The sequence below is a fragment of the Daucus carota genome, chromosome 6, assembly GCF_001625215.2.
Source record: "Daucus carota subsp. sativus chromosome 6, DH1 v3.0, whole genome shotgun sequence".
Classification (NCBI taxonomy): Eukaryota; Viridiplantae; Streptophyta; class Magnoliopsida; order Apiales; family Apiaceae; genus Daucus; species Daucus carota.
The window spans coordinates 25,719,899-25,781,514 of record NC_030386.2 but is presented as its reverse complement, the minus strand read 5'-3'; the positions used below and the strand labels follow the sequence as shown (position 1 = coordinate 25,781,514).

At 35.5% G+C, this 61,616-nt stretch overlaps 7 protein-coding genes and 2 pseudogenes across 7 annotated transcripts in view; 4 read left to right on the top strand and 5 right to left on the bottom strand.

Annotated features, from left to right (window-relative positions):
• Positions 1-10,410: 10,410 nt before the first annotated feature.
• Positions 10,411-12,461, top strand: LOC108226975 (nucleobase-ascorbate transporter 6-like; annotated as a pseudogene).
• A 6,301-nt stretch (positions 12,462-18,762) lies between these two features.
• Positions 18,763-20,509, top strand: LOC108225241 (transcription factor MYB86). Its single transcript, XM_017400068.2, has 3 exons — positions 18,763-19,027; positions 19,135-19,264; positions 19,451-20,509. Exons 1-3 carry the CDS (start codon positions 18,895-18,897, stop codon positions 20,283-20,285), a joined length of 1,098 nt encoding a protein of 365 aa, XP_017255557.1. The 5' UTR covers positions 18,763-18,894; the 3' UTR covers positions 20,286-20,509.
• Positions 20,510-22,919: 2,410 nt separating this feature from the next.
• On the bottom strand, positions 22,920-31,124 carry LOC108227711 (diamine oxidase [copper-containing] 1, peroxisomal). Its single transcript, XM_017403013.2, has 12 exons — positions 30,642-31,124; positions 28,968-29,077; positions 28,563-28,868; positions 27,806-27,918; positions 27,392-27,722; positions 27,089-27,304; positions 26,746-26,982; positions 26,181-26,366; positions 25,833-25,973; positions 24,921-25,189; positions 24,515-24,596; positions 22,920-23,375 (listed from the first exon to the last, which is right to left on the bottom strand). The coding sequence occupies exons 1-12, from the start codon at positions 30,820-30,822 to the stop codon at positions 23,241-23,243; spliced, it is 2,307 nt and encodes a 768-aa protein (XP_017258502.1). The 5' UTR covers positions 30,823-31,124; the 3' UTR covers positions 22,920-23,240.
• Positions 31,125-35,782: 4,658 nt separating this feature from the next.
• On the bottom strand, positions 35,783-39,777 carry LOC108227712 (diamine oxidase [copper-containing] 1, peroxisomal-like; annotated as a pseudogene).
• A 5,084-nt stretch (positions 39,778-44,861) lies between these two features.
• On the bottom strand, positions 44,862-45,486 carry LOC108225014 (large ribosomal subunit protein uL15x). Its single transcript, XM_017399806.2, has one exon. It carries the CDS (start codon positions 45,417-45,419, stop codon positions 44,985-44,987), a length of 435 nt encoding a protein of 144 aa, XP_017255295.1. The 5' UTR covers positions 45,420-45,486; the 3' UTR covers positions 44,862-44,984.
• A 1,890-nt stretch (positions 45,487-47,376) lies between these two features.
• LOC108224608 (L-type lectin-domain containing receptor kinase S.1) lies at positions 47,377-49,561 on the bottom strand. The gene has a single exon (XM_017399281.2). The coding sequence runs from the start codon at positions 49,529-49,531 to the stop codon at positions 47,558-47,560; it is 1,974 nt and encodes a 657-aa protein (XP_017254770.1). The 5' UTR covers positions 49,532-49,561; the 3' UTR covers positions 47,377-47,557.
• A 2,048-nt stretch (positions 49,562-51,609) lies between these two features.
• LOC108226139 (plant intracellular Ras-group-related LRR protein 9) lies at positions 51,610-53,766 on the top strand. Its single transcript, XM_017401084.2, has 3 exons — positions 51,610-52,539; positions 52,754-52,920; positions 53,016-53,766. The coding sequence occupies exons 1-3, from the start codon at positions 51,856-51,858 to the stop codon at positions 53,668-53,670; spliced, it is 1,506 nt and encodes a 501-aa protein (XP_017256573.1). The 5' UTR covers positions 51,610-51,855; the 3' UTR covers positions 53,671-53,766.
• A 2,768-nt stretch (positions 53,767-56,534) lies between these two features.
• On the bottom strand, positions 56,535-58,880 carry LOC108226822 (disease resistance RPP13-like protein 4). Its single transcript, XM_017401814.2, has one exon. It carries the CDS (start codon positions 58,768-58,770, stop codon positions 56,770-56,772), a length of 2,001 nt encoding a protein of 666 aa, XP_017257303.1. The 5' UTR covers positions 58,771-58,880; the 3' UTR covers positions 56,535-56,769.
• A 1,701-nt stretch (positions 58,881-60,581) lies between these two features.
• LOC108227778 (protein JOKA2) overlaps positions 60,582-61,616 on the top strand; it is a 4,420-nt gene continuing 3,385 nt past the window's right edge. The window contains exon 1 of the mRNA XM_017403117.2: positions 60,582-60,819. Coding sequence (XP_017258606.1) covers positions 60,796-60,819 — 24 coding nt within the window. The 5' untranslated portion in view covers positions 60,582-60,795. The remainder of the gene's footprint in view (positions 60,820-61,616) is intronic.

Below are 61,616 nucleotides of genomic sequence, written 5' to 3'. Positions count from 1 at the left end.
TATAAATATTATTCTTTTTCCTGTGTTTATTCCGATTAATCATCATTACAAAATATTATATGCGACCCTTATTTTCGGAGCTGGATTCGCCACTGTGATTAAGAAAGTAAAAGATATCCCGAACGAGGTATGCATTTATAATTTTTAGATTTTGTATAAATTTTTACATGTGTATGGATTATAATTTTTAGGTTTTGTATAGATTTTACATGTGTATGGATTATTTATGTGGTATGCTTTTATGATTGAATGTTTATATGCTTAATGTTTGTATAGATGTATGAAGAGGGAGAGACATGTATGAATAGTTAGTGACGATAATCTTTTAATTGGCTGATTGAATTGAATTGAATTAGGGAGAGGGATGTAAATCTAATGGTTACATATGCTAATTTTGTGCTGTTTTGGTAATTCATTATCGAATTTCAATAACTATCACCAAAGATAGAGATATTCCCTACATCGATAGTAACAATTCAAAAGCTGATGGACTTTCAAACTCAGGGCATATGTTACTTGGAATATTCGTGTTGCAGAGAAATGAAGTCATTCCTCCGTTTTTTAGAAAAGAAAAGATAACGAATCTAAATGAACTTGTAGAAGAGTCAAGAAGCTACAACACTGGTACACATAATTTTCACAGATCTGAAGCAACATTAGCCAGCCTTCTAGTTGACTTTTTCAAGTTCTATGGTCAAGATTTTGATTACTTTCGAAAGGCTTTGCCAATTCGAGAAGGCTGTTTGGTTACGTAAGTACATTTATTAACTTTGTTAGTATTTAAAATTATGCTTCTTAGTACTTACATTATATTGATATGTAGCACTGATATTTCTGCTGCTTGCGTACGTAAGTATATTTATTTCCTTGTTTCACATGTCTGTGCCACCTTTTGTTTCTTGACTTCGCAACGTGTAGAGCTACACATAGTGTAACAATAATGTTGTTTTTTGATCACTTTTGTAGGAAAAGATCTGTCCCTGTGCCACATAGTTATAATATGACAATTCTTGACCCTTTTAGTGGTCACAATGTTGCTGGAAGAGTTGGGCTCGAAGGAATAAGAAAATTCCAAAATGCATTTCGGAAGGGCCTAGAAATTGTGTCTACTGGAAGTGAACATGAGAAATTGTTCCAGACATTTTAGTGAATACGCGAAATTGGTGCTAATGGAAGTAGATACGAGAAATGCATACTGCAATCTGCGTACAGTATCAAGTTCCACTGCAATCTTGCAATCTGCGTATTATATTTCAGTGACTTAAAAACATCCTGTGTACAGTATCAAATTCCACTGCAATCTTGCAATCTGCGTATTATATTTCAGTGACTTTAAAACATCCAGTTATTGGAATTCGCCAAGTATGCCTGTGAATTTTAAAGTTTGAAATATGTATGCATATGTTGTTGGAGATATGTCAGAAGGCCTTTGACGTTTATGCTTTTTTGTTTCCATAATGGGTCTGTTATTGGTCAAGTTTATGCTTTTTTGTTTCTTTAATGGGCCTGTTATTTGTCAATTCGCGTTAGTAGGTTGTTGATATTCATGCTTAGCTTCTGTATCATCACCTGATATGGGATTAGTTGTTTGATATAAGAAGAGTAGCTTTTTTTGTTATTTACCAATTCAGGCATATCAGTCAATCCGGAGTTATTTCCATTTGTTTTGTTGGGGAAGAAAGTGGACATAGATGGTGGGAACGGTCGAGCAGTAAGAATACACTCATTTACCATGACTTATGCATTTAAAACAACTTAAGTGTACCAAATGCATCGCACAGCATCATTACTTGGAACAAAAATGACATGAACAACAAGTTAAACTGTGCAAGTCTCAGAAAAGGTAGCCCGGGACTGGTGTGCTTCTAGAAGAAATATACCATACTTTATGAAATCCGCGTAATATGGCTACAACATACTTTGAGACATCTGCGAAAGAGGGCTACAATGTTAATGATGCATTCTTATTATTTGCACAAACGACACTTGCTGCAGGACACCATGATAAGTATCGGTAGTAATTAAGATGACATAACAAATAAACACTGTCAATAATTACATAAGCAGGACAACATATTTTCCAGAATTAATGAGATGATGATTTTAACATAATGCACACAATTGCCACCACAAAAACTCCAGTTCCCGACCTTGAGTAACCAAGGACATAGTATATCCGCTAAACAATATGCATAATATATCACTTCAATTGGATTTCACACTGACAAGATCCCTTGAAGGTATCTCATTCTAAAATGATAAACCTGTACTCAGCACAGCTAATTTAATAAACAAAAGATCATAAGAGCACCCACAGTGGCACTACCCACTCCCCCCCCACCCACCTGACACGCTTTTGACCAATGTTCTAAAAATCGGTCTAGGCGGCCGCCTAGGCGCTAGGCGGCACCGAAACGCCCCGATTCGATCCTAAGCGGTGAATTAGGCGTTTTTTTCAAAAATCGGTATAGGCGGTCAAAATCCCGCCTAGGCGGTCCAGGCGGCCAATAACAAAAAAAAATAATTTAATAAATAAAATCTAAAATTATGATTATATTATAAGAAATTAAGTTTTCACTTTTACTTAACTTAATATCCTATAAAAAAACTAAAATGATTAATTTTATTTAATATTTTTCACATTATTTATAAGATACTGATTGGTATATATTTATTTAATTAATGATTTTGTATTACATGTATCAAGTATTAATTTTTAATATATGATATTATATTGTTTACCAGTTTGACTCTACTAATAATGAAAAGTAGATAAAATTATTAAATTATATTAAATTATAATAATGAAAATAATATATGCCCGATTAATGCTCCGATTAATCCCTGATTTCCCGATTAAGCGCTAGAAGGTACCCCGACCGCCCTGGGACGCCTAGCGACTTCCGTAACATTGCTTTTGACACCTCAACCCCAAGTGGGTTTATAAAAAAAGCGACCCCCACTCATCCAATGCTAAGCCCATTTCTCATATTCTGTAGGACCCTATAAATTATTATATATATATATATATATATATATATATATATATGTAATAGAATGATTATATAATTTATTTTTAAATTTAAGAAAAAATGTAATAATCAAATAAAAGTGATTAAAAAATTTGAATACATTATTAAAATAAAAAATGACTCATAATTAAAATGCATCATATTATTAAAACATGAAGTAAAAACAGCACACTAAAAACATCAAATTTAAATGTTACAATATAAAAAATATTAACGGTTGGTGTGGAACTGCGAGATATGCTCAACCAAGTCATTTTGTAGCTGACTATGTGTTCGTTTATCTTTATCATGCATCCGTATACTGTTTTGAATATACATTTCATACGAGATAAAAGGTTCTTCACCTAAGTTTGGTTGAGAATTTGGATTTTGAGAATTTGAAGGTGGAGAATTATTTGGATTTATCTTTTGATAAGAAAAAAATTAGGGAAAATAGATTTTTTTGCCACCCAACTTATTGTTTGTTTAGAAATTTGCCATCGAACTATAATATTTTTCTTTTTTGTCACTAATGTTAGGTTCGGATTTTTTTTAGTCACTAATTTTAGGTTCGGATTTGATTATTACCATCATGTTACTTTTTGGTATTATTAAAAAATATATTGAAGTCTGCAATATATTATGAAGATCTGATATATGTCTATATCTTTGTATATTATACTTCATATGTTCGCTCGATAGTTTATCATGGAGGACGAGAGTTTGACACGTGTTTTAAGACTCCTAAAAGAATTAGTTTCATAAATTATTTTAATTTTTTTCTTTGATTTTTTATACACAAAAAAAAATTCAAAATTAAATTATAAAACTATGTTTTATAAGAAGTAGGAACCTTAAAATACGTGCCGGGCAGTGAAAAATAACTATAAAAAAATAGGAAGATGGAGGGAGTAATAATAACATAAATGAGTGGTAAAATGGGGAATAATTATTATTAGAATTTTAAAAATTCATTAAATCATCAATTTGAAATCAATGACTTCAAATAATTTATCATAGGGCAATGCTAGAAACCCCAAATTTTTTCCCCAAAATTTGTACCAAATGACGTGGCTAACAAGTGGCGAAATTTGATTGGGTGATTGATGAATCTGCAGGGGGGCCACATTATTATGGGAATGAATACAACCAATGAGATTTTGCCACGTCATTTGGGATAAATATTTGGGGTCCCTAGCATTTTCCTTTATCATATACAATCAATTCTCAAGCAAAATCGAGTCAAGTGATACTATATTGTGGAGTTCAACCACCAATTTAGATATGATATAAACCGCAAATCAAGGTTAAGAAATTCTATAATTGTCTATTGTCTACTTTTTTTTATGGTATTCGTCTGTATTTTTGTACAATAGTTTAAATAATTGTAGATGACATCTAACCTTGATTTTTATGAAATAATATATAATATAGACAACAGACAATCATAACTTTTATTTAGAAAAAAATAAAATAATTTATGAAACTAAATCTTTTAGGAGTCTTAAAATACATGTCAAATTCTCGTCCTCCAAGGTAAACTACCTCGGACACATATGGAGTACTACATATAAAGATATAGACACACATCAGATCATCCGGACTACCATTGTGTTTCAATAATGCTAAAAAGAATAATTTAATGTTAATAATCAAATTCGAACCAAACGTTAGTGACAAAAAAATAATCCGAACCTAATATTAGTGGCAAAAAGGAAAAAATTTATAGGTTGATGGCAAATTTCTAAACAAACAATAAGTTGGGTGGCGAAAAAATCTATTTTTCCAAAAAATTAAAAGGCAAAGAGTGTGAGTAATGAGGTGTGAAAATTTTATATTTATAGGAGTAAAAAATATAGCTGTTACTAAAATTATATACGTTATGTAACGTTAATATTAATGTTACAAAAGTAAAGTAGAATAAATTGTGCAGCACTGATTAATAACACAATTTACGAGACAAAAAGCTGATAAAGTAAAAAAGGCTGTTGAAATGGCTCAGCCCACCACGGTGGGACTGGCCAGTTTTTTCAGAATCCATGCAATGCTAAAACTTGATAAAAGAGCAGACCCAAGTCCTTTCACGTGGTTCGAAGCGTGAACCGGGCCTCCACTGCATGTGCTCTAAAAAATTTGTCCAAGCTAGGAAGCATACCATAACTTGTTTGGCACCGTCATTAAGATCTTCATCGAAGAAGATGGCACGAGGTTTCATACTAATTCTGGCAACAAAGCGAACAATTACTACAAGTGTGGCTCTAGTTGAAACAAAAGCCAACAAATTACAAAAATGGCTCCTGCGCTACAAAACTGACACTTAATAACTAGTCAACAAGCGTTATATATGCCAACGGCAAGCAATGAGGACAGAGGAATAACACTTGCAGATTAGATGTAACTGAAAGATGAGCTCGACTCCTATACACTGAAAAGCCATGTCACTATATAAGAAGTGGCCACATGCTTCAGAAAGTCAGAAATGCTGGGCTAAGTGGTTAACAAAGACAGAAGGCTGTGAAGCCTGTAACTAAAACACATTGATACTGTTAGTAGACTAGCAGTTGGTCAGTTACTAAATCAATTGCAATACTGGCCCTATCTAAAGTTATTGCAAACGCCATTAAAGCTTGAGAAGAAGCTACTGTATTAAAGCTAAAATGTGTATTTCAGAGAGAGAAAAACTAAAAGCATTGTTTTAGAGAGAGAATTACAGAGTAAGAAAAGTGAATCACAATTACAAAACTAACTTGCACTATATACACTGTATCTGTTACAAAACGGTTATGATAAGTGGTGGAGGTGATATGCAGTTGTGATATGCAGGCAGTTGTGATAAGCAGGTGCAATAGCCCCCCGTCAGATTGAAGGTGGATGAGAGACATTCAATCTGGACAAGAGATGCCAATGAGCAGCACGTCCCAGACCTTTGGTGAATATATCAGCAAGCTGGAAAGTACTAGGAAGATATCGTGGATGAATGAGTGAAGACTGGACTTGTTGTCGAACAAAATGGCAATCCAAGGCGAAATGCTTGGTTTGTGGGTGAAAGACAGGGTCTGCAGCAATGTCCAGTGCAGCCTGCTTATCACTATGAATAACAACTGGTAATGCTTGAGGGACTTGTAGTTCATTGAGCAATAAAGTGAACCAAGAAACTTCGCAAGCAGTATCTGCAATGGCCCTTAGTTCAGCTTCAGCTGTGGACCGTGAGACAACCTTTTGTTTGGTGGAGTGCCAATTCACAAGGGAAGAATCTAAAGTGAGGCACATGCCAGTAATGCTCTTTAGCATTCCTGATGAATCCAAAGTAGAACCCCAGTCGCTATCACAATAAGCTTCGAGCTTAAGAGTGGTTTTTGCTGAGTAAAATAACCCTTGATAAGGAGTGCCTTTTAAGTAGCGTAAGATACGCTGTAATGCTACCATGTGAGGGACTCGAGGTGCCTGTAAGAATTGGCTCAAATGGTGAACTGCATAGGTAATATCGGGTCGAGAAACAGTTAAGTAGAGTAGTTTGCCCACATATTTGCGATATATGGTAGGTTCAGTCAGAAGTTCTCCATCAGTAGGAGAAAGCTTGATTGTTCGATCAACTGGCAAAGAAAGAGGTTTGCAGTGTTCCAGACCTGCTTCGACAAGAAGGTCATGAATGAATTTGTGCTGATGCAAGTACAACCCTTCATCAGTTCTATGTATTTCCAAACCAAGGTAATACTTGGCAAGGCCCAAATCCTTAATGGTGAAGGTGGAATGAAGAACACTCTTGACATGGCCTATGAACTCATTACTACTGCCAGACAGTAATATGTCATCGACATAGACTAAAGCTGTAACAAAGATGTCGTTTTTCTTGTAGACAAACAAGGAGTAGTCTGCGACTGTTTGAGTAAAACCAAGATCCAGTAAAACGGAGGCTAGTTTCTCAAACCATACACGGGAAACCTGTCTCAAACCGTAAATAGATTTGATAAGACGGCATACCATACCAGAGCCATGAAGAGGGTGTCCTTGAGGGAGCTCCATATACACTTCTTCAGATAATTCACCGTGAAGGAAGGCGTTGTTAATGTCTAACTGGTGAATGTCCCAGTTTTTGACAGTGGCAAGAGCCAAAACAGTGCGTACGGTTGCCATCTTGGCTACTGGAGAAAATGTATTATGGTAGTCTTGTCCCTCGATTTGTGTATACCCTTTTGCGACTAATCGAGCCTTGAACTTATCCAAAGAGCCATCTGACAAATACTTAACCCGGAATACCCATTTACAACCAACAACTTTCTTGTTTGAGGGAGGTGGAACAATCCGCCAAGTGTTGTTTGTTTCAAGTGCATTGAGTTCTTTGGTCATAGCATCGACCCATTTACTGTCTTTAAGAGCCTGATTGTATGTGTAAGGTTCAGGTATGACAGTATTTGTGTTGACAGAACAAGCATATACTGGTGTGGGTGATGTATAACTAGAAAAATTATACTTGAGGGGATCAATGGGACAATCTAGTAAAATAGTACTGGCCATGTTGGCTGATGATGTACTAGAATTCTGTATGGTAACTTCATAATCTTTCATCCAAATGGGTGTTACCCTACGTCTAGAAGACACACGGGGAGGAATGGTGATGATAGTATCATCAGCAGGAGGAGATGAATTTTGGCGAGTTTGAAATAGAGATTTCAGGACTAAGTGTGGAATCAGATGATTCATGTGGAGTGAGAATAGAATCAGATGATTCATGTGACTCCTGTGGAATGGTTTCTAAAGGAGTAAATGAAAAATCATCATCAAAAATGCAGGCAAGGGATGGAAGAGGTACAGAATCAGTAGATTGACTATGAAAAGGAAAAACATTTTCATTGAAAATCACATGACGACTGGTGTGAAATTGTTTGGTGGTAGGGTCGTAGAGCTTGTAGCCTTTTTGTGTCATGGAATAACCAAGGAACACAGTAGAAATGGCACGAGGGGAGAATTTGTCTGATTCGTGAACATACATATTAGCAAGACATCCAAAAGCACGCAAATGAGCATAAGAAGGAGGCTTATTAAACATTTTTTCATAAGGTGAAATGAAGCCTAAAACTGTTGTTGGGATACGATTAATCAGATAAGTGGAAGTGAGAATGCAGTCACTCCAAAAAGACTTGGGCATACGAGCTTGAAACATTAAGGCTCGGGACATTTCTAAGAGATTTCTGTGTTTCCGTTCTACCCTCCCATTTTGTTGGGGGGTATGCGGACATGAAGTCTGATGAATGGTGCCTTGTGAGGCCAAGAAATCTGACAGATCATTACTAACAAATTCACCACCATTGTCTGTCCTTAGGCATTTAATTTTGACAGAAAATTGGGTTTGAACGTAGGCAAAAAAATCTTTGAGAGATTGATTGGCATGCTGTTTAGTTGGCAAAAGAATGGTCCATAAACCACGAGAAAAATCATCAACTAATGTTAAAAAGTAACGACAACCATTGTAAGAAGGAACCCGATAAGGGCCCCAAATATCACAGTGAACCAATTCAAAAGGTTTAGTAGTAACAGAAGAGCTATTAGGAAAAGGAAGATGGCATTGTTTAGCCATTGGACAAATATTACAAGGTTGACATTTGTCACCAGTACGTTTACCGTCTAAACTAAGAATTTTAGACAAAACTAAAGGAGGAATGTGACCTAGTCGCTTGTGCCAGACGACATAGTCTGAAGTTTGAGTTGTGAGGGCAGTGAAAGAAGGAAAAACTGATGATGTAGACATATTGCATAACTGGTAGAGTCCATCAACAAGATTACCAAGAACCAATTCCCTCATCTGGTATTGGTCCTGCACATAGCAAGATGTGGAGGTAAAATGAATAGTGGAATGAAGCTGTGAAGACAACTTACTAACAGACAAGAGATTGAATGCGAAGGAAGGAACAAGAAGAACATTTGTGATAGTCTGTGATAGTAAATGAATGTAAACAGATCCTATATGGGTAACTAAAGTGTCGTGACCATTGGGAAATTTCACTGTCAAAGGTGTAGTGAGTGTAGTAATATTAGTCATGCAAGAAGCATTGCAACACATGTGATTAGTAGCACCCGTATCCAATACCCAAATATTATGAGCAATTTGGACAGAGGAAGACAAAGAGAATGCAGTACCTGCAAATTGAGCTGCAAGACTGTATTGTCCAGAATTGGTAGAACCAGTGGAAGGCACAGGAGAATTGCCACTGAAACATTTCATGAGAGAGTTCAGTTGGGACTGCAAAGCATCCATTTTAGCAGTTAAAGGATCACTCTGATCAGAAGCAACAGGAGATGTAGTTGAATCAGAACTATGAGAGGCCTGTAGAGCAGCAGCTGGCCTTGCTTTAGAATTCTGATTGAACTTTCGTTTTCCTCGATTATTTGGATGATTAGGATGGTCTGCAGGATACCCAACCAATTTGTAGCACTTTTCTTTAGTGTGGCCTTTAATGTGACAATGCTCACATTCTTGCACAGGATTTCCAGGTCGATCACTAAAGCGATTTGGAGTATAATTTCCAGGTGTAGTCTTTGACATGTTGACCATCATGGCAACGGGAGTTACAGAGTTATGCACTTGCCTCTGTTTTTCTTCCTGTTTCATCAACAAGTATGCCTGACTAACTGTAGGCCATGGTTTCATCATAAGAACCTGACCACGAGCAGCAGTGTAGCTTGAATGCAAGCCCATCAAGAACTGAGTTAAGTGAGTTTTCTCAATTTGAGAATCCCAGACTTTATGAGCTCCACAAGTACAGGGAATGGCAGGTTCCAAGGCCTTAATTTCATCCCAAAAACCTTTTAGTTTGTGAAAATACAATTCAATAGAATCATTTCCTTGTTCAAGTCGAAACAATTCACGCTGCGTTTCATAATACTGCTGACCAGTAATTGCTGAAAAACGCTCAGCGAGTTCATTCCAAACATTTAGAGCACTATCCATATAGGTCAAGCTGTTACCAATGTCATCGGAGACAGTATTCAATATCCAAGTAATTACCATGTCATTGACACGGTTCCAGTGGACGAACAATGGTGAATCAGCAGGAGGAGCGACAAAATCGCCAGTCACAATAACAAGTTTATTTTTAGCGGAAAGAGCAATTTTCATAGAACGCTTCCAAGAAGCATAGTTTTCAGATCCTACTAACTTTTTAGAGATAAGAATCATTCCTGGTTGATCATTGTTATGGAGAAATAGTGGATGAGAATTATTCTCAATAGCTTGTGTGAGAGATTGTTGTGTGTTGTTGACAGTTGTGTTTTGAGTATTCATGACTGTGTGTTTGCCTAAAACTGCATCTACATATGAGGAATGATGCATTCAACCGAGACAAAAGTAATTGCAGAACGAGAGAGATAAGCGAGATATAGGAGAGAGATAGAAGAGAGATTCATGGAGAATATACAGGAATCAAAGCTTACAAATCAAGGCGACGACGATCGAGAATCGATCAGGAGTGGCGAAGGCGATGTAGATTCGATGACGACGAAGAGAACACGAGATCAAGGCGGAAGAGAAACTCTGATACCATCTAAAGTTATTGCAAACGCCATTAAAGCTTGAGAAGAAGCTACTGTATTAAAGCTAAAATGTGTATTTCAGAGAGAGAAAAACTAAAAGCATTGTTTGTGATAAGTGGTGGAGGTGCAATACATCATTCCCGCGATGTATCTTAGTCAGGACACAATATTCGCAATATAATGATGCTTCTCAAGATACTTGTGCACTCAAAGGATAAGTAAGCATGATTTTTTTAACCAGTTATTTTAGCAAACGATATTATTTGAAGATGACTGACTACAAGGAGAAACAGTAGTACATGCTTTTACATGTTATTCTACCTATATACTTCTTTTGGTCGAGGTAGAAATATGCAAGTGCAACTCGACTGCCCCCTTCTATACTTAGCCGTGGTGTGGGTTGGCAGGTAAAAAGCAGCTAGGTCTTATATGAGGTTACCAGATTTTCTGTCAATTTCATGTCCTTCAAGCATTTATGTCCTGCTGTTTCTGCTTATGCTCATGTAAATAGTACACTCACACTCATGCACACAAACTGAATCAATCGAGTTTAAATGTAATAACTAATAAGAGATGGCAACCTGGTTTACTTTTAACAGGCACATACTCACTGATTCTGTGACATTCGTTGACCGATATAATTAGTATATAATGTGCCTTACTTTTTGAGGTGTGCATTCTACTCCACTAGACATGCAATATATACTTTGACAATTATCTTGTTCTTCTTTTTGGTCAGAACTAGATAATTATCTTTACAAATGAAAGGGAGCACACAAGATCCCATCAACTACTTGATAATCTTAATACTGAATTAAGCTTTGTAATATTATCAGGGAATTGGAATATTGTTGTCAGGGTTATTTGGGACTGGGAATGAATCTTCAGTATCCATGTAAGCTACATTACAACTTGACAACGTTTCTGCTTCATATTATTAATATGTTGGTAAACTCTGCAAAATATATGTTTTGATCGAGGTATGGGTCATCTGCAGTGAGAATGCTGGTCTTTTAGCACTAACTCGGGTGGGTAGTTGAAGAGTCCATCTTGGGTATGTTTCATTGATTTACTGATTGCAGTGCTTGATATCTTTCAAATCTGCTCTGGGATCTGTTCTAAACATGTCAAACACTTCACTATGTTCCTGCAGGAAAGTTTGGGGCGGTATTCGCTTCTATCCCATCGCCAATTTTTGCTGCATTGTATTGCCTTTTCTTTGCTTACGTTGGTATGTTATTACATGGGAACCAGAGCTGATTCCTTAATATTATCTGTTCCACCACCGATGGTTAATCAGCTAATTCATGTCGTGCAGGTGCAGCAGGTGTCAGTTTCCTTCAATTCTGTAACCTCAACAGTTTCAGGACAAAATTCATACTCGGATTCTCAGTATTTTTGGGATTTTCAATTCCCCAGTACTACTGGAAGATGGTAGGAACTAAAATAATTTAACCATTAAAATTTTCTTTATTTGTTCCTCAGGTCTTTGATCTTCTGTCATACTTGCCATTTCTAAAGAAGATATAAAATGTTTATAGTCTTTTAATTTAGCGTTTCATTCAATCAGAAGCTTTCGTTGCTGGCATTCTAGCATATTTTCTGGACAACACATTACATAAGAAAGACAGTTCAATCAGAAAGGACAGAGGCAAACACTGGTGGGACAAGTTCCGGTCATACGAAACTGACACAAGAAGTGAGGAATTCTACTCACTACCCTTTAGACTCGATAAACATTTTCCCTCAGCGTGGTTCACAGATAGTCGACTTGGAAGGAGCTCTTCTAACTTATTTGATGTTTTTTTTGCTACTGTAGTATAAAATGATTGCTGTTCTTTCAGTTGATGCATGTAATTAGCTACATTAGTATAAATGTATCCAGATATTTATGCTATGTGATTAGCAAATTCGTTTATGTTCCTTGCTGTAAATTCTAAATGAATAACATGGATATGAATAAGCAAGAAACAATTTTGCAAAAATACTCCAGAACGCTTCTTCTTATTCTCCTAGTAGCCGAAGGTAAGTTTAAGTTACCTAAAATACAATTATAGTGCAGTAACTTAGTATTCGAGTACAGTTTTCCTGAATAGTTACTAGAGTCGGGACCTTTTCTTTTTTCTGAGTACTTTCTGAAAGACTGGCAGGCTTGCGAATTTGTGAGCCAGACTGCCAGAGTCAAGTTCTCTACTCTGTTGCACCAAGTAAGCTTGCATCTGATAACATTTTTAAGAAATTTATCAACCTTTTATGTGCATGTGCCATGTAGTGATAGATAAGTGATTCTTTTGCCTTTTTTTTTTTCTCGTTGATCTGAATCCACAAATCAGACTCTCGGGAGGGCACCTCATATCCAAAAGCATTTTAGTCGGAATCTTCTTGGATTGAGTTAGTTGCTGAAATTAAGTTGCTGAATTTAATACATTAAATTAAGGATACACATAGAAACAATTTATAACATTTAATTTTTGTTTAATATGTGTGTTTTTTACAAATGACAACTAAAAAGAGGGAGAAATATTAGAAATATACCATCGGTTTTTTTATGGTGTAACTATGAACACATGCTAAGTATCAAATTTCATGTATTTAACTCATTTTGATGGATTATTAATCAATCATCAATATATTTTATAAAAGGCAAGTGAGGGGCGCGGTGGCGCCTCTCAGATAGCGAGGGGCTAGGGTTAGAGAAAGATGAGACATCCAACTCTCATGAGATTAATTTTATATAGACAAATTCTAGGCAGCTTAATATTTTATATTCTCTCCCAAAAGTATGGGTAGATAACTCATACCGGTGTCATACAAGGGTCGTTTTGTCCGAATAGTAATATCAATGTGGGGTTGGAATGAGAAATCGGGTGTAATTGGTATGGGTATGAGATATCAGATATCATGTGTTTGGTTGAATGTTGCAATCAACCTATACAATTTTTGTAAAAAATAAGTTATTAATCTATATTAATTAAAAATATTAATAAAATTAGTATTGTCATATATTTTTGCATCATTGATTAATTTTGTATCAAATATTAATATTTCATTATTTAAATAGAGACAAAAAATAAAAAATTAAAACATATCATATCTCCATCTTATACCCACCTCCATTTGGTATCAAAAATTTATATCTTTGAAGCTTAAGGTATGGTTTATATTTTAATTTTTCCAACCAAATACCAGACATGAGTTTGGAATAAACAAATCTCATACCCGATTTCACATACTCATGAACCAAACGACCCGATAGTGTTCTTCCCTTTCAACTGATTGAACTGGAATCTCGTATTCCAAACAAACACTTAATATTCAATGTATTTTATTATATTATTAATAAATAAGGATATTTTCACCAAATCCAAATCGAAAATACTTTTTGCAAATATACTATCATTTCTTTAAAAAAATATGAATACTATCTTTTAAATAAAGTTTGTAAAAATATGAAAGTTGCATTTGCACTCATATATGCAACTATAATACCAATTAGAAAAAATCTGTTAAAAATTATATTTAATTACATAATAAGTTGTAAGTAATTGCAAATAATAAAAATTGAGTGTTCCTGCATGATCATTATTAAACAAAAACAATCAAAATCAACTAAAAACAACCATTCGTCCTAATTTATTTTTACGTACTTGTATAACCTCCCTATCGGAATCAAATCTTCCCACAATACACAACCTCCAACCTCTACCTCACCTTCTCCTTCCCGCCGTCGAACAGCCTTCACAGTATCAAATTGGTTCATGAGCTTATTATTTTACTCCCGCCGTACCGGTGGGATGCATACGTTCACTATTTGCATATATTTTGAGACTCCAATAAAATATAGTTACATAATATTTTTTTAAATTTTTTTTTTTTTGAATAATAATTTAAATATCAAATTTTTATTCAGAAAAAAAAAATTTTAAAAAAATTGTAAAACTATACTTTAAAAGAGCATTGAAAAGCGTGCCAAAAAGTAGCGTATGCAATTCATCGGGACAGAAGAAGTATAACATCTTTTGATAAATATTTTAAATTATATATATATCACACTTGCTTATAAAATTAAAATTTACAAATTACAGAATAGGCATAAGTTTGTCTAAGAAGAATCGAGTACTTAGTAGGAAAAACATAAGCGTCATTAGGTGTTGACATCATTACTAATATTCTTGTCCTCTTTTTATCTTTCATTATTTCAATCCGTTTAGTGGAATTTATCTTGTCACCTAATTAAACAACAGTTAACTTCAAAAAGGGTTTATGGAGTTTTTCTCTGCTAATCTTAGCTCTATAATAAGATAGTACTACTCTTGTAATGAAGCTTCTTAGCTACTTTGTTTGGTCCCCTAATATATCATTCATCATCCATGCAACACACTCATAGAGTCCTAAGCTACTTGAGGTACTTGCATTTTAAAGTCAAAAGTTGTAATCACAAAACCTTGACATATCATACCTTCTAAGTCTAACCACGGACCATATGGTCCATAGCTGCATTAACGAGTAGTAAGTATAGTTAGATTCAATTCCGGGTTTGCTTAATTGGTTGCTTATACGGACTAGATTGATCGAGTTTAATAGCTAACTATATTATGAAATAAATGCAATTTATATCCACTAATTATATTAAATATATTAATTAAACGTGTTCATTCTCTCACAATTTTCTATGTTATTCCAAAATTTATTTGGAACACTATATTTTATATTATTAATATTATATTATAATAAAAGCTCAAGTGGTGTAGATTATTTGAAAAGTGAAGCAATTTACTTTCTATAAAGAAGATAATGATGAATTTCTATGAAATAGTTTCACGAGAGTCCGCCGATAACATTGATCACGAAATACAAATCTGTGTTAGTAAAGGATTTTCTACTATTATGTAAAATAATAAAACTAATATAAATTTAATAAATAATGCCCGAATATAAAAATTTGACAGATAATATGACATAAATAAGAATGTCAATCGTGAACACTTTTTACATTAACTCAATCTTCACCACACTTATATTTTGAGGCTGTTTAAGTGAGTTTAGAATAAATGTTTTTTGTTTAAAATAGTTCTCAAAAACAACTAGTAATCTTAATTTCTTTTAAGATTCTTGATTTCTTACGTACTAAGTATGAGTTTTTAACTTAGATCAGGCTTATAATCGATTGCCACGCCACCGTTGTTCATAAATATCATTACAGAAAATTTGTACAATTGTACTCCCCCATATAAACCACTCAAATCTCATTATCTTCGTTTCCTCTCATCTATTCTATTCCATTAATCGCAGTTCACAGTATCTTACATACAACTCCTTATTTTTATTTTTTTTAACAGTTAACTAATTTACTTTTCAGACCTGAATAAATTATATATGAAATTCACCAAAATTCTTGGCTAGCTGTTGCCTGCATATAATCATGAAAAATAGCAGAAAGAAACGAAAAACAAGATCAAACTTAAAAGTAAAGGCATGTCTTCACTTCACACACAAATATATAACTATAAAACTGGTAATTCTGAATTGCCAGCATGCATGCCGCCACACTTTAAACATGTAATTTAGATTTAAATAATTATAATCGTCAAAACTTGATAAAGAGATTCAATATCGCCAAGCAGGAAACAAAACAAAGATATCGAAGATCGATTTGTAAATAAAATAAAGTTAAAGGCGAGACAGATAATGTTGGCAAATAAAAAAATAGTGGGTGCCGTATTCCAAGCGTGGAAAAATCCAAGACTGCAGATAAACATTTATTTATATACACACATGCCGACACTGCTTTCAAATGTTTGAGTTCGCTGTATATGATTGAAGTAAAAGCAATGGAATCGAATAATTCGCAAGTCAAAAACTTGTTCATGGTGAAACAACGACACTGTATTGTGAAAGACCAACATGCTGGTTACATATTTCAAATCTCTTTCATCATAGAATCAACCAAATCTATGGCAAAATTTCACCGTGTTAATAATGATAGAATACAATTCTAAAAATCGGTTATTAATTAATAAATTAATTCATATTTAGTAGTTTATTAAGTTTACTAAATTTTTAATTATTATCTGATTAATCAATTTAATTAATCCTTAATAATTTATTTTTTCATAATTTTTATTAATTAAATATGATTTTTTTATTGTAATATTGGATGAGAGGTTTTGATTAAAACCAAAAAAATTTAGAAATTTCGGAGTCATTTTCCACCGTGATGATTAAAATATTGATCGATTACCCTAGTGGCCACAAAGGTACGAAAAAGGATGTGTGTATTATTTCAAGTGTCAATATCTAATTTTCTCCGTCACCACGTACGAATGCGTTGCAAAGCTTTGCTTTTTCTCTTCTGATAACCGACAATTAGTCGTACTCACTATCACCGGTGTTATTATTCAAATAAATAATTTAATTATATTACTCATCTCAGTAATGAGTTTGAAAATATTTTAAAAATAATGGTTATGAAAAAGGTATTATTTAATTTAAATTTTTATTTATGACATATCACCGATGTTTTTTCTTAGAAAATTTTAAATGTTGAAGATGCTCTTGAGGACGAGGTTAAATTTTCTAGACAACGAGGTCACGTATAGGTCCGTGATTGATCACGTTTCTGACAAATGGTTTCATGTAAAGTAGAAAAACGGGCGTTGTTTCGGAATAGATAGACCGACAAATTACGAGAAAGCGGAAATTGTAAAGAGAATAATAAAGCAGAATGAGATGAATAGGATGAGAAGCAGCACATCAGGTGAGGGGATTAGGATTGAGATTTGAGAGTGTGGACGTGTGGTGGGAGCTTGACAGTGCTACTGGTAGGTTAGACAAGGGGCTCTCAAACTCAATTTATTATTTTATTACGCATAAATAAATATCACTAAATATATACTTGTATTGTCCCTACGTTTGTGATTTCACTTCCATCCATGCAAACTGTGATGTTACCTAGGCCTTAATCCCGAGTTTTTTTAGCAGAGAAAGCAGGTGAATGTAAATGAAAGTAAATGAACTTTCACTTACATCTCATTTTTGGAGCGAAAATTTTGAAATAAAAATATGTTATATTTATATTCATTTTCACTTGATTTTCACCCTTTAAAAAACTCAGAGCATATGGCAAAAAGAAAAAAGAAAAAAAAAACTCAAAGCACGAATAAGAGTGAAAATTATAAAAGTTTACTTCTTCATCACTTGTTTTCCTCCCTATTTATAACTTGAGAGCAGGGCTTAGTGACTGTCTGGGCGAGTCCGCGTAATTTCCACGAACAATTCTAGATTTTCGAGATGATTCTCCAGATTTTTCCTTGTTCATAATTGATTAACAGCACACATATAAATTAATAAATATTTCAAATTATCGACATACACGCGTAAGTGAGAACCACTTATGTAATAATAATCTGTCTTACAGAACTACGGTAATAGAAAATAAAGGTGAGATTACAGACAAGACGAGGTAAAAAGAAGTAAAGGTGGTAAACGGAGTTTTGCGAATGAATGATTTCGTAAAGTATAAACTACTTTATGTTTTCAAAAGATTTTCGAGCAGTCAAACTTTATTTCGTATGTGGAACCTACATCAAACCTACAAGTTTCGACACCATTGCTGTCGGTCGATTTTTATATTATGGAATATCTATTTTCTACATCAATAATACAGTATCCATTTACTTGTTAATACGTATTACTAATTTTTTGCTGTTATTATTCCAAAACTTTGATTAAATCCTGCTTTTCTGAGTGATCATCTAAAGTTTAGCTGATATAACAGCATTTAGTAACGAGACGGGCCAAAATTAAAGCTCCATTATTTGTTTGGGACAGTTTTGCCGAGTGACAATATGTCTGGTAAGTGTCAATTAGGGTTGTATTATTAGGGAAATTATTTGATTAATACTTGATTATATAATGTAAATGATGCACGTCTACTTGACAAGAAATGTATATATAAGTTGGTAGTGTAGTTTGTAATAAGAATGACATGTATAAGTAATAAGAGTCTTTCCCTTGTGTAACACATGAGCTGACCAGACCTTCTATTTTTTCTTTTTCGAGATTTCGATATCTTTAATTCCAATTCATTCCAATGCGAAAGCAGCACCAGATTGGCGTAAATTCCACTTGATTACCCTTCTCTCTCTCTCTCTCTCTCTCTCTCTCTCTCTCTCTCTCTCTTAACTTGAATTGTAAGGATTGAAGTTTCTCTCTGATAGTCTTTTAGGCCAACAGAAACTATTCTATATATATACACATCAAAGCCTCGAGGACAGGAGCTATCACAACACTGCTGTGTTTAACAACCTTGGAAACACAAGAACTAGTAGAGTTCTTTTTAAGAAACTCTTTGCTAATGGGAAGACACCCTTGTTGTGTAAAGCCTAAGCTGAGGAAAGGGTTATGGTCACCAGAAGAGGATGAGAAATTGTTCAACCACATTGCTCGATTCGGTGTCGGTTGCTGGAGTTCTGTTCCTAAATTAGCTGGTAATTAAAGTTTCATTCTCTAGACGTAGAAATGGCGAGGTGTGAAAGATTTTATATCCAATTTTGTGCGTGAAGCGTTTTTTTATATTAATGCATTGTTTATGCAGGTTTGCAGAGGTGTGGAAAGAGTTGCAGACTGAGATGGATAAATTACTTGAGGCCTGACTTGAAGAGAGGAATGTTCTCACAGGAAGAGGAGGATCTTATACTCAGTCTCCACCAACTTCTCGGAAACAGGTAAACGACTTAAATCCAAACATATACATCCTCCTCGTACACCAGAGTCCGAGAAGGGTAAGATGTACGCGTTATGCAGGCAATAGTTTTTCTACCGATCAAATTTCAATATAGAAGAATCAACATTTGAATTATGGGTGGAATCGTGAATACTGCTACTAATAGTGTTTGATATTAAAATGACAGGTGGGCACAAATTGCAGCACAATTACCTGGAAGAACAGATAACGAGATAAAGAACTTCTGGAATTCATGTTTGAAGAAGAAGCTGATGAAGCAAGGTATTGATCCCAGCACCCACAAGCCATTATCTGAATCAGAAAACAAAATTACAAATGAGAAGAATTACAGAGATGAAGCTTCTATGATGCAATCATCACAAGCACATCATATTGAATTTGCAACCACCGAAACAGAGAAACCATTCACTGTCGACAGAGGCTGTCGCGACAGTAGTGACAATGATACATTAGCAAAAAGTCTGGCGGAATCTTTGCACAGCAAACCCAACTATGATCCTGTATTCTTACTCGAATTCCAGGAAAGAATCAATCCAGAAGGATACAATTCCAACCTTATGGGGCATTTTCAGCAGTATCAACCCTCGTATGACCACGACCAGTTTGAAGCCAAGCCGAACTTTGGGTTTTCCTCCATGCCAGAACTAACAAATTACGACATTCAGGGAATTGCAGAAGCTGAATTTTCTGCAAATTCCGCTTCTACATTGACTTCATTACTGTTCAGTGAAGTAAAAGAATGCTCGAGTAATAGCTCAATTGGAACTAGTACTGCAAATGCCGGATTTGAGATGGACAAAATGGTGGGAAATCATACTACTTTTCCATGGGATGCTGCTAACAGTTTGGAATCATTGTTCCAATTCAGCGGAATCAAAACTGAAGAATCAATGGAAGCGAGTCAATGGCAAGGACAGCCTCAATGTTCAGATGATTACATTAGTTATCAGCTAACGTCTCTTTCAGAAGATATAAACGCAGAAATCTTTCACCAGATATGAACTTTAAATTCAATGGTATTTTCAACACAGCACAAGTAAACATATAATGGTGTTTGTAGCACAGTTTTTAGATAAAAGGTTTGCGGTGAGTTAGTTTAGTTGCTTCTATTCTTTTCTCCTCTGTTATTCTGTAGGTGATAAACACATACTGTCCTCATTGTTATTTGTAGATACTGTATTATTATAAATTGAATAAAGATTTTACATTTGTTTCTTTATAGTAATTTATATGGATGGGGTCAATCAGTGATCTAGCATGACCCAAGGTATATGTTAGAAACTTCAGTTACTGCATTCGTCTAATGCCTCTCCTTTAGCACTTTTCTAATACCAAAAGGGCATCCATCTAATGCCTCTCCTTTAGCATTTTTCTGGAACCTAATTATATAAACACAGTATCGTAAAAAGCACAAATCGGATTTAATCAGTGTAATCGGACTGATGTAGATACCTAACAAATACTAATGTAAAATTTAATCAGTTCGACGATTTATAATTATTTATAAAATAATGATTAATCGATTAATCACCAATTTTTAAAAGTTAATTTTATTTAAAAATTGGACTACTTATTCCAAAGCCCAACTCCAATGTCCCACTTACTTATTTTATGACTTAAAATAATTATCAACTTTAAAATATTATTCTTTGTTATTATAATAAGATAAACAAAATGTTAAACATTTTACCAAAACCACGATGATTATAAACAATATTCCAATAAGCATAAAGGTTCTCACAATGAAGTTGAACTACAAGATTGGGTTAATTATCATGTTGGTCGGTTACTGAAATGGGCTTAATGTATCAAGTTGGTAGCTGAACTGAAAACGGTATCAAGATGGTCACCGAAGTCATCATAAATATCAAACAAGTACTTTGAAATATGAGTTCAAGCAATAAAAATATTATTTATAGAGTTTTACACAACATTTTTAAATGTTACTACAACCAACTAAAAAGTTATGACTTCTAGCATTTATGATAATATATTTAGATTTTTTCAAATTTATTTATGTTTTATTTTTAATTAAAACAGAAAAATAATTATATAATAATAATAAATAAATAATAAACTTGATAAAATCTAAATATATAATTATAAATACTAGAAGTCGTAACATTTTAGTTGATTGTGGTAAAATTTAAAAATGATGTGTAAAATTCTATTAATAATATTTTTATTGCTTGAACTCATATTTAAAGGTACTTGTTTGATATTTATGGTGACTTTGGTGACCATCTTGATCCCGTTTTTCAGTTCAGTGACCAACTTGATACATTAAGCACACTTCAGTGACCAATTAGATAATTAACTCCATCACATTAAAAGGATAAACGAAAAAAAAACATTAATAATAATAAAGGTGGGCTCTATGCCAACTCTACAACCTGGTACAGTGGTGCACAACAAAACACACACTAAACAAAACAAAAAAAAAAAGGCCGAGGCACGGGACAGCTGAAGTCCTGAACTTTAGACAACTCACGCGTATGATCCCACACACAAATAAACGCCTGCATGATCTCCGAAGCAGGACTGGAGCATGGAGCTTGCTAATGCATTATTTGCTGATTCTTACAGTTCTCTAGTTGCAGAATGTTACTATAAAGCCTCTGTAATCGCCTATTAATTCCTATTCCATAACTTGCCGAACTGATTAAATTTTTATTTTTCAATTGATCATCCGATTAATCCCCGATCAATCCAATTAATCTCCGATTAAATCCGATTCCCGCTTTTTATAATACTGTAACGGGAAAAAATTTACTTCACAGCAAGTCATTAAAGTACATGCAAATATGCAATACCGCTTTTCACTACATTGTCGGTCCTAACAATAAAAAAAAGGACTCCAAAGAATACTCACACAAGGTAGCTGAACTATACCTAATCACTAATTAATAATTATATTAGCTAAATAGTGTTGATACATCAATCTTAACTAGAAGTTAAGATGCATATAATGTGGATTTGAGAGTGTTAGACCTTGATTTGAATCTGGTCCATGTATTATTTTCCTCCACGTCACAGTGACTCGAATCAGAAGGATAATAACCATGTATTAAATGCATACATCCATCACAAGTTCACAACTATCACATGTATTTTCTATGAGATTAACGAGTAGCTTTTGTTATCAAGGATAGTAAAGTTGCTTCATCAGCTACTCAGTTGAGGTAATATTTGAACTATACACAATAAAAAAACATAGCAAAAGCTGTTGTTTCATCATAAAACTTTCCCCGTCAGCTAAAATATAGTTAATAGTACACAAAAAATAAATAAATTATATATCTATATATCTATAGCACACAAACTTGTGCACCTTTGATGGTGAACCTATATAATCTCAAAAAACACCAGCAAGACTGCTGAAGACTGAAGAGAGTAAATGCAAAAATCAGATGGAAAACAAGTAAATAAGTGTTAACCATATAATGCTCTATCAGCTGATCTACATGCACTTTGTTTTAAGGTCGAAGATGACTGAATCAAGTAAAAAAGTTAATTGCAGAGATCATTGATATTTTATCTTGAAGAGGCGATGGGCAAATCAAGTAAAAGATAGGTTATGGTACTTTCAAAAGGCCCTATGTATTATACTTTATCAATCACACCGACCAGCAATATTTGATGAAAACAAAGACCATTAAGGTATGCAAATCATTACACATTAGGGGTTTATCTATCTTACAAATCTCTAAGGGCACAGAAGAACATACTCAAGGTGTAAAAAACACAACATTTTCACACAGGAAGAGAAATCAAATTACACAGATAGATGTAGATCACATGACAATCCGAGGATATTCATATATGTACCAGAGAAGGGGTTTTCCATATCTGATACTGTAGATATTTGTTCGGCAAAGACATACAGCTAGGACAATTATACCACTCTCATGCAATGACAATCAGCAGGTAGGTTTTGAGTTGGCAGCAATTTCCCATCACAGTTTAGCTATTAATCCACTTGGACTTGGCTTCGCTTGTCCATTGTCTTTAGTATCACTGTCTTTTGCCTCCAACTGACATGGATTTGGAGGGACATCTATAGCAGGTGAGCAGTTGAAGAACCCATGTGGCTGCACAAATAATTTTTTTTTATATGAATTAAAGAGGAGAGCGCTAATTCTCAAGATTCAGCAAGCATGCAAGAATGTAATGGCTTATCCAACAAAAAATTAGGCCATGCCCAAGTAGGCTTGAGGTTGATGAGGAACGGATGTTAATACAAAACGGAGTTATTATATTATTTAATATTTATTTATAATTAATGTTTTGAAATTATTATAAACAACCGTTAGGCCCTGGTTATTTAGATTATTAATAATAAGCTCAACTGTTATCGGCCCTAATATATTAGGGTTTTATCCATCAGTATCTGTACTTACGTTGTACACAAGTTCTAAAGTAATTTTAATATCAAACATTCATCGAATCTGTCGTTTTGTGGTGGAAACCTATTGTGGATTCATGGTTCAACTCATATTTCTGTCCGGCATCAAAGGTCACAGTGCCAATTTCTTACTAGTCACCATTCCCATTTTCCTAATTTCTTAATTAATTCAGTCATTTCTATCAAAAACGGTTATCCAATTTTCCTAACAAGTTGGCAGTTCTGATCATAACCATAGAGGTTCTAGACAACAAATTAATTTTGCATATATATATTTAATAATTATTACATAAAAAATAAAATAGAATAGAATGATCTTAAAGTACAAATTGAACAGAGAAGCAGAAACTTAAATCTTGCTAAACCAGCTGGGCAATAGGTCTCTAAATGTGATTTGTACCAAGCAAGTTCTGAGTTGAGCAATACTAAAGGACATGCAAAACTGATACCTAGAAATACTGAAGAGCATGCACCATTGATAATTATAAAAAGGGTATGCTAGACACAAAGGGGTATCCCGTATGCACAATTGGAAGCTCTAGCTAAAAGTGATCCTAACAACATTACAACAAAGCTCAAGCCTAATAAAACACAATGATCACTGAGAAATGGAAATGAAATAACAAGCCCAGTGACTTGCAATTGCAATAATGGCATGTGTTGTCATTTATTAGTGTTAAATTATACTTATATACAAGCATTTTGATTGGGAAAGGAAAAGGCATGGTAAAATCGTTAAGGATGCTCACAGAAAAAAATACAAACGATTACTATAAAAAGAAATATAGAACTTACAACTAAGAATCAGTGTTCAGAACAGAATACCTGAAGCATGAAACCAATACGTTCTACTGGCATAACAGGCCAGTCTTCCAATCGAGGAACATGGGTGATTCCAAACACATACCTGGATTAATACGTGAGAAAAACAAATATGTTATCAAAAGTCTGAACAATATCGTTATGTGGGTGGTGTAATCTCAGCATGAAATGTTACAGCACATGTAGGGTGTAGTGCAGCAGTAAATAAAGCAATACCAATATACTTGAATCATAGTAGTACAATCGGTTTTGCATCAGCAATTATTAGATGAAAATGAAAGACATACATACTCATCTCCTCAGGAATATGAAATTTAATATATCACAAGAGACACAATTACCATGAAATCGAAATATACATAAAAGTGCTCAAGACGTTTTTTTTTTTGGAAATGAACAACAAACTTACCAGAGAACTATATTTGTTTCCTCCAGAGATCGGTTTTGCTTTACCCAGGAAGCCAAGCCCTCGCCAACTCGTGGATTCTGATTAGGAAATTCTCCTCCTGGAAAATCCTCATCGCGTGTGTATGGTGTAACCCAGAGATTATGCTTTAAGAATGCAGCCCTTCGCAAAAATTTGGCCTCAGAACCAGCCAGAGGAAGACAGTTAGAACCGGGCACCAACTTGTAGCCAGTTAGCTGTCCAGTCCTATTCACTGTCCTTGTATTCCTAACCTAAATTCAGGAACGGGTACGTGTGTTTAATTATCAAAAGTAATATAAAAATAATAAAGGAATATGCAAACAGGTCCTAAACTCGGCTTATCCACCTTGCTAATACACACAATTTTGATAGGACCCAATGAATCACAGGATCCCAACTTGAAATACTACCACAACAGACAAGTTTGGTAGGACCCAATGATTTCAGGATCCAACGTGACATATTGCCACGTCGGAGCTCCACAGGTATCTACTAGAGAACCAAAAAGAATGAACCCGAAAAACAAATGAGGAATTAATACTCTTTGATGGATGGACCTACTAAAAATCACACAATCTGGGGTTGGGGATGAAGAACAGCCAGTGTCCCGACCCTTTGAAGAAAATAAGAGAGTTTATCTGCCCTTATTTGGAGGTTTATATAAAAAAAAGATATACTGAACTAAAAAATTTAACAGTATTATAGCTTAAAATATGATACTATCAATAATTATGTAAAACTAAATGACAGGTCCTGAAAACATGGTAATACTCTTTACATAATTCTCGTTGACTTAAAAATAAATTATCAAAGTTAAGGATGAGAGAAACATGCAATGGGAATTATTAACCATACAATATATAGAATAATATAGATGTACACAGAGGGGCTTACAATCCAATGGCGAGCAGACGAAAAATTGCAATCACGCATTGCTTGCAATTCAGATTTAAGAACTGTTTCTTCAGTATAGAAAGCATTGTTGTGGACATTGTCCTTCCCAGCTTCTTCAACTTTAACATCAACCTCAACAACCTACATAATAAAAAAGTCTTTATGAAGAAATCTGAAAAATATTATGGACTGTCTAAGGATATTGAAGGCATCAGATTGGAAAAATACAAATCAACAGAAATCAGGCTTATCAGCATAAGATACTGTGCTATAAGTGAAAATATTGAGTACTGAAACAGAATAAGTGGATATCAAGTGCAAGGATAAAAAAAGCAGTACAGTGTGTACCTGATTAAATGCTTCTCCAGGCTTACAATCAACAGCCATATCCATCCGAGCAACAAAAAAGTGCTGGTGAACTGGTGCATACAGTCCAGGAGCAATTGTTGTACCATATTTTCGAACCTCCCCTGGCTGCAATGCTCCTAAGCTGAGGACTCCAGTAAGTTTAACTTCCGCCTCAATTTTTCCATCCTGCAATATAGATCACATTATCATGAACTGATAGACTTATGTTCGCCAGCAATAAGTATAAGATACACTAAAAAGGAAAAGAAAAATTAAATGTGTGCATGTATAAATGTACTGGAGGCTTAAGTTAAACTTTAAGTTAATAACCTAGGTCTCATAGTATGTTATTATTTATTGGAGGCTATTTATTAATTGAGGTTAAAGCATATTTTGGAAAACGACCAACAACATATATTATCTAATCGAGCAATGACTTGTGGACTTCACATTTGGGGAGACAAAAGTGGGTAAAAAAAAAAAGCAAACGCGAGATTTAGTTCGTAATCAAAAACATACAAGCAAATTAAATCTTCATTTTACAAACTTGATACATCCAACTTGCCTGATAGAAGTGCCAATAGAAACCATATTCATAGTTAGCAACTGTACATATGAAAGAAACTGTGAGTCGCCTGGATCTCCGCACTTCAGCTAAGCCAGTTCTCCAGTCCTGATGCTTCCAAAGGATGCCATGATCCTCCTCATGCAAGCATACACAATTTTCAATCGTATCAACTCCTCCCGTAAAATTTGTGAAATGGGCATCAAAGTATTTGATATATCCTAAGCAATCACAGCCCTGCAACAGCAGAGGCCACAATAATAGCATATCACAAGATCAATAAAGGACTATGGTTAGAGCTTTAAAATATACATATGTCAATATGTGTATAAAATTGGCAAACCTTTTTAAGTGAGTGAGCATTTTTTCCAAGGCCATCTTCCCCTGCATCAAATGCATTCTTCCTGTAATGAGGATCATTTGGATCGCCATAGGGTACAACCATCTCCACAAAACTCAACCTATGAGCAATGGGCCTTCGCCCCCTACTTCCATCAACATAAGCAATGGAATGTATAACTAAACCCTCTCTAGGAGTGAAACCAATTCGAAAATTCCACTGCCAACATGTAAATCAAATGTTAACCTCATAAATATTCGCTGCAAGTAGAAAATTACCAAAACTGTTAACAGAAGAATGAACAACCTTTTGCCACTCTATGTAATGTCCACTAACGCGAAAACTTGGCCCTTCGGGCTGAACAATTTGCAAGGGCTTCACATCACTTCGATCAACCCCTCCCCTTGTTTCACCAGGAGTGTAGTTCCTCAACGGATCAGCAGGAGGTAAGGGAACGAGTTTTCGATCTTCAAACTCAATCACAACCATGTTTTGCATATCAACAAGCGCATAAATGCCTTCAACCGGACGTGCATAGCCATTTTCCATCGGGCAGTCACTTTCTGTTCTACAAAATATAAGTGGTTTGGCCAGTCTGCGGCTAGGAGCATCAGCATCACTATGATAACCAACACACCTGCTTAGCATTATGTAGGCAGGTTAGTATCACACAAGAGAAATTATTTAACCGGAAGAATCTGCAGAAGTCTTTGATTTTACCAGGCATCAACCATGACAAGATCCATATCCTCAATGCCCCTCTTTTTCATGGCTTCCCTAAAAGGAGGATACTCTTTCACAACTGCTTCACATTCAGCATACTCCACGGCATCCTACAATAGCCAATACATAATATAACTGTTGGAGTAATATATTTACAATAGAACAGCATGCAACAGATAGACTGAAAGTTCAAGTTGCTTAAGTGGCAGCAGTGAGACATGGATGGCGAAACTATTAAGCATTGCTGAGGGTCCATAAATTCATATATGGTGAACAGCTTATCTATTTCTAAGTTGAAATGCATCAATACTAGATAGAGAAGGCCAAAGAATTTCAATTTTTTACGCTATAAGAAACCCAAATAGGTGTCCTAGTTATATTTTATGCACAGATTCCAGAAAACGGCCTGAAGGCTCTTTAATTCAGATATTGCTTTCCAACATTCATGTCGTAACAAAATTCAGAACACTCTCACGCCCATGCTTTTAGGCAAATCCATGGAAGTAATTTAAAAAGGGATAAGTGGTAGTCTATCTCCTGGAATCTCACTGGCAAAAGATGGATCTATGTGAACTTAGCATGAGAATCTGTTAATGTATACCATATCAAAATCGTATCTGTAACATCATTACCAGAACCAGATAAGAATATTGTAAGAAGCATTTTTTTTCTATATCAGTTAAGTTATTCCCTGCAGAGAAAACAAGTAACTTTTTAGGCTTTATCGTATAAAAAACTAATATTGTGAAAATACCATTGGTGGCTGGACATCTTTAACAACTTGTGAGGATATAACTTTTCCTCTATGGTGTCCACCTCTGGTTGCAGCATGTACTTCAGATAGCTCCACAATCCAAACACTGGTCTCATTCGACTTCTTGTTATATACCACAAGTCTAGCTCTCCTTGCAGGTAGCTTACTAGGAATTACAGCTCCTCCTTTTGTTCTAGGCAATAATGATGGTTGGAATGGTGGGAAGAAGTATGCATCTGCCAATGCGACAACATTTTTATCTGGCTCTGACAGCACAACCTCCACGAAACGCATACCATCTCTGACCTGTAAAGTGAAATAATTTATAGTTGCAAATTACTTTATCACGGTGATTATATTACATAAACTACTGGAATATAGAGAAACTCAATGCAGTGTCAGAACCTCAGGGGTAGCTCCAGCAGCCCTCACGGTTGCTACAGCTACTGATATTTCAGCAGCAGATAAAGGGTCCAAAGGATGGCTACTTTGGGCCCTCAGCATGATCGGGATCCCTGCACAACAATGAAATTAATCGAAAAATGAGCTGGATACAAGGCAGAATATCTAATAAACATATGTAGACAACGGCTTGGAGTAGGAGCAATCAACAAAATTAGTAAAAGTCGTGTGGCATCCGTCTTTGCAAGCTTTTGGAGTAAAGCAGAAACATGCATCGCCAGATACCAATCATAAACAGCAGAGTGAAACAAAACCATAAATGATTTAAGTAATATATATATCTAAGAACTCCTGAGTCCTGATTTTAACTTTGGAATGCAAAAGAAGGAACTAGTAAGTATCTAATGTAGCACTGTAAACCACATAATAATTGGAGCGAAATTCAACCATGGCCCTAGATGCCCGGAAATTAGCTAAGGTATCTGATGGTCAAATTTCCTCATCAAATTAAGATACAAATGTCCAACAGCTTGAGGAGTTAAATAAAGATCTTACATGGTTTCGAAATATAGAATTATTTTCCAAAATTCTCCTTACATTGCAGGAATTCAAATAAGGGATTATTGTTAAATTGTAGCCCTCACATACTCACACCTAATTACTATCTTAAGTCATGAAAAAACTCAAAGAGAGCGTCTGTTTATGACACTTTCAGATGAGACTGCAGGGCATATCATCTTGTTTTTTTCTTTTTGTTTCTTTTAATAATGAATGATGGACCTACGTAGTTTAAACATGAATTTCTATTTATAGATTGCTCACTCTGCCCATCATGACCTCCAACATTCCTACAATACAAGAGCTCATCATTCCACCTGTACTCGTCTTATCAACATATAATATGAGGCACTTCATTTTCACCTATAATCAATGGTCAACCATTCAAACTAAAAAAAATCAGATTCTCATATTAATTGAATCTCACCATTATTACTAATTATAAACATACAGACTCATGTTTAAATACAAAAAACCTTAACCTACAAACCACAAAACAGATAAATATAACTTTCATTTGAAGTGAATTTTATTTATTTTCTTAGTGAACAGTGCTTGACATATCACAAACAAACTTTTCAGTTGATATGTTTTTGTGAATATGATCATAGCCTAAATTTTGTGGAGTTCTTATCTTGAAAAGTTTGTAGCTAAACATGATCAAATTTGATACAACAAGAATAAACAAGTGATCAAGTAATATAAATCACTGGACTAGTCATCTAAAAATCATTAAATCCTCTCTCTCACCCCCACTCTCCTTTGCTCACTCTGCCTCCCTACCTCTGCTCGCTCTGCCTCCCTCCCTCTCTCTCTCTCCCCCCCCCCCTCTCTCTCTCTCCCTCTCTCCCCCTCTCTCCCGGAATTCTGTCATTTCTGTTCCTCCGTCATCTTCTTCATTTCATCAACTCCAGCTCTATTTCTAAACATACAACTATCCTGCATCAACAAGCACACTAAAAACATGATCCTCAGATATTTAATTTCGTCTTCACCGAAAAAACAATATATTAGCAATGTCTTACAACAACACAAGAAGCGTACAATACATTACATACATACATACATATAAATACACATATATATTAGGGGGAAAGTAATGGAGAGTTAATAATAAACCTTTCGCAGAAGCACTAGAAGAGACAGAATCAGTACGAATCAGGGAAGCAATGGCGGCCGGAGAAATGGAGTGATCGTCGACGAGCTCCGAAGAAGCCTTACGAGAAATAGAAGGCGAAGAAGACGAGGAAGATGAATCGTGACAGGAAGGAAACGTCGTCGTTTTCTTAGCTGCGGCCATTGCAAAGGATTAGCAAGCTCACCAAATCCACCGTAGAATTGCCTTCCACACCTATCTGACATACAGCGACCCTCTCTGCGTTTCCTCTCTCTCCTCTCCACACTTTCTCTCTCACTCTCTCTCTCTCTGTCTCTCTCTTTCTGACTCTCTCTCGTGTGTATTTATTGCAGTGAGTGGAGATCACAAGCTAGGGCTTGTATTGGAAGAACAATGCGTGTGTGTTTGATTGTGTGTGTATATATAGAGGACTGGCTATGGCCTATGTATTTGGTTAGATAGATATGGAAATTAGAAAGAGAAATAATTGAATTTTCATTTGTTTTTTGGGATTATTTAGAGAGAGAGCATCCGACAAGGCATGGATTCCACCTCTCCGTGGGAAAGCGAGCCTCACACGTGACGAACCTCTTTCTTTTCTCTCAATTATTTTCTAAAATATTGCAAATTCCAGCGACACTGGTCTGCACATGACGTCAAATTTTTTTTATATAAAAGGAAATTAATTCATTAATTAAAACTTTTAATTCATTAATTAAAAGTTGTTGAATCATTCTGTCCAAGAACCTAAACGATTTGAAGATTTCTTGGGATCTAAGCGATTTGAAAATGATTTGAACCATATATATTTGTTTCCATTTAATTGGTTTTCACCTGACTGTTCTCAACAATCGACCACTAATGCGATCTTATAATAATTTTTAAAACATGAATCAATCTCATGAAAATTATGCCGATCTAGAATCTCAGTAATGTAGAATATCATAACACACCAAAACAAAACAGCTCAAACAAAGAGAGACAAATAAAACCCAAATAAACTGAAAATTTATTAAATAAAAAATAAAATTTCAAAACAAGAAAATAGGATAAAAGAAATGAGTGCGTTTGAGCGATAAAAACGGATGAAAGCCCCTCAAAAATTGTTAATGAAGGTTAGGGTTTTCATAAAGAGGGAGGGCGGCCAATAAAATTGCCAGCTGTTACTCTCGTGTTCCATATAAATGACGTCAATTTTTTATAAATCAAATTCAAAATGTACTTCAACCGACGTCAAACCATGCACGAGAATTTGGAAACTTTTACGACATTATTTATTTTTTCACATTTTTCTTTTTTTTTTGAAATAAAAACACTTGCATTACTTAAATAGAATCATAAACAAGACTCTCAACCACAAATTCAGGAGGATTACTGATCCATTCCTGCACATCTGACATAAAACGCGTTGCTTTTGCTAAAACATGAGCTGCACATCTGACATAAAACGCGTTGCTTTTGCTAAAACATGAGCTACGACATTCGAAGACATGTGAGTAAACTCAATTAGCACATTATCAAAATGCTTACAATAATCAACACAATCCAAAACAATTGTTTGAAAAAATGACTCTCCCGCTACTTTAATTTTTCGGGATGGAAGCAAATCTTTATTTGTTGAATTTATTTAGATTTCAAATATTTATTTGTCAATATTGTATTATAATCATCTTATATAAAATATTTTTGATGACATTTGAAATATGTGATAGTTCACGCATAAGGTGAAAAATAATTTTTATAAAAAAATAGAAGACACACTTTTTCTAAATGTATTTTTTGAATTACAAATTACTCCCTCCGTCCCACCACGAAGCTTATGTACACTGTTTGCACGTATTTTAAGTCTCTCGTAAGTTATAGTTCTATAACGTATTTTTAATTTTTTGAATAAAAATTTAAATTTCAAACTTTCTTTTAGATTTTTAAAAAATATATATATATAATGGAAGTATACTTTATAGGAGTCTGTCGAAAATAAGGTACAGAACAATGTTTTTAGATTAGTTAATATGCTCGCAATCATACGTGTGAACTAGACAACCGTAAGTTTCAAATCCATTAAAAATTTAATGATATTCAAATATTGGTGGAGTGTGTTTTAAATTTTTTTGAAATTTCACCAAAATTCACAAGATTTTGAACCATAATGTTTAAATTCTAAATAATTTATATCAACTTCGCGATATTAAAATCAAAATCAGATATAATCTCATAAATCAAAAATAATCCATCAAAAAACTTAAAGGATTGTATTGAGAGGTAAATTAATATCGCGTTTATAAATTTGTAGCAAATCTTATATAAAATCTGAAATAGTTTATATATGTTTTCAATTATAAAATTAGAAAATGAATTAATTATCATGATTTACATTCTTCATTGAGACTTAGAGTGAGTTATCACAAATAACACCCAATATATTAAATTATTAATTCATATCTATATAACTCTAAACTAAGCGAAGTAATGTGTCATGTTTATCCAAACTCGGAGGAGATAATAATATCACCCACAAACCATCTACGGTCATTGCCACTGCCTCAAGACGTTAATAATTGAATTGTTCTATTAAAAAATGAGAGTGGTTCTATAGCTTTAATAATATTATTATACTGATAGATAATGTCGTGCTTCACGATGGTGTTATTATAAATTTTAGAAACTTTATAGAAATGAAAAATAAATTTATAGTTTTAAAAAAAGTACACTATTACAGTAATTAGTGGTAATGGTGTTTTAAAAAAATTAGACATTAGATTGATAATTGAATATAACTTTTTTTTTTTGAATAAGATAATTGAATATAACTAATCAAAATTATTATATTATATATATTATACACGTATAATTTTTCTTAAGGAAATTACAAGATGAATTAAAAAGAATTAGATATAACTGAATATTCTCTAACATGAATTTGAAATAAATAAATAAGGATCTTTCCTTAATATTCTCCATTTAGTGCATGCTTAGCATACTTTAGTTATTATAATGATTTTTCTAAAAAATCATGCACAACAAAACATATGATATAAACAATAAGTTTTAGTATCAAACATGTCTCCTTTCTAGAGAATATTCTTCTTGTCATACATTTTCCTTTTTCAATTAAGTATCTCATTATTTCTATTTATGAATTTTGAGTTTAGGATAAACTTCAAATTATAACGTATCATTTATTATTTTAGTAATTTTATTTCAGTCATTTTAAGTATTTAAATATGCATAAAAAATCACTCACAAAAAATTTCTCAAATTTTAACTTATTATGAACATATGACAAGAAATACACGAATAGATGTTTGATGACTTATTAATTTGGATTTACAATTTTGTCAATCTTTTTGACAATCTTACAAGATAAATTACATAATACAAATATCTTTAAATTTATAAAATATTTGTTGGATAAATTAAAATATGTCCGTATAAGATCATATCTATTGTAGTTTTTTTTTTTACAAATGTTAGAATTTCATTAATGTGAATATAATACAGCGGGACAAAACCCCGATACAACCCGTGGACAAAGAACATACTAAAAATAAAAATAATTAGATGATTCGTAACCTGATCGTTTAACACATAGAATTTAAAAATTCTTGAAGCAAGAAACGAAATCAACGACATCCCAGGCTATCCAAATTGCACCAACATATCGCAATTGACCATATCACGTAAAAATTATTGTTAGCCCAATGTTCAGAAACACCAATCACATAAATTGAGATCGGAGAAGCGGCACCACAACTATCTATGTGCCGGACACCAGCTACAGACATGCCGACGACACCCTAGCTATCTACATGCCGGATACCAGCTATAGACATGCCGAAAATGTAAACCCGTGAAGGATGAACAATCTTTGATTGTGAAAGGTGAGCTCGTGCAATAATCACCACCATCCTAGAATCGATACAGTCTTTGCAGATCACCAAAAATATCAATAAACTTGTTCTCAACAGATCCAACACTAAATAAACCCAATCATAATTAGACAAAAACATAACAAACACTCCAAAAGTAGAGACAAAACACACACTCCACGAGGAAAGACATACAAACACTCAAAAGATTAGATTTTATTGAGAGGAAATTAACGAGAATCAACAATAAATGAAGAGGTTGTAGTTTTCCATCAGAAAAAATCAACGAAAGCCTCTCAATTTACTTGAAATTGGACAAACCCTCGCAAAAGAGAGGAGAGGAAGGAGCCGGCTAGGTGTGATATATCTATTGTAGTTAAAAATTCGTAAGAATGACACAACCTTTCACCAAAGCATGTATCATAAGCACTAAGAAATTGGATATAAAAATTGAGCAACATAGTGATAAGCAGGTGTAACGCATATCAATAGCTTAATGCTAATCTCATATATTGTAAAGTTCCAAGCTTTTGGATAAAGTTAATAGGCAGTCATACTTTTCATATCTATAGGCAAGACCAACGTCACATATTATACTCCAATTTTATAGTTGATGTGATTCTGCACGTCCAATTAGTGGCAATGTTCATGTAAAATCCAATTGTTAAAGTAGAAACTTTGAAATCTGAATAGACATCCACTTTGAAAGTTTGCTCATGTGTTCCATCAAAAGAAGTTGACATTTCCACCAAACTCCACCATATTTGATATACTACCCAAATGACCAAATCATATAACTATTTTCAACTTTAGCCAAAAAAAAAATATCAACCACTTAAAAAAAGAAAAAAATCTTAGATTACAATTAATTGATATTGATATCAGATATAGTTCCAGGCTTCCAGCTCTTAGAGCAGAATTGTGGGAACAAGATCTTCGCAAATTTTATTTTCACTCACACGAATAGGACTAGTGAAATTTCAATTGTTGAAATAATGATGAAAAGATCACACCTCTTATGATTTTTTTTTTTTGACAAAGACCTCTTATGATTTTTTATTATTTATTTATTGCGAAGGGCCCTTATTACTTTTAAATATACATATAAATTGTAAAATTATCAATTAAAATGGAACGAAGAAAGTGTAATTTTAATACCGACCTACTTCATATTGTGCAGCTTTATTCTTCTTTTTTTGTTAACGCCGTCAGGGATGTTCAATTTTTTCCTGTTAACGCCAGTAGGCACGGCAAGGTTTGAGTAGAGAACGAGGGAAAGGGGCGTAAGTTGTCAGGGTGTTACATGTACTATTTAGACAAGTTACATCATTCATTTGATAACAAATATTCCTGGCTCCGTTTAATGAAAAACATTCCTGTCAGAGTTTAGCTATGAATCCATTTGAACTTGGCTTCCCTTGTTCATTGTCTTTAGTATCAACGTCTTTTGCTTCAGACTGACATGGATTTGGCGGGACATCGATCGCAGGTGAGCAGTTGATTTGAAGAACCCATGTGGCTGCAGCACCAGAACGAGCTCTCAGGAGGGTGTAAAATAAAAAATACCAACCTTTTCAATACTAGTTCCGAGACTATAGGTTACGATACCAGGTTCTTGCTTAGATGCATTCCAGTTTCCCCAATAAGTTCGTCATTCATACCCGAATAAATTTTGCAGATAACAAGAACGGATAATTTGATTTACATATTTTACGAAACTAAACATAAAAAATTAAATATCAAAGGGCCGACTAATATCTTATTGAACTGAAAAATATCAAATCCAAACATCAAGCCTATCTTATGGGAGGTCGCATTTAGTTAAATTGTAAATGAACGAACTCTTTAAAGTCTTAGTTAAGTCTTCAAGTGTGCATACATGCAATAAAGACTAAAAGGAGTGTGCGCTCAAAAACCTTCAGCTAAATCCCCTAAAAAGATTCTGAGACATTGCTCAAGGCAACAGGATTTTAAATTTGAAAAAAACAAAGACCTATTTATACAATTACTCTAACACTTACAACTTTCAATTCACAATGAAAACATAATTTCAATAAATTTGTGTTTAGAAACTTATGCCGAGAGATGTTAAGGATGCTTAGAGACAGAGAGAATCAAATTTTTACCACTCTAATGGCCTATGTGATTCAGTACATACCTGAAGCATGAAACTAATGCGTTCTACTGGCATAACAGGCCAGTCTTCCAATCGAGGAACATGTGTGAGTCCAAATACGTACCTAGATTAACAAATGAAGAGAAAATAAGCTTCGACATCCTTAAAATATGGAACAGAATGTTCCCTTTCAAGCTCAATGTAAGGAGATTTAGGTCTTAATTCTAACAATTGTCAGAATATAGAATATAGGATCACCATCATCAAATATGTAACTCTATCCTATAGATCACATGTATCTCGCAACAGAACACGTTCTAACTTCTAACGCAATACTTAAATAGTTAAGTCTGTATATACCGATATGGGGTGCGCATAAGCACAGACCACTTTCAATATGAAAAGTTGTTGGAGATGCAATTTCAGTGGAATTAAAATTATTTTTATTCAAGCGCTGCTGAAAATTAATAAAATGAACTTCAAACTTACCAGAGAACGATATTTGTTTCCTCAAGAGACCGGTTTTGCTTTACCCAGGAAGTCAAATCATCGCCAACTCGTGGATTCTGATCAGGGAATTCTTCTCCTGGATAATCCTCTCCACGGGTGTACGGAGTGACCCAAAGATTATGCTTCAAGAAAGCAGCCCGTCTTAAGAACTTGGCCTCAGAACCAGCCAGAGGCAGACAGTTTGAACCCGGCACCAACTTGTAGCCTGTCAGCTGTCCAACCCTATTTACTGTCCTTGTATTCCTAACCTAAAGTTGGAAGAGAAGAAACATGAATTTCCAGCTCATAGTCATATGAGTTAACACGACACAAGAAAGTAAATAGAGTAGATCACAAACCACTCTTTATTATGAGGGGAACTTGCAATAACAATAAATTACCCTAAAAGCATAAATAATAGATATGGAAACACAGAGGCTAACAATCCAATGGCGAGCAGAAGAAAAATTGCAATCTCGCATTGCTTGCAATTCAGATTTAAGCACAGTTTCTTTGGTGTAGAAAGCATTGTTGTGGACATTGTCCTTCCCAGCTTCTTCAGCTTTAAGATCAACCTCAACAACCTACATGACCAGTTATTTTAAAACAATCAGGAAATAAATTGTAAACATTTTCATAGTGTATAAGATAGCAGTGCATTTTAAATAAAATTGCAAAAAAACAGGCCAGCATTATAGTGAACATAATGACACAATATGAAGCTTTTAAACTTAAAGATGCATTGTCAATAGAAAAACAAAATGCCGTACTGAAACAGAAAAGTGACATAGTGCAAGGGTGAAGTAAGAAGTATATACCTGATTGAATGCTTCTCCGGGCTTACAATCGACAGCCATATCCATACGAGCAACAAAAAAGTGCTGGTGGAATGGTGCATATAGTCTAGGAGCAATTGTTGTACCATACTTCCGAAACTCCCCCGGCTGCAATGCTCCTAAGCTTAGGATTCCAGTAAGAAAAACTTCGGTCTCAATTTTCCCATCCTGAAAAGACAAATGTGACACATAGTAATAAACTTTTTATATCTTTTACCATGTGTGGAAAGTCAAAACTCTTATGTTGCGGACCTGAGAGAGTATTTATATATTGAAGTATGTGGATGGGGAGAGTACTGAGAGAGTTAATGCAAAATCACAAGCATACGTGTAAATTAAATAATTTGACTTTCGAACTTGAATTACAACATGCCTGATAGAAGTGCCAATGGAAAGCATAATCGTAGTTAGCAACAGTAAAGATGAAAGAAACTGTGAGTCGCCTAGATCTCCATACTTCTGCTACACCAGTCCTCCAGTCCTGATGCTTCCAAAGAATGCCGTGATCCTCTTCATGCAAGCATACACAATTTTCAATTGTATCAACTCCTCCCGTAAAATTTGTGAAATGGGCATCAAAGTATTTGATATATCCTAAGCAATCACAGCCCTGCAGCAAAGGTTAAATGATAATAGCTTATCTGCATATTGTAAATCCAACAGAGGATTATGGTAAGAACTTTAAATCATAATAAACCTTTTTAAGTGAGTGAGCATTTTTTTCCTAGGCCCTCTTCCCCTGCATCAAATGCATTTTTCCTGTAATGAGGATCATTTGGATCGCCATAGGGTACTACCATCTCCACAAAACTCAACCTATGGGCTATGGGCCTTCGCCCCCTACTGCCATCAACGTATGCAATGGAATGTATAACTAAACCTTCCCTGGGAGTAAAACCAATTCGAAAACTCCACTGCCAACAAGCAAATCATATATTAACTTCATAATCCGTGCTGCAAGAACAACACTACTGATAGTGTTAAGAGAACAAAAAAGCAAACCTTCTGCCACTCAACATAACGTCCACTAACAAGAAAGCTTGGACCCTCGGGCTGAACAATTTGCAAAGGCTTCACATCACTACGATCAATCCCTTCCCTTGTCTCACCAGGAGTGTAGTTCCTCAAGGGATCAGCTGGAGGTAAAGGAACAACTTTTCGGTCTTCAAACTCAATCACCGCCATGTTTTGCCTATCAACAAGCACATAAATGCCTTCCACTGGACGTGCATAGCCATTTTCTATTGGGCATTCACTTTCTGTTCTACAAAATATAAGTGGTTTCGCCAGTCTGCCGCTGGGAGCATCAGCATTGCTATAATAACCAACAGTCCTGTTTAACAATATTTAGGCAGATTATTGTCACACACACACACAAATAAAAAAATCATTCCCCCTAGTACCCCATAGTAATGCAGATTTATTTAAACTAACCAAGCATCAACCATGACAAGATCCATATCCTCGATACCCCTTTTTTTCATAGCTTCCCTGAAAGGAGAATATCCTTTCACAACTGCTTCACATTCAGCATACTCAACAGCATCCTACAATAGCAAATGAATCATATGACCATTGGACAATACACACCATCATGCAACAGGTAGATTGTATGTTCAACTTTCCTAAGCAGCACAAGTAAGACAGATACTAGATATATACCTGAAGCCGAAATAACAATACTGTTCAAGATAGCTGAGTGAATTTCATATCTATCCAATATATGATAAATGTTCTAATTAAATAGGGCTGTCAAAAAAATCCGAAAGATCCGATATACGTCCGAAAAATCCGTTACCGTATTCGGGAAAAAGCGGATATAATCCATATCCGGAATAAAACGGATATTATCCGTATTCGGATCCAGGGTTTTCGGATACGGATATAGGCGTATCCATATCCGAAAATATCCGTATCCGAAATTATTATTATTATATATATAATAATACTTATATAAATTTATTATTTACTTATATTTTTTATTTTATCATATAAATTTTGAAAAAGAATTAATATTTAAAATAAAAAAGAAACATTAAGTATCTTGCAAATAGAGAAAATCGAACTATCTTCATCAAGCTTTTTCTTTTTAAAATTATTGCAGATAGTGTTGTTTTGTGATTTTAAGTTGTTAAAACTAATATTTTGTTCGAAATATTTGGCCTGAATGCCCAAACTTCTGTTAAAGTATGTTACTGATTTTCTGATTGAACGGTTCAAAATATATATTTTTTTTAATTAATCTCAGAATGTATATTTGATTTTTGGTGATGTTTGAAAAAGCGGATACGGATATTATCCGTATCCGGATAATATCCGGCCGGATACGGATACGGATCTTTTTATTCTAAAATTTGCGTATCCGTATCTGGATCCGGATCCGATTTTGAGTAGGTGGATACGGATACAAATATGGGCAAATCCGTATCCATTTTGTCCGTTTGACACCCCTATAATTAAGAATCTAAAAGAACAGTGGTTTATATATTGAAACTTCCAAAAGTTATCCTTAATTTATCATGAGCATGGATTTTAACATCCTTTAATGCCAAACTTTGAACTTAGTCCGCACCATTTAATTAGTTAGGTTAGTTTATCTTTTAGCATAGTAAGCAAGCAACTTTTAAATACACTGTATCAGATAATGAAGTTGTGGAAATACCATTGCTGGCTGGACGTCTCTAACAACTTGCGAGGTTACAACTTTTCCCCTGTGATGTCCCCCTCTAGTTGCAGCATGTACTTCAGATAGCTCCACAATCCAGATACTTGTCTCATTTGACTTCTTGTTGTATACCACCAGTCTAGCTCGCCTTGCAGGAAGCTTACTAGGAATACCAGATACACCCTTTGTTCTTGGAAATAACGACGGCTGAAATGGTTTGAAGAAGTAAGCATCTGCCAGTGCAACAATCTTTTCATCCGGTTCTGACAGCAATACCTCCACAAAACGCATACCATCTCTTGCCTGTAAAGAGCAGACAATATAAGTTCCAGAGATTTATCAGGTTCTTTCATGTAAGTACCAGAAACAGTAGATAACTTGAGTCAGGGTAGGACCTCAGGGGTAGCTCCAGCTGACCTGACAGTTGCTACTGCCACTGAGATTTCAGCAACAGATAAAGGGTCCAAAGGATGGCTAGTTTCAGCCCTTGACAAGAACTGAATACCTTCACAACCATGAAAGAATTTTCTATATGAGCTAAATCAAGGCACCGTAACTTACTAGTATTTATACACAACAATCAAAAGAATACAAGGGAAAGTCATCTTATAGACGGTGAGGACAACTAACCACACATAGCTTGCGATAATATTTACAGAGGTACGATCTGGCACCTTGAATGCCGATGTGTATATTCAGTCAAACATTGAAAGCCAAAATGGTAAAATTAACATGTTAATATTTATAAAAAATCCTCAAATTCTGACCCCAGCAACCATTTTTTCTAGCTACACCCTAACTTACATATGACAACAGTAATATAGGTATATTATGAATTATAGTGATGACTTTATAGTATTAATTTGAGACAGGGTCACACTCCACTGAAAATCATCTTAGCAGAAATAACAGATATAAATTACCAGTCACCACGATACTAATCACATTAGAGCAAGTCCAAGACATGCCTTATATCATGTCCTAAGTTATAATTTAGGGCATTTGATGAAAAAGGTTGATCCAACAATGTCCTAATAGTACAAACCACTTGTAAAATTGTATTATACTACATAATGAATGATTGTGATGTGGTTTTAGTTCTAATTTAAGCACAGACATATGTAAATACATATCCAATCTTCATCATAAGTAGTAAATACAGTATATATTTATTAAATCAATTCAACTGAATGTAGATGTGAATAACTAAATAAATCTGAGAACAATATTCCATTGTTACCAAAATGAAGACATCATTAGCAATGTCATACAACATGCAGATATACGAGAGAAGCAGGAATGGTGAGTGATCCGAGTACCTTTAGTAGAAGTATTAGAGGCAGAATCGGGCGGGATTAGGGAAGCAATGTGGACAGAAGATATGGATTGATTATCACAGGGAGGCATGGAAGCTGAAGCAGAGGATGAAGAGGTATTATGCTGGTGACTAGTAGAGATCGTCTTTTCCGAAGTTGAGGCCATCGTCCGAGATTTACAAGCTCACCAAATCTACAGTAGAGTATAGTTAATCAGGGAAGTAGAAAAAATGAATATATAGGCGGGAGGAAAACTTGCAGTTTAGAGATGTTACCTTCAGTTATCTTCGATATTGTCCAATCTTGACTAATGATTACAATTTTCCATCATTCCGGCTTAATTATGGTTTATGACTATAACTCCTTGTTCTATGGAATTTAGGTTCCTAGGCCTACTTCCAAATCCATTAAAAACATAAAAAGTGAGCAATAATCTTACACATGCTATTCTGTGCACTTGTAGTGGTGATATTTCGATGTGCTGGAATGATGGATACAGTTATAGAAAGTAAAGAAGGACAAGAAGGGAATTCAGGTAGGAGAGAAACAGATCCTAGAGGAAGAGTCGAAGAGATGGCTGATAAAAAGTGCATGCTTTAAAAGCTAGATTGAACACTTATTTATACATCTAGAATTTGACACTTATTCCTAATTACAGTTCACTTGCATGAAAGACTGCGGGAGACTAACGGAGCATTTGTTTCATGGTTAATGAGCACGATTACAGGAATCGGAACCTCAAACTCATGTGTTAGGGTTTGAATTAGCCATTTTCGATTCTTATTCCCATCTACCATCCAAACGTCCCCTGAATTCAAATATTAACTTTAGCCTCAAAAATTTGGCACGCCAGTTTTCACGTACTTCGGCTATCGTTTAATCTTGACCGAATTCTAGGTTTGGTTGGTTCATTGTTCATTATACTATTAATCCCCTTGATAGCCTTTCCAGTTCCCACCCAACTACGAACGGCAGTTGGCTCATTCACTTATCCAGTTGTACAATCATACAAGCAAAATAGAGGCAGGAATCAGCTTTTTAAGCTTTTATCTTGGTAAGCTGCTGGGATTCATTTTATTTTAGAATCAAAATTGCCTAACCGAGAACCAAGACACACAGATAATTAAATTAAACATAAAGGACTGGACTTCTCAAACTTTAGATCAATCATCGTGATCTCTAAAGCAGTTCAATCTTCTTAAATCCTCTTTTTTCTGTTTCTTGTGGTGCACCACAAAACTTCTCCATCATCTAAATATGAAAAAATTTCTAACTGTACCCAATTTTTCTTATTATTTATTCATATAGAACATAAAATGTTCTTAGTGTTAAAACAACACTAGACAATGAGGACATACCTGAATACGAGCCAATTTACACGTAGCATTACAAAAAGGATACTAGAGTAACAATAACAAATTTGCAACTTCACTTTGATTTTGCTATTGCGACCCTCTGCTTACCTGGCTTCCCAGTATAATCAACTTGTACGCTAATCGTTTGCTTAATGTGTCGTGCGATTATAAAAGGAATATCATGGAGTGGGCAAACACAGCAAATTTGTTTTAACTATAGCATCAACTATGACAAATTATTCATCAGAATTCTGAGTTGACATAAGTGCAGAAGCAAGTTTATAAAGGGAAAGCCTTTTCGTCGATGAAGATCCCTTTACAACTGTTTGCAATTTGCAGTTTGTCAACTAGTTGCTGCTCTGATGGAAATTAGATCGCAGTCTTAATCTGGCATGACCCTTGGATAAACAATTCACTTTGGCAAACTATACAGGGCCTTCCAGCATTTAAGCTTGTAAAATGTAAATCTACTAGCATGACTAAAATCAAAACTTTTAAGAGGTGAATAATAATATACAACATTTTCCACCATCAGATTTCTCATGAATAAGCAGAGGTAGATGGTCTCCGATGTTAATGTGGGTGCTCAAGATCCCGTATCATCATGGCATAGTCAATCCTTAAACCTTAAAATACTGTTGGGAAGATAACTAGATATAGACTTAACAGCAAGAGAGATTTACAAAAGGTTTGAAAAGGTTGGGGGAAGTGACCGGAGTAGATTGACATCAATTAATACATAGCGTTCTGCCTCAAATATTTGCATGAAGAGGCAATACAGGTAAAAAGCATAGTGGCATAAAATCATCAATAAGAAATTCTGAAGGATAGGTATATATAATCCCCTGCACAGCCATACAGATGAAGAACGAGTATTCTGATCCAAATTCTTAACTATGAAGCAGAGATATCAAATGAACCAACTGGAGGAGTACATCCAATTTAGTTACAGCACACATACACTATTTAAATGGCCATCTCAGAAAAGGAGTTCCCAGCACTTGTTCAGAAGCTATTATGGACAGACAAAAAAACAGAAATACTTGTCACATTCTAGCAAGCATGCAATAGTAAGCCTAATCAGTAAAACAACCACATGCACTAATTATATCTAGCAAATGCTTATCACAAGTGACCACTGAATAGATAGAGACCAAGCAGAGCAGCCGTTTCTTTTAAGTTTTGAGCACAATTCCACGCAGGAATGGACATGATTAATGTTGGGGGGGGGGGGGGGGGGGGGGGAATCTCATTATCAACCCTGCAATGCCACTGGATTGAACATTTAGGTGAAAAAGAAATCCAGATGTGCAAGATTCCACCCAGAATCACATAGACCTCAGCAACCTAAACTCGAGGTGTGTATTGATTCCAACTAAATATTCAGCTCAACAGAGTAACTCACTAACTCTGCTCCGTGTTAAAGAGGGAGCCTAGAATAAAACACAGACGCTGCCTATTCTCAAACCACAATCAGAGCCTCAACTACAACCATCACTACAAGAATCACTATGACTACATACACAATCAAACATTATCAATCACAACACAATAAAAACCAAACAAATACCATCAATTCCAAAACTAAAAGTACCATTAACCATAAAATTATCCAAAAACAGTATTCCGCAACGCGAGAATCCATAATAACCATTACAAACAATAAAATCCATTTTAATTAAAACAGAAACAACCAAACCTAAGCAGTAAGCACAACAGCACCTCCCGCCTCCTTAATCTTCTTTTCCGCAATCTTCGACACCAGCTTGGCCTTCACCACAATCGGCTTCGTCACAGAGCCCTTCCCCAGCACCTTAAAGTAGCCCAATTGCGTCACATCAAGCACCGGCGCCTTATCACCAGTCGCCTTCTCTTTCACATCTTCCGGGACCATTGACCAGAGCTTGTCGATGTTGACTATGGGGCAGTAGAATTTGTTACGGAGCTTGTGAAAGTAACGCATACCGACCTTGCCGAAATACCCGGGATGGTACTTGTCGAAGAGGATGCGGTGGTGGTGCATTCCTCCGGCGTTTCCACGACCTCCAGGATGCTTGCGGTGCTTGCCGATACGACCGTGGCCGGCGCTGACGTGGCCGCGCTTCTTGCGATTCTTCTTCAAGCGGGTGGTCATTTTGGGATGGGGATTAGGGTTTGTTGTGGGGAGCGGCGGAGGGGAGAAATAGGTTGTTAGGGTTTGGGTGGGATTTATAAATGTGGGCAGGGTGGATATGGGCTTCGCTGTTTACTGTTTTACCCTCGGCAGCGCAAGTCTTTTCTTCTTTTCGAGAGAATGTTGCTCGAGGCCAATTCGGTAAAACTATAATTTGTCATTTATATATGAAGTATACATGAGAAGTTGTTTATGCGCATATACACAATTTTACCCGAATGAAATCAATAATAAATCATCTATAAACAAAATTAAACGGACTTTCTAAATTACGAAAAAATTACTCTCAATCCCCCATGTTATACGAACACCTCAACTCAACCGCTCAAGCACACCAACCCTAATTAAAATGCTTCCTCCATAGTCACTTTAATTTTTTGTACATTTTTTTAAAAAAATCTCTATACATTATTTTCTATATATTATTGTTTCTGAATAAGAATACTAATGATAAATTTTTATTTAAAAAAAGTGATTATGTATAGAAATATATTTTCGGAAAAATGTATAATTTTTTTCCACCTCGATTAAAAATTCAAACGGACTGTTACAGTCTTATAGTGAAAACGAGAGAGAGTACACGTGCACTGCACCATGTTTACAAGCGTACTTGGAAATCAGGAATTGATCAAATTTTATACTTGGGATGAAACTGCTGGAATTCAACATTACGGTGATTCTAAGTCGAGTGCAACAAATTTCTACATCGAATCCGCTCACTGGCCAGTGGCCATTTGCACTGATAGATTGTAATACTCCAGGCTCAAGTGCTCAACCCATTGAACCAAATTATGTCAAGCCCAGGACTGACACGTAACTGGCGTCTGGCGCTCGAAGGATGATCTGCCAAAACTCTGCCTTTTACTAGTAAGGCTACACCTCGCCATCTCTTTTGTGGATAATGCCAGCCAGCACAAGTACTACTGCTTTCCGCAGAATTTTCCAGAGAAGCATATGCAGTAATCAAGTCACTTTCCTGAGGTTGTCACTTAATTTATGGGGGAAATATCTCAAGAATATAACGGACTTGCCAAGCCTGCTTATATTTTCCGCAGAATAGAATGGACTTGCAAAGCCTGCTTATATATTTCGCCATAACTTATTTGCCATCATAACTGACTGCCCTTGCACTGTTGTTATCTCTATTTGTGATTTTCTACACCTTAATAGTTTGAAAACAAAGCAATGACCATTTTGAATGCTTGTAAAAGTAAAAACTAAACTCAAGCTGCATAATAAGTTACAAGTTACAACCACATAACAAGGCATCACTTGTTCTTCATAATCATGCAAGTTGCAACATAGGGGATGTAACAGAAGCAAGAACAGTTCCCTTACTTTAAAATTAAGAAGGTAGCAAACTAGCAACTGCTGGTACACAGGAAGTTGGGCATTTGCCTGTTTACGCTTTCTGAAATCTGTACTGGACCAATTCATTGGCAGCTCCTAAATTATTAGCCAGTGTCAGGCTATAAAACCTTACCCACTTAATGATCTGTTCACTTGTGCAAAGCCTTCTTTTTATTTCTATAACAGTAATACTGAGATTTTATCATATGGATCACCACCGGGTCAAAATGAGGACCGGAGAACTAGCAACAAAACATTATTAAAATGGAAAAAATCATGTAATGTGATGAAGATTGAACATCCAGATCAGCGACATTTCCCTGTTCTTTTAATGCACCTGAAGTGCTTCCCAGATTCCGAAACAACATTAGATGGCAGCAGCAAACGAGACGTTAGACATATATGCCATTACTCTGTTATTGCTTTCATGATGAACATGTATCGACTGCAACTTGAGAGACTATAACACTGAAACATTCAATTTTAGGTTTCTCTAGCAAATTTTGTTGCACAAATTCTTGTACACAGTATATAATATAGTTCCACGCGCAAATTTAAACAAAAGAAATAAAAGAATCTGAATTAAATTAAAGCAAAATGAACACAAACAACCTGGAACAAACATCTTTACGCAAGACTGAAGACTGTCACACAAGATCTGCACTCATGAGTCATAACTGCTAACTTATGCCAGATGGCGTTTTAGATTAAGAAACAAACTACACCTCGGTATAAGATGCACTTGGTATTTACACAGAAAGGTGAAGAGGTGTCGTCATATCTCCATCATCATCATCGTCATTTCTGTAACTCTTGTTCGTTGTCAATTCAGATAACAGCATTCTCGGTGATGCAGGTGTGGCCTCACCAACTAAGAGGGAGACCACTTGTCCCATGTCCGGCCGCAGAGTAGGCTTAGGGTTGCAACATGCCAATCCAATTTTCAGAATTGCTTCCATTGCTTCCACTTCATACTCCCCTCTAATCCTCTCATCTGCACTTGCCAGTATGTTATTTTTCTCATAATGAGCCTTAACCAAATCAACCAACAGTATGTCATTATCACTCTCCGGCTGCATCTCTATCGGTCTCCTTCCAGTCATTACTTCCAAAACCACGACTCCATAGCTATATACATCACTTGCAGCTGTAGGAGATACTGAAGTTGCCAACTCTGGGGCCAAGTAACCGATGGTGCCCACTACCCGTGTTGTTGTGGGCACCTCACCATGCGCGTACAGCTTTGCCAGCCCGAAATCACCCAATCTTCCTTTCATTTCACTATCTAGCAATATGTTGCTTGATTTTATATCTCTATGCACGATCAATTGATCCCAACCATTGTGAAGATAATTCAAACCCTCTGCAACATCTCCAAGAACTCTCACTCTCCCTTGCCAATTCAAAAGCTTATTAGGCCTGTCAAATATCCATCTATTAAGACTTCCATTCGGCATGTAATCATAAACAAGCATCAACTCATTAGCCTTCCTACACCAACCTCGCATTGGCACTAAATTCTTATGTTGAAGTCTCCCCATACTCGAAATCTCAGCCATAAACTCTCTCAACCCCTGCTTAGAATCATGATTCACACACTTCACTGCCACTTCCGTGCCATTACCCAACACACCTTTATACACTTGTCCAAAACCACCAGCACCAATAACCGAATTTCTAGAAAACCCATCAGTCGCCTTAAAAAGCTCCTCATACGATATCCTATGCGGCCAATACTCCAACTCCCACTCCTCAACATCCTCTTCCTCTACCTCAACATCCCAAAACACCCTCCAAACCCAATACCAAACCCCCAATCCCAAACCAACCAAAACAACACAACCAACAACAATCCCCGCAATAACCCCACTCGACAACTTACCCGAACTCCCCCAATCATGATCAAAAACAGGCAACCCCGTCGTATTAACATCCCTCGCCACACCCGAATCACTAAAACTCCAAGCCAGAACCCTCTGCCTCTCAACCCAAGTAGTCTTGGAAGCCGAAAACCCCACATACATCTCCCTACTCAAATATCTCTCAATCTTGCGGTCCCGATACGTAAGCAAAGGCCTAACAGGCTTATCCATCCCCACAGGCGCAATCGTCACATTAATCTCAAACCTCTCCCCACTAAACTCAATCCACGCACGAATATTCCTCCCATTCCTCATATCAACCCTCACAAACCCCCCATTCCCATCATAATAACCCCCCGTCGCAGTCTTCACAGACTCCACATCATTCAAGTCCACACCCACATGGTTCCCATCCGGATCATTGAACTCATCGTTCTGTCCCGTATCAAACTCCACAGCAAAGAGGGGCCCCACAGTGGGGACAGTATCGTTGTTAAAAACCCCAAAGTACTGGCCCGAGAGCGCGCCTGGTGGCTCGGTGGAGTTGGCCAACACGAAGGCGAGCCCGAAGCCAGGGCTCGAGGCAATCTGGGGGACTACGGAGAACACGAACTGAGTTGTGAAAGACGAGATATTAGATGAGTTGGGGCCGGGTTTTATTCTGATGGGTACGGGGTAGAAGCAGCGGCCGATGGAGAACTGGTTGGAATCGTTGGTGAAGCGGATGACAGACGAGTCGACTCGGGCGTCGTCGATGAGAAGGAGGTTGGTAGTGGCATTGAAGGAATTGTAGATAAAGTCAAGGGTAGAAATGGGAGAGAATGAGAGGAAGAGTAGGAGGAGCTGGAGGAGAGGGGCCATGGAGATATATGAAATTTGTGTACATTTTATTTATGTTTGAGTGCAGTTGTGTTGAATAAATTTAGTCAACTTTCTATATTTTAAGTTTAGGTGACGATTTTGCTGTAGTCAATGATTTAGAATAATCATTAGGAAAAAAAAGTGATTTAGAATAATCTCTGTAGGCGGCTAAGCTCGACCTCGTCCATCAATCAAATGCTAATCATCCTCCCTATATTACCAAATTTTTGTTTCGATTCAAGTTCTCAAAATATTTGAATTTCATATTGATTTGGTTGCTAAATGCCCATATAAATTTCTGAATTAGTAATTTTACTCTTTCGTGATAAGTTACACGAACGATAATTTAAAAATTAGAAATTTAAGCTAAATAGATGAAGTAATAAGCAAAAATTTCTTTAATTGGATAATAATACGTATTAGTAGAAAAAGATTGAGAGAGTAAATTTAATATACTTGCTTCATTTTATGCTTGAGAGAAAATTTTAATAAAAAAATTAGATGATATTGTCTGTTTTTCAAAAAAAAAAAAAGAGGAACAAATCTCTAACTTATAATCATATTAATCGCCGTCAGATTTTAAAGTCTCGAGATCGAAGAGAAACAATGATACTAAAATATCATTCAAGTCCTTTCTTAATATATATATATATATATATATATATATATATATATATATATATATATATATATTTATTTATTTATTTATTTATTTTGTGTTTTTATGAAAAGTTGTATATATTTTCGTTTATTATAACCGTATTTGATTATAACACGTATATGTATATATATAAGTTTTTATGATGTCAACATCTACCATAGTCGGATAATGTCATACATTTTTAAGTTAGAAAGAACAAATACTGAGAAACCGTTTTGAAATTTTCCTTCGTGTAGATAATCATTACGACAGCTTCATTCATGTTTATCTTGATAAATTTAACACATATTTGTTGATATACATCAACTTATTTCTAAAATTTATATATCCTATATTACTCATTTAGCAATAAATTAGAAATTACTAGTATATTGATATTAATTATGAATTTAAATTGATTGTAGTGAGATATATATATATATATATATATATAATAGGTCATTTTAATTGACCTTGCACGTTTTGAGTGGTTTTAACTATTAAATATGCATTCTTCTTTGTATGACGTTTAACAAGAGTCAGGGTGATCAACAGATTTATTTATTATTATTGAAGCATAAAAACATGTAAATTATCATGATTATCTACATAAATGAATATCGGAGATGTGTTAATTATTGTTTGGATTTGAATTATGATATTTTCGATATTACTCGTTTCGATAAATCAATAATATATTGTGTGCATTCCCACTTGTTAGATGAGCCACATATACATGGGTAAAAAATGAATCTTGTGAATACTAATTTTAAGAAATATATTCCCATTTAGGACAAATCATACCTTCATTGGATGGCTAAGAAATATGTAGCGACTAGTATTCATTCAGGTAGCTAAATTATGTGAAAATATGTAGCGATTAGTGTTCATTCTGATAGAAGCTGTTAGATTATTATGACCCGGCTTTATTGTTGGACTCTCACAAAAAGGTTTCTATTACTACTAATTTTTGGACAAGAAACTCTCAAACATCTGGCTTACTTGTTTTACAAGAACCTCATCTACCTTGCTTTGATCCCTCGTAAAATATATTATTTTTTATTATATAATTAGATTGTGGACATATAAAGAATTTAATTATTATTTAAGTTGTTCATGAACCACCGATTAATTGATGAAACAAACATGTTCATAAACTTATTCATGAATTTGTTTATGTGTTAGTTCATGAACAAAGTCACAAACTATCGAGTTGAACTACACTATAATTATGTTTAACTCATTTATACATGAATGTAATATCGTGTTCAAGATCGACTTATTTACGAGTAAAACTAAACCTGAATCAAATTTTTTCGCGCCGAACGCCGAACCATTCGCAAGTGTATCAGCTATTTTGAATATTAGGCGTCGGACAAGAAAAATGAGATGGTAAAAGAGAAAAGTATAGACAAGAAAAATGAGATGAGTTGACAGCTTTTGATGCCGATCTCCAACGAAAAATGAGGAAAGCGACACTATTTTGCAAGGACAATACATGCTAATCTTCAGTACGGATCCAAATCACACGCCGTATCCATTGGTTGACCCAATCAAATCACAACTAACATATTAAACTCTGACACTTCGAAACACATAGTACTACAACATTTTAACTAACCATCTCATTGTCCTTGAGTGCCTTCTTATTCAATCTCCTTAATTTTACATTAACAACAATACAATGGATCCTAGCCCGAGATCCCTCCCTATCCTTTCCTACGTGATGAAGAAGTTCCCTAGCTTCAAACGCCCCGCACCCTCGGATTTCGATGTCGAACAGCCTCTGCCAATGTCTCCCAGCTCTCTCCCTTCTGGACCTTACTTCGAGCTCAAGGAACGCATGCCTCATCTAACTAACCCTAAATTGATTTCCCAGATGCGATCAGCTGTTGCGGATGTCTCCCAGACTCGTTCGATCTTGAAAAAGCTCGGTCCCAGGCCTGATCACGAGGCGGTTGACATTGCCAAGGCCAGGCTGGCGGAAATTGAGAATGAGCTCGAGGAGGTGGAGTTGGCAGAGGCCAATGCCGATAATTTGAAGAAAAAGGAGGCGGAGAGGGAGAAACAGATGTACAAGACGGTGATTTCGTTGGATGAGATGCACGAGTCGTATGGAAAGTTGTTGACGGATGCAGAGACAAGGCTGGAGAAGATTTATGAGGCTGCTGCGGCTGGATATAATGGCGAGGATGATGTCGCGGTGGTGGAGGAGGTTAATGAAGAGGTTGTGAGGATTTTGCAAGAGGCGAATCAGAGGGAGGTGCAGAGGATTGATTTGGCGAAAAAGCATTTGAGGTTTCTTCCCGAGGCGTTTGGGAAGATTCGACCTCTGGTTGTGCTTGATCTTTCCTCTAATCAGTTTCAGGTACACCTGCCATGATTATCAGTATGTTGAAATTTGGAATTTATTTGTTACACTTGATTTGAGATTCTGGGGACGTTTGGGCAACAGCTTATTAAAAATGCTTCTACTTATTTATACAAACTGGTCAAGAAAAACAGAAGCCAGAAGTAGCTTCTCCTTCTTGAAAACAAACAACCAACTATTCTAACTTATTGTTACTTCTCTGTTTATGCAGATGATTCCAGATTCAATTGCAGGGCTCGAAAATCTTGAGGACTTAAATCTGTCATCGAATATATTGACGTCTTTGCCAGAATCCATTGGGTTGTTACTCAAATTGAAGACTTTAGACGTCTCTAACAACAAGCTTGTTGCTTTGCCTGACAGCATCTGCCATTGCAAGTAATCGTCGAGACTAACAGAACTACTGCAATTTTTTCTGTAGGTTCTCCTCAATTTTCTTTATGATTATTCATCGTATCATTTTAATTTTGCAGGTCACTAGTAGAACTAAATGCGAGCTTCAATAAATTGGCTTATTTACCTACGAAGATAGGGTTTGAACTGGTTAGCCTACGTCGACTTTCAATCCAACTGAACAAAATCCGTTCTCTCCCCACTTCCATTGGTGAGATGAGCTCTCTGATATTTCTGGATGTGCACTTCAATGAGCTTCAAGGTCTTCCACGTTCTATAGGGAACTTGACGCACCTTGAGTTTCTTAATCTTAGTAGTAACTTTAGTGACCTAACTGAACTTCCAGACACATTTGGCGAATTGACCAACCTCCAAGAACTTGATCTGAGCAACAATCAGATTCGTGAACTCCCCCTGACCTTTCGTCATCTAAACAATCTCCGCAAATTTAACATAGAGGAGAACCCTCTTGTAATCCCTCCAAAGGAAACTGTGAAGAACGGGGTTGAAGCTGTCAGGGCCTATCTGACTCAGAGGTATCACCAGCTTTTGCTGGAGGAAGAGGAAAAGGAAAGGAAAAGAATTGAAGCCCAAGATGAGTCACCGAAGGGTTGGTTTACTCGAAGCACCTCCTGGTTGAAAGATTCTGTGACCACTGTCTCTGGTAATGTTTCAGAAATTATGGGTGTTGAGGGAACTCGTAACCAAGACCCTCTCCTTAATCAGCAGTTATGAGTATGACTATCTAATATATAACAGATTCAGCATTCAGAGGCACGTCGACCTTGGAAGATTTACAAAAATATATCATGTACTTGTATTCTCTTCATCTTTAACCTAACCAGCATCTGTGAAACCAGGAAACAATTTTCCTTTTCGGGTGTCCTTTTGTTGGAACACTTTTGCTTCCTTTTACAGTTGGAATTAGAAGTTTTTTGTAAATTTCTTTGGTAATCTTGCTACCTCAGTTCCTGATATTTGCAATAAATGAGAGATAAATTGTGTTAGATAGGAAAATACAAGTAAGATGAACGTAATCACATGCTTAGAATGATATACTTTACACTGCATTTGTTGTAGTAAGATAGTCTACCCTCTGCTGTCGTTTTATACACTGCAAATGTGATTCAGATGCGCTAAAATGGAACAATTCTCAAATGCACTGTATTCCAAACACTTGCTTTTACACTACGATTATCAAAAACTTTTGTTTGCCAGACAAACTATAGATATAAGAAAATAGCCAAGTCCAAGTTCATTGGTTCACAAAATTCCTCGTGAAAGATTTTGAGATGTGGAGAGCTTAGAGCATCTCTAATGGTTGGCACCCTCCAAGGGGTGCCAATTTTGACACATAACTCAAAATATTATTTTTTATATTCACACTCTTCCAAATCATTTTTAGCACCCTTTTTTCAAAATACACTCCAATGGTTGGCACTCCAAGATGCCAACTTTATTAATAGAGAAATAATACCTTATGTATTATTGGGACCACAAATCTATATTTTATGTATTATATTTTATGTATTATTGGGACCACAAATGAAGTTGGCACCATGCTTTATGGGTTGCCAACTTTTGGCACCCCAAAGGCAACTCACTTGGCACCCCAGTAGCACTCCAAGATCTCCAATGGGGGTGCCAACGAGAGTGCCGGTCCATGTCATGCCACATGGCGTTGGCACCCTCTTGGCACCTCCCATTGGAGATGCTTTTGTTTAATTCCCCACGCTCATGGCTCACCAAGAAGATATTGTTGCATATTAACGACGAAAGAGACAGTTTGTTAATACTCTATTTCGGATTGATCAGATTTTTTTATAATCTGTTCACATACTACTTGTTAAATTCTTTGGTAGAGCACAAGACATAGTTTAGCACATTAGCGCCTGGCAGTATAATGTTGGTGACAGAACATGATGGTTTCGGGTTTAGAATAAACTAGAAATATTTAACTAGATTGGCTCCCCTGTTTGCCAACCAATCCATGTGCATCACCACATGGCTCCAATTCCATACAGAGCCCTGATATCTTTTCCAGCAACTCCATGATTGTAAAGTCCAACCCAAAGGCCACATTGTCCTCAGCTCAAATTCTCTCTGATATTTTGATAGATGAACTTTCTTCGATCCAAAGTAGTCCAAAGATGTTTCTTCTTTTTCTTGATCATTACCTTCTGCAACTTCTTTACGAAAGCCAGCTGGTTCACCTGTCTTGCAATTCTTGGTGCCTTGGTTATTTCTACTGCTGTCATTGTTGCAGTTAAGACCACGGTCGTGACATGGATTACATTGCTGGTGCTGCTTGCATTTTCTGGGAAACGACGTCGTGTTCTTGTGATTGAAAGAAAGAAGATTACTGTGGATGTTGCAATGTTTTTGGTTAGGGTTGTGCTCAAAGAAAAAAACGTCGTTGCTGCTGTTGCTTGTGCAACAACTATTGTCAGCTCAATGGCTGCTATGATGTTTCTTAGGGAAAACCAATTGAGTTAACTAACCTGTGATCAATTGTTATATTGTTTTCCAGTTGTCAAAAAAAATATCTATATAGCTGTGAGTTTTACTTTTTACTGATTTTAGCAGATTCCTGTTTCTTTCTTGACTCTGTATATAAAACTGATGTCTCAACTATATGATTCTTTCCACAGCTGCTTCAGAGAATAGATTCACAAGCAACTATTCTCAAGGTTTTTTTTTCAATTTATTATAAATGGAGGAAATGAGAAAAAACTTGAAACATGGCTTTAAAACTTTATTATAAAGAGTCAGAAATCGTAATTTTGTTACAATGAATTAATTAAACCTCTCTTAGCAAAAATTGAATAAACCTCTCTCACTCTGCAATTCTGGCAACAAAGTTAGTATCTGAAAATTACTAGCTATCGAGTAATCTTTCTGATCTTTGATGCAGTACTATGAGGGGTTGAGAATTGAGATCACTATTAATGCCAGTAGTTTTAATGTTGAAAGGCATTGCAATTTTTTCTTTTTGAAACTTTGATAGGCATTACGTCATCATACCAGTAGTTTATCAGTTTCTGGTAACGTCTGTAAACGTTTTAGTATGGTGTTAGAATATAAGATCCTGGAAAGGGCCATTCTCTAACACCTTGAGGTTTTAGAGTAACTGGTTCCTTGACATATGGCTTTCTTTAAACCAAACTTGATCGGAAGAAAAATATCAAGCAAGCATTCTTCTGCCTTCAAGGACTCAGTAAAATGCGGATGCATCAACTATGCCACAGCTGCAACATTTGAACATCCATTGCTTTAATAAAAGATGTGTATCAGTATCACATTAAACTTATAGTCCGTTCCATTGTCCCAGAGGTACCTTGGTTTCAGCACATTCCAGAGAGGTCTTTTTGACTCAGTTGCATACCATCTCCAGAGAAGACGACAATTCTGTTCCATTTGTATTTTGAGGACCGTACCTCATGCTAATTCAGTACAAAATACGTGAAATAAAAATGTTGCCAACTGAAATAATACAATAGGCACTGTAACATTTAAACAGAAATGCTAGTTTTACATTTATATGATGTGCATGTTTTATATGTTCACAGAACTAGTTTAAAATGATAACAGCAGGGAAATATTGTTCACAAATCATTTTTTGATTAATTTTTCAATACAAAGCTGAGAAGAGTGATCTTCTGGGTCATCTCTGAAAAGAACGTCGACAAGTCATTTATTGTACTTTTTATTCCAAATCTGATACACGCACAGGGGAATCAGTATAGTGACAGAATAAGAAACAACACAACTTATGAAATAGAAATCTTGGCTACATTTATTAAGCCGCAGTTTTGGGATATATGTGATTGCTTGCTAGTTACTGCTCTGGACTTTCTTCTTGTTGATCCACACTCCTGCTTCATCACATGGAAAGAATGACAGCTTTGGGCAATTCACATTCTCTAGATATATCAGTTCTGGAAATAATTTGAGCACTTCTTTCCATTGCATTGCTAAGCAAGTCATGTACTTGAGGCGAAGAACTTTCACTCCCCATGGATTTACTGGTCCATTCCATCCACCAATATTCCCACAGAGATCACAGAGTTCTGAAGCTGTTATGTATAGCTTTTCTAGCTTCTTCAGCTTCACAGGATTCAGCCAATGAGGTGCGGTTCTCATAGGAAAGCAACGGAGTTCCAGTTTCTGCAGTTGAGCAGGAAGCTGTGGGCAGTCAGCATCATTGTTTTGCATCTGATTGTTGTCCAGTTCTTCGACCCCACATAGGTTGTTTAGGTACTTCTTCATAGGATTCATGTAATCAGGTGTGGTTTTCTCAGGAACGCTTTGTACTTCTGTTTTTTGCAATCTAGCTGGAAGCTGTTTCTGCATCTGATTGTTGTCCCCTCTTATTTGCTTCCATAATCTTCTCCACTCAATTTTTAGCTTGGTAAGTCCTGCAAGTAGCTGAAATGCTTTAAGATCGTCTTCTTCAGGAAATTTTCTTAAGCGGGTGAGAATGCTTAGTTTTCTCAGTTTTGGCAGTTCAGATAAATCCCTAAGACTACATGTATGTTTCGAAGGTTCTCCAACTAGAAACCCTTTAAGAACTATGAGGTTCTTTATTTTGGAGAGTCCTTTGGGCATACTAATGAGTTCACACTCAGACAAGTCTAAGTGTGTCAGACTCTTGAGCAAGCCAATGTCACGAGGAAGCTTCTGAAGACGAATACATGCTCTGAGATCCAAAATGATCAAGTGTTTAAGTTCAGTGACCTCATCAGGAAGCTCCATTATTCCCAAAATCCCTTGAAGGCTAAGAAGCCTGAGATGCTTCATATTATTTATGACTGTTAAGAACAGATCATCCACTACGTGTATGGAGTGGTTTGCATAGGATTGCCACCTTCCCAAGTAAAGAACTGTAACATTTTTCATTGTGCTTATCCATTCAAGTGAAAGGCAGAGAACATTTGCACTTAAATTGAAAACCAAATGGAATTTCTCATACCCCTTATAACATTCTAGTTGCGGACTTCTGTCCAAGGCTAACCGGAATGAAGAAGGACAATCAGCCCGAGGTCTACCAATTGAATCAAAGTCAAAAAACTTAGCTCTTGCAGCAATTGTAGTTACTACAGAATGTATGAAAGTTGGCATCTTGCAGGTCTGCACTTCCAGGCGGCGCTTATCATAATAAGGCTTGAGAAAGTCCTTCTCCATAAGTTCATAAAAATACTGTGCGCCCAATTGCTCTAAATCTTTCTCATTTCCCTCCGTCTCTATAAAGCCTTCTGCAATCCACCAGTAAACCATAAGCCTTTTCTTTATAATGGCACCCACCGGGAACACTGAGAAACATAGCAGACATAGCTTCAAGTTGATCGACAGAGCATCATATCGCCCCTCAGCATCTCTGAATGCTGCACTATTCTCAAATGCCGGATTCCTGAAAAATACAGGGACATGTGTGTCACGCACATATTGGTCTGTGTTTTCGTCAGTAGACTTGTGAAGCACATTCAACATATTTTCCAAATGCTTTGCATCATAGTAGGAAGGTTGCCATTTGGGGCCTCTGGGCAGCTTCAACCTAAGGATGTGCCTTTGTAATTGTCGAATGTCATCTTCAAGATCATATCTTGTGTCATCACCAAGCATAGAGCTAAATACCGGATCATACATAATGACTCTGTATCTCTCTTTCAACCTTGTTATAGCTGTAAAAAGTTGGGAAAGAACATGCTCGCTGTTGTCTTGCAGTTGTCGACATTTTTGGCTTATGGATTCTATCTGGCTCTTTGTATTAAGAATGTAGTCCAGTTCCCGGAGAAACTTTTGTATTTCATCTTCGATTTCATAGTCTGGAGGCATAACTGGTGAAATTATGAATGTTTGAAAAACTCTTGGCTTCGTTTTGTATTTCAAAAATCAAAACTGAGAATTTGGTTATTTCATGTCGATAACAAGTTTTGTACCCAATTTTGTGGGTGCAGCATTATTCTGCGTGCAAGTCCTTACTGCACATATTGGAATTTAATAATGTAAAATGCACGTATAGTATCTGGGAATAAAGAGAAAACAAAGATCTTAAGCAATATAATACTCTAACATAGAATCTAACAGGAGGCTGCAGAAAGATTTTGTCTGTTGTTTTTTAAAGAAGAATCTCGCCTTACAACTTCTTAGTTAAGCTTTTTATTATCTGTTCTGTTATAACACGGCTATAATCATGTGATTCTCTTGTATTATCAAGTTTTTGCACAATGCAACTTGATTTTATCTGAAGTTCATGCCTTTTTTTTAGCTAATTGTAACATGTTAAACGAGGAAAATCCCCTTTGTGCTAAAGCACATGAATTCGAAGATGCACTATGCTACGAAGCAATAAGTCTAACAAATTACACAGAAAGATGATCACAAAAGAACAAATAAAACATGGTTCTAGACGCAGGTTCTCATAAACATGGAAATCAAGATTAGCAACCAAGCACTGGCCACTAGGCTCTTGAATTAGGAGAGCAATGTCTCTGCAACGCTTCCTTGTGTTGCAAAATCTCTGAGTAAACACAGTAAGGCCTGATGCGAAACCTCTACATTTAGTGGCTGTGATCACAAGAAAATGGACGCAGATCTGTAGTATATTTTTAAATGTTTATAATTTTTGCTTTATTTCTTATCTACTAAATATATTTTTGTTTCTTATCTAGATCTTATAAGGTCCATGTATAGTTTGAATGTGGAATAGTGTGACGGTCTATGTCTCCATGACAATGTTACCGGAAATTGAGATTAAAGATGAGATGAAGAATGTCATAAAATAATTGAAGAAGTCGGGGAAGTTTAGTTGGAGCAGGAAGTATACGGATTTGATGTTTGAATTCAGATAACTAATAAGTTACAACTAATTTGTTAAATTTGATATGTACATATTTTTTGGAAAAGGGAAGAATTTCTTAAAAAATATATATGTTGTCTCTTCACTTTTCATGGATTCAGTCACTTTAAAAAGTATATGATTATCCGTCAAAAAAAAAAAAAGTATATGATTAAATTTGTTTATATATTTTTTTTAAGAAAAATGAAGAATTTATCGAATAATTATATATCTTGTCTTTTCAATTTTTACATAATTATGCATCCATACACGTAAGTGCGGATATGTGAATATCTTCATTTTTTTGAATACAGTGAAATATAACTCATATTCTCTCCGTCTTATATTACAGATGTTCTTGGAAAAAATATTTATCTTAAAATACTTGTTTTTCATTTTTCTAAACAAAATTTTGACGGACATTTTTTGAAAAATTAATATTTAAATTCTCACAATATAATTTATTTAATATAATTATTAAGGATATACAAATAAATTAAGTACACTCAACTGATGATTTTTTTTTAAGAAAACATATAAAATGGACAATACCATGTTTTAATTTAGAAGTGCAGTATAAATATGTAAACATTTCGATTAGGGGCACCTTATTTATTTATCTTAATTTTAAAATAATTAACCTTTTTCGGAAGTTGAGCTGAAAAAGTCCCAATTAATTAAAAATCCAAGACTTGAAAGTCACAGTGTCGCATTAATTTTCCTGGATAGGATATGGCCCATGGTACGACTTTTTAGTTTCCTTAGCAGTGTTGTTCTCTACTTTCTTTGGGAAGAAGTTACTCCAAACACGGTCTTATTTATTAGAGGCACAAGAGTATAGGATCGGGCTCTCTATTACGCTTACACATTCAAGTGCGATCATATCGCTCTAAAATTGAACAGTTCTATACATATAAAAAAACCCCAATCTTGCTTTCTAGGGTTAGCGAATATATATAAACTATCTATTACTTTACGCTCCGTGGGTTATATTAATTGCTTTTATCTGATTCTACCTCGATATGGAGTCTTCTATCGTCATAAAGGTTTGATCTTTACACTTATTATTAGCTTTTCTTGAAATATCACACACATAATGAGTTTGGTGGTAGTGTAATAATATGTTGATTGTGCAATTGTGATTAGGGTCTGCCAAGATTTTGATTCTTTTCAAGTGGGCTATTGTTATTTTTTAGAAAATACTGTTGGGATATAAGTTTTTATTATGATTAAGCATTTTTTTTCCCTTTTGATTAAGGGTTATATTTTGCTGATTGTATAATTTGTTATGTAGTATTCCTGGTGTTAACTGAAGGGTTTGTTTGACTGATGATTAATATGATTTGATGCAAGTAGAGATCATTTTAAGCTGAATTTGTGTGTGCATGCAAAAGAATGGTGTGTGGGTTCGGTCTTAAGAGGGAAAAGAGGAGTGACATGGTGGATTATGATTTTGACAAGTGATAAAAAATATGAGCTATGGAAGTACTTTGAATGTGATGACCTTGTACTGGATCTATTTGAACAGGATTTTTTTCTTTAGTGGAATCAATGTTATCGCTTTTTCTTTAGAACTTCCATGCATGTGGTCAAGTTATTATCAAGTCTTAAGTTGCAGAGTAGTGTTGTGTATGGTTCGAGAGAATGAGATGGAATGAGAAAATAAAGGAAAAGAATTGAGGCAGGAGTGGAGATTTATTAAAAAAGAGAACTAGTTTAAATGGATTTGAGGCTTTGAGCTCGAGTTTATGATTTCTATAATATAGTTCAAATATCATTCTGTGCCTACTTACTTCCAAATTTACTCTAACCGAACATAATCTAAGTGTTTGGATTTATTGTC

Coding starts and splice junctions, on each gene's coding strand:
- LOC108226139 (XM_017401084.2), top strand. CDS start 51,856: ATGGATCCTAGCCCGAGATCCCTCCCTATCCTTTCCTACGTGATGAAG. Junction 52,540..52,753: donor TTTCCTCTAATCAGTTTCAG/GTACACCTGCCA, acceptor CTGTTTATGCAG/ATGATTCCAGATTCAATTGC. Junction 52,921..53,015: donor GACAGCATCTGCCATTGCAA/GTAATCGTCGAG, acceptor TTAATTTTGCAG/GTCACTAGTAGAACTAAATG.
- LOC108224608 (XM_017399281.2), bottom strand. CDS start 49,531: ATGGCCCCTCTCCTCCAGCTCCTCCTACTCTTCCTCTCATTCTCTCCC.
- LOC108225241 (XM_017400068.2), top strand. CDS start 18,895: ATGGGAAGACACCCTTGTTGTGTAAAGCCTAAGCTGAGGAAAGGGTTA. Junction 19,028..19,134: donor TTCTGTTCCTAAATTAGCTG/GTAATTAAAGTT, acceptor TTGTTTATGCAG/GTTTGCAGAGGTGTGGAAAG. Junction 19,265..19,450: donor CACCAACTTCTCGGAAACAG/GTAAACGACTTA, acceptor TTAAAATGACAG/GTGGGCACAAATTGCAGCAC.
- LOC108225014 (XM_017399806.2), bottom strand. CDS start 45,419: ATGACCACCCGCTTGAAGAAGAATCGCAAGAAGCGCGGCCACGTCAGC.
- LOC108227711 (XM_017403013.2), bottom strand. CDS start 30,822: ATGGCCGCAGCTAAGAAAACGACGACGTTTCCTTCCTGTCACGATTCA. Junction 26,367..26,745: donor TCTATTGGCACTTCTATCAG/GCAAGTTGGATG, acceptor TCTATATTGCAG/GATGGAAAAATTGAGGCGGA. Junction 25,190..25,832: donor CGTCTGCTCGCCATTGGATT/GTAAGCCCCTCT, acceptor TCCTGAATTTAG/GTTAGGAATACAAGGACAGT.
- LOC108226822 (XM_017401814.2), bottom strand. CDS start 58,770: ATGCCTCCAGACTATGAAATCGAAGATGAAATACAAAAGTTTCTCCGG.